Below are 72,089 nucleotides of genomic sequence, written 5' to 3' on the forward strand. Positions count from 1 at the left end.
CCATGTATAAACAATATTTAAAAATATGGACGACTAAAAGTCCAACACTATTTGACCTTAACGTTTACAACAATGAATTTAGTAAAACGAAAATTTATAATTTTTGATAATAATTTTTTTCCATCATTCTTAACAAAAGATAAACTAGTTATTAATTTTTATTAGTTATCATCGTTATCATTTATCAGTATTTAAGGCCTCCGAAATCTTGAAATAACGTTCACTGACAGAACGGCGATCTGCAATTTTCAAGTTACCTTGTGTTCATCTCACAGTTTGCTGCTCTCACCGGAAGAGAGCGCACTTCGTGTGTTCCTCTCCTAACTTATCCTAATGTCATATGGGTGCCAGTGTATAAATTTCGTTCTCTTAAATTCGTCTATTTTTCTTACATAATTTAACATCATAAATGTTAATTACAATATTAAAAAGTTAGTAGTGAGTGTTCAAAATGTACAAAACGTTGATAAACTTAAAAAAACTTTCGTCTTCAACAAAAACATTGTGCAGTGTTGAATCAATACTTGATTCTGTGAAAATCGGTGTCTTACCAGCTTTGAACATAACCTCGCAATATAGTGATAAAGCATCTCATAAGAGAGATTATTTGGTTAATAAGAAAAAAGAAGAGGGTACAGATGGAGAAAAGCATATTGATATTGATTATTTAGCGAACAGGTAATTGAAATTAAATTCTAGTTTCATTCTTTTCTAATTAGAAATTAATTTAAAAATTATACATTAAATTTTCTATGATGTTTTTATTCAATAATTTTCGTCTATAAATTTTCTTTCTTTTCGCAGAGCTAAAATGTTTCCTGACAAAAATACACCATCACTTTTGTTTGATGGTGTTCCTTTTTCACAATTGCCGATTTGTTTTATTAGAACATCGCCTAATAATACAATTATTTCGGTTGCTGATTATGACGGTAAGCAATAGAGAGATGATACACAAGTTTTGAACTTTCAAATGAACGAAATTTTTTTTTATTAAAAATATTTTCATAAATTACTGGTTGCAATAAAAGTAAAAAAAATTCAAATTTCACTTAGAAACGTAAAAAATTGAATTTTATTTCTAGTGATGCAAAATTATTGTAATAAAAATTTAATTTGAGCTAGAAATAAATAAATTTCATTCATTTGAACGTTCAAAACTTTAGGACCATGTAGAGAGTATAGAATATTTTTCACTTATTCGTTTTTTAGTTTTGAATGAAAAATAAAACTTTGGTTTGATTGGTACATGTAATTAAACCAATAAAATAATAATTAGAAAGAAGTAGTTAAAATAGAATATTTCTGCAAATAAAATCTTTTGAAACAAAAGTTTTTTTGTTTCTTAAAAAAAACTCTATTAGTTGCAGAAATATTTGTTTAATTTATATACTATTGTTTTGTAAATTATCTAATATTTATTTTTTATATAAAGTTAATAAATGACAATAATTGACAAAATTAATTTGACGAATTTAAGGCAAAGTAATGCGAACAAATAGCTGTGGATTAGAGGGATACAAAAATGCTAAGAAAGGTACTAATATCGCTGCACAACAAACTGCCATAGCGATTGGCACGGTAAGTAATTTTTCTTAAATAAAAATTAACCTTAAAAATAGTTTTTTTATATAAAAATTAAGAATACTTTTATTATAATTTATTATTATACAAATTTTTCTCTAAATCTGAATTTGTAAAAAGTTACTAATTAAATGACGAAAAGTCGACCATCAAATGGTTTAGTAATTTTACGCGTATTCAGTAGAATTTTACTACTTGTTAGAATTTTACTAACAATTAGTAAAACATTTATTAAGAGTCTATAAAACAGTTTCACTTATTTATTTAGTGAATTTTATGATTAGTAGTTAGTGGAATTCTACTAAAAAATTAGTAAAATTATACTAATTTACTAAATTTTACTATTAGTCATATTTTGCTAATTTACTATTTTTTAGCAAAGTTTTACTAATTTGGATTTAGAAAATTTAGAGAAATTTTAGAAAAAAGTATAGAATTTAGAGAACACTAACATAAAAAATATTTACAGTTGAAAACATTTGCAATTTTCAAAACTAACTCTGAATTTCAAAAGGTTTTAAACTAAAATTCTTTGGAAATTTCAATTATTTTGAAGAAATTAATGAATAATAATTAGTTATTTATTTAAAATTCTCAAAAAATTAGGTATTGGAAATATTTCAATTTTATTGGTTAAAGAGAACTGAATTTTTATAAACAAGTAATAAATTGAAAATTTTTTGAAATAATTGAAATTTCCTAAAATTCTATTAAAAATAATGGATTTTTTAAAAAGAATTTTACTGAATTTTTTTTAAGAATAGTTAAGAAAAGTTAATCAAAGCTTTTGTTTCTAGAAATTATTTTCCATAATTAGTAAAACTGTTTAAAATTTTAAATTATTTAAATTTAATATTTAATGAGTGAATAGCTACTTTATTTAAATTTAAATTTCTTTAATTAGGAATCAGTGGAAAATTTAATATTTTGTCTGTAAATCAAAGAGAAATTTTTATATAAACCCTGAACATTATTTTTTAAAATAATTCTTTCTTAAGGTAAAAACATAAATAATTGTTTGTTAAAGTAAAAATATATTTTGTTTTTACAGAAAACTGTAAAGAGTGGTATTAAAAATGTCAGAGTTTGCATTAAAGGTCTTGGCCCTGGTAGAGGGGTAAGTGAGAACTGTTAAAATCTATAAAAATCATAAAGCTACCAAACTTAAAAAAAAAAATTATTAAAAATGATTTTAAAAGAATATAATAAAAATTCCTTTGTATTTTAGTCATCTATAAAGGGTCTTGAGATGAGTGGATTGAACATCATATCAGTCACTGACGTCACTGGCATTTCTTGGAATCCACCGAGACCGAGGAAGGTCAGACGAGTTTAGAATAGACATTTGAAATTGCAATTCTTAAGAAAAATGTGAAAAGTACAATTTAATACTGTATAAATGATTTATTAAAATTTACGTCTTTTCATCAAATAATTTACAATTTTTAAATTTTGTCACGAACAAGGAAAAGTGTTTAGACCCCTTGTAAAATCCTATTTTAAAATATAGGGGTGAATGTGGGGCAAAACCGGGTAATTTATGGGAATTTTGTGTTTACAAAGAATCGAATAAACTAATTATTTCGTTCATTCGATTTCTTTGTAAACTCAAGATTATTATGTAAATCACCCAGAATTCAGAATCAGAATTCTTCATTAAACATTCAATTACGAGAAAAATTAGGATAATTGCGGAAAGAGAATTTTTTTTCAACAAATTAGACATATTTTCTGAAAGAGTGCAAAACGTCCGGTTTTGCCCCACCCTTTGGGGCAAGTGGTGTCAGAAAATTTATAAAACAAGATTTTCTTTAATAATAATAATAATAATAATAATAATCTGATAACTTTTGTAAGAAAGAACAGATCCCGTTTATAGTAGAAATAAATAATATATATAATAAATAAATATTATACATGAAATGAAAGTATAAAGGAAGTTTTTCGGTGTGAGAAAAAGCGCTGGGAACTTTTGCTTCCAGTTTAATAACGTGTTATAAGATAGACAAATTGTGATCACTAGCACAAACTACACTATGAATATGTGCATGAAAATTGTTCGATCAGCTTCTATGTTACTCCTGGGACAAACTGCTACCCTGAGTAATTAACTATGATTGCGCAAGGATTCAAAATAGACACTAAATTTGTGTCGTTAAAATAATGAAATCCCTGCGGAGCACCTAAACTTGTATATCACCGATAACCAACAGTTTCAGCTTCTATGATATATACATATGTATATGGATATATTCTATAACCAGAAATCTGTAAATCTAAAGAAAATATCATGTTCCTTTTATTTTTTTATTTTTTCAACGAATAAAAACAAATATTTATCATTTTATCTCCATGAAATCAGGTCCGATTGGTAAATTGAGTAAATATCAAATTTTTTTTTATCAATTTACTTATTTATTCACTTTTTTATTAATTTATTTGTGACGCGCTCCGAAGAAAGGTACCGAAGAAGTAGAAAATTTTAGGTTATGTCAGTAATTTTTTGAATGAAATTACAGAAAAGGGATCAACTCCTAATAAAAATTACAATAATGTTAATTAACTTTTCATTTACAGCTTATATAGTTAATAAGAATTGATTTTAATTTTATACAATTAAACATAAGTTTTTAATGAAGATAAAAATAAGACAAACATAACCTTAAAATAGTTTGCTTTATAGGTTTTCATTTATTTATTGCTTTATTTATTAATTTTATATTTACACGAAGAAAACTTTCTTTTTCATTGAAAGTTGCATTTATTTTTTCTTTATTCAGATATTTATCGACTCATTTATTTATCCTTTTAATCAAAAGTTGCATTTATTTTCTCATAATATACAATCAATAATAATTTAACATTTCTTGACTAGACATTTTTAAATTACTATAGAGGGGAGAAAAAAAATTATCTTACATTTCTATATATATTCATTTTCTCTCATTTACATATTTACGTCGTAAAATCTAGTTCATATCACAGAACGCTCATAAATAATTTAAAATTTACATTCTAATTGCAACAATTTTTCTGACAAAATTGAAGTTGAATTTGGATTATAAATTTCGAGTGTTACCTATATATTATGAGACTGAATTTAAATTTTTTCGTTAAATTAAAGTCTTTCTTTTGAAAATTTGTAGGAAAATTTTTGCAATTATTATTCTAAAAAAACAGGGACCTTAATTTTTTGCTGTTATCGACAAATTCTACTGCAATGAATTTAGAGCAAAAATTTCTTTTCAACTAAATCATTGGGTGGAACTTTTAAAATGTATCTTATTTTTGATACAAGGTCAAAAATTGATAAAAAAATTTAAATATATAAAATTAAATAAATTAAAATTAAAATACCAAAATAAAAATGAAAATTGTATCACTGATGATCGGACATAAATAATTATAAACTATAGTTGTATTTAAATATTTCAATAATGGTGATGTTTCCTAAATGTTTATATAATAATATGTAGTTAATATTTATTAAATTATATGTAGATATTATTTATGTATAATAATTACATTGAAAAAAATATTTGAATTAAATAAATGATTAACTGTATACTATCAAATAAATATTTATTTGTGTCAAATAATTTTTATTTAAGTCAGTTAAATGGTATTTGCTTCAATTACTAAATTTATTGGGTGAATTGCAATTATTATTTTGAAATTATTGGACTCAAGCAAATATTTATTCGATAATAAACAAGTAATCGGTTATTAATTAGAAAAAATGTTTACTAATTTGAATTAGTGAATAACTATTTGCTTTTGAATTAGTAAATTTATTAATAAATAGTAATTTTTACTAATTAGTAGATTCAAATTAGTCAATTTTACTAATAAATTAGTAAACATTTTTAATAATTAAAATTTATACAGAAAATAATTTTTTCCAGTGAAATACTAATTAATAATATTTTTATAATAATTATTAATTAATACTGTTGACCATATTATTATTAATTGTCTAACTAACTAAGTGACTAGTTAATAACTTCAATTTAAAAAAAATTAATTTATCTTTTAAATTAATTTACTTTTCTGAATTCTCCTTTTTTCTTTTTCGACGAATACTTGATTTATTTACAGTCGAACCTGTCTGAATGCAACACTATTTTAAAAATTTGTTTGTATTCAAAAATGTCCAACAATAATTATTTTCCCTTAGTTCCAGAATATTGTAAAAATATTACAAAATTAAATTATAAAACCATTTTTTAAGGATTGTTTATTTTATTTTTAATTGAAAAAATCAAGTTGCATTCCGATAGGTCTCACTGTCAGGGTTGCCACAGGTCAGGAAAATGAGGGAAAAGTCAGTGATTTTTATTAAAGTACTGAAAAAAATTAAAATTTGCAGAATTCATAATTAGTTTTATTTCATTTTTTAATATATATTTAATTAATTATTAAAAATCATGGATTTATAGAAGGATTTTTAGTTAAAAACACTAAAAAAAATGGTATTTCAGAGAAGTTACAAATGTTTACAAAAATTCAATTTTGTTCAAACATTTAAAAAACTTCTAGTCAAAATTTCAATTATCTTTAAAAATAATAAAATTCTTCTTCTCCAAAATTCAATTATTTTTATAAATAATAAACATTTCACAGGAATTCAACTATTTACAAATTTTCTATAAATTTTTTTACAATAATTCAATTATTTTCATAAATAATAAATTTGTTTGCATAGATTCAATTATTTTCATGAATTTATGAATAATAAAACTTATCATAAAATTTCATTTATTTTTAATACAATTTTAATCAAAATCCTCGAAAAGTGTTTTTATTCTTAAAAATTTTATTAAAATTTGGCGGAAAAATTCGATTATTTAAAAATTTGTTGATAAAATTCTTTATGAGAATTCAATTTTAAAAAAAATTCATCTATTCAATCATTTTTTCATTTTTGTATTTAAATAATTGAATTCTCATAGAATTTTCTAATAAAAATTGTTTAAAAAATTAATTTCAGATAAAATTTTATTATCATGTAATTTATTAAATTTTTTTAAGTAATTTAAATCCTATGAAGAATTTTATTATTTAGAAAAACAATTGAATTCTTGCAATGAATTTCATTACATTTTTTTTAAATAATTGAAATCCTGTGAAGAATTTTATTATTTAGGAAATTCTTGCAAAAAATATTTGAAAATAAGAACATTTTTCGAGGAATTCATTTAAAATTGTATTAAAAATAATTTAAATCCTAGGGAAAATTTTATTATTTATGATAATAATTTGAATTCTTACAACGAATTTTATTTTCATTTTTCTGAATAATTGAATTGATGTGAAAAATTGTATTATTATTATATAATATATATATATATTTTATATTATATATATATTATATTATTATTATTATTATTATTATTATTATTATTATTATTATTATTATTATTATTTTATTGTACTTTTAAAAATAATTGAATTCTTGCGAAGGATTTTATTAAAATTTTTGTAAATAATTTAATTTTTTTTTTTTGAAAAATTTTATAGAAATTTAATTTATTATAAAACATGAAGATAGCGATCACTGCGAGTCTTCGACTCGGAGTTATCGCTATCTTCATGTTTTATAATAATATTCTTAAAAGTTGTTAAATTATTTCAAAAGTTTTAAATTTGAGAATCATAATATTCTTTTGGGTCAGGGAAAAAGTAAAAATTTTGTCTGGAAATTAGGGAAAAGTTAGGGAAAAAGAAAATTAACTTTTTGTGGCAACCCTGACTGTATTATTTACTATTTGAATAGTAGTATTTTATAGTAGTTAAATAGTACATGTAAATATACTATTTAAATACTAGTGTTTTATTTCATTTAAATAGTGCATTTAAAAAATACTATTTAAATAGTGCATTTAAAAAAATACTATTTAAATAGTACATTTAAAAAAATACTATTTAAATAGTGCATTTAAAAAAATACTATTTAAATAGTGAATTTGAAAAAATACTATTTAAATAGTAATAAATTATTTACTATATTTAAATATTCTAAATAAATAGTAGTAAATATTAACAAGTATTATTTACAAAAAAATATATAAAATTTTATAATATAATTCCTATTTAAATATATTCATTAACTATTTAAATAAATATTATTAAACATAAAATAGTACTATTTTTATAAATATTCTAATACTTTAGGAATAAAATAGAACTTTGTGTACTATTTTATAATTTTCCTCTCACTATTCTTGGGAGCACTATTTCTCGGTTTTACGGAATAGCCTGTTGCACAATCCAAGGAATATATTCTGAGACTCGCGTATATATACCCGGAAGACGAGGTCGTGCACATCCAATTCCCGATGAGACCACCCCAACGACCATCGTACTACCGGAATGACTTCCGACCATCAAGGGTCCACCACTGTCAGCCTGAAAATTAAGTGCACAATATGGTTACACATATACAAAGTTATTAAACAATCAAAAAAGGAAATTGTCCCCTCCCCTCTACCCTCTATAAAACATTTCCCTATATATATCATTCTCCACTAAATTAAATCCTTTCATCTTTAAATTCCCCACAAATTGTTAAGTGAAAACATTTAATTGAAAATTACTTCCCCAAACTAACTCTTTAGAAAAACAAACTTGATTTTTCTCACTTTTTTCCTTTTTCTCTTCTTTTTTTCTTTCTTTCCTTCTCTTTTTTTGAATTTGAAATGATTTTAAAGACTCTTTGCAATTGTAGAAATAATTATATTTATATATATATATATATATAAATGGCAAATACACAAATAGTTAACAAGTTTTCCAATTAAAATGTACTCTATTTAATGAAAATGAGGATAGGAGAAAATAGGTCAATGGTGTATTTGTGAGTTATCGTTAACTTGATGCATTAATTCCTCTTTCCGAATGGTGGAAAATTGAGTAATTCTATGTACTATCAAAGGTTTCATCGAACTGCTTCGTCATTTTCGTCGTGCAACGTCCACGGACTACATAATGCCGAGTTATATAGAATTCACGAGGGAAAAGCCTTTCGCTCGATTCACCGAAACTGCTGCTAGCCTTAATTGACTACGAGAATTTAGTGCTTGCGTAGGGAAGGACGTTTTCCTTGCGATTGCGAAAATTACTATCCCTCCCCCCCTCCCTCTTCACTACTATATACGTATATATATATATACATATAGTGTAATAGACAAAATGAGAAAATCGACCTCCTTGTCTTGTGTATATGTATATACGTTTATCTCATAAGTAATAACACACCGAGATCTTGTTTACTCCTACGAATTTCAAGATATAAGTTATTACTATTAGAGGCTTCTCATAATCATCTACTAAAACCTACCATTTACTGCTTTTTTAGAATTTGATACTATTTGCAGGCCTCGGATATAATAACATTTTCGACTATTTTCAAAAAATGCGACTTTTTTCGACTTATTTTCAAAAATTACCTCTTTTTCGACTTTTCTTCCGAATATTGTAATAATTTTTAGTATAAAATGCAACTTACTTTCGAAATTTACAATTGAAAAGAGTTTCAATAAATATTAAAATTTCGTCAAGTTTAATTGAAAATAATTGATTTTTTTTTAAAGTGTTTTATAACAATTTTTGAAAATCAACTTTTGAAGAATATTAAAAGCAAACTTTGAAAATACTTTGAAATTGAATTCCTCGGAAGAATTTAATTTTAAAAAAGTTTTTAATATATTTCGAATATATTCAATTATTTTCTAAAATCTTAATAAATCCTTCGAAACAATTCAATTATTTTTATAAATGGTAAAATTTTTCGCAAGAATTCAATTATTTTAATAAATAGTAAAACTCTTTGCAGGAATTCAATAATTTTCAAAACATATTTAATTGAATTTTTCTCGTAAGAATTCAAATATTTTTAAATATTTCAATAAAATACAATTATTTCCTAAAATTTTTAATAATTTCTTCAACACAATTCTAAATAAAATACTAAATAAATTTTCAAAATTTACAATAAATAAAAGTTTCAATAATTGAAATTTTGTAAAATTTAATTGAAAATAATTGATTTTTTTCAAAATGTATGATAAAAATTTTTGAAAATAAACTTTAAAAGAATTTTTAATTGCAAATTTTGAAAATAATTGATTTCTCAAAAATTTTAATGAAAAATCTTCAAGTGTAAATTTAAAAATGGTAATTAATGAAAATTAGCTTCAAAAAAATTATATTAAAATATTTTTGAAAATAATAATTCTTAGAATTTTTTGCATTCTAATTTTAAAAAATTCAATTATTTTCAATATTTTCAAATACAAATTTCCAAATTGACATAATAATAGTCAATTATTCGGTTATTTGAATCAAATAATTTTTTTTTTCAGTGTAAAAGTACTGGAAAAAAATAACTTTTTAGAATTTAGAAGAACATTCTAAATTTTCGTGTCTTTTTGTTTGCCTCATAAACTATGAAATTACCACGAATTCTAATCTCGATACGAATTCAAAACCTTCAATTTTTTTTATTTTAGTCAATAATTTCCTTTTAAATAACTTCAATCTTAAAAAATTATAAATATTGCTTATAAATTATTATTTAATGAATATAATTTTATTTAAAATTTCAAAAGTAATTGAATTTTAAAAGAGTTTTGTTTACAATTTTCATAAACGTCAAAAAGTTTTAATTTGAAATGGCATAAAATTTTAAGTTTTAGTAAATTAAAAATTTTAAAGAACTTAGATTTTTGAAAAATTTTAATAATTCCAATTCTTCTGAAATTAGTTAAATTTTTTAAATATATTCCATTGATTATTAAAAATAATGGATTTATAGAAGAATTTTACTTAAAAACACTAAAAAAAATTTGAATTTTGGAGAAGTTACAAATGATTATGCAGAAATTCAATTATTTTCAAAAGTAATAAAATTAATTGCAAAAAATTCAATTATTTTGAAAATTTTTTAATATTTCTTGGCACAAATTTCAATTATCTTTATAAATAATAAAATTCTTCTCTAAAATTCAATTATTTTCAAAAATTTAAATAAAATCCTTGTCAAAATTCCAATTATTTTCAAAAATTTCCTCAATTTAATGACTTTCAATAACTACGATTTTAATCAAATTTTCCTAAAGAATTCAATTGTTTAAAAAAAAAATTTCATAAAATTCTACGCAAACATTTAATTATTTTCATAAATAATAAAAATTTCATAGGAATTTAAGTATTTACAAGTTTTTTTTATGAATTTCTTGACAATGATTCAATTATTTTCATAAATAATAAAAGATAAAACTCATTGCAGAATTCTAATTATTTTTAATACAATTTTAATCAAATTCTTCGAAAAATGTAATTATTCTTAAAAAATTTATTAAAATTCGTCAAAAGAATTCAATTATTTACAAATTTAAAAAACAAAAATTCTTTATGTGAATTGAATCTTAATTCCTACTGAAAAATAATAATAATTAATTATTTATTTAAAAAAGAAGTTATTTATGTTTTTGAATATACTTTAACAAGTATAGAAATTCGTAAATAAATGTAATGCAACATTTTCTTTGAGTATCTAATCATTTTAAGAGTGAATCAGAGTATTCTTTAGACTCAGGAAAAAGTCAAAATTTTTGTCTAGAAAAAATACTGCTACAATAGAGCAGATATTTTTCTAGTATTTTTAGTCTAAAAAAATTATTCTTTCAAGAAAATAAATGTTTCGACAATCATAACAAAGTTTTTCTAATATCAAATTGAGACAAAAAACATATCAAAATTTTGCATCCCAACAATTTTTATACTTTTTTTGTCTCAATTTCATATCCTAAAAAAACTGAGAATATTTTTTATATTTTATTTATTTTTTTTTATTTTTTATTTTATTTTATTTTTTTTTATTTTTTATTTTTTATTTCTTTGATAGAGAAACAAACTAATATTTGTTTTTGATGTAAAATACAAAATGGATATAAATAATTATATTTTTTTCTTTTTTAAGCAAAAAACTTTCCAGTTGATGAAATTTTTCTCTTGTTGCGTTTAACATTACATCATTGAAAAGCGATTCATGATCAAAGGACGTCACTTGACTTTGCCGTTGCGATTTTAAAAGGAATTTAACAAAGCCTAGAAGGAAATCAAAGTAAAACAGGTGCTTGAAAGTTAACGACCCAATTTAATAATAATGAAACGTTTTACAGTATCTTGCATTTAAGGAAAGGAAAAAGGCGAAGCAAATGAAAAATGTTTCTAATTTTTCAGAAAAAAAAATTCTTCACGCAAGAATAAAAAATTAATTTTTTTCCCCTAAATTTTTTTTACTTGTATTCTTTGCTTTTTCTTTTTTCATTTTGGTTTCCTTTATTTTTTTGTTTGCTTTCTTTTATTTTCTTTTACTTTTTTGTTTTTTTGTTTCATTTTCTTTTACTTTTTTATTTTATTTTTTGTTTTTTGTTTTATTTTCTTTTACTTTTTTTGTTTCATTTTCTTTTACTTTTTTATTTTATTTTTTGTTTTTTGTTTTATTTTCTTCTACTTTTTTGTTTTACTCTCCTTTACTTTTTTTTGCTTTTTGTTTTACTTTGTTTTACTTTGTTTCCTTCTCTCTTTCTATTCGCTTATTTACTTTTAATTCTTTTTTTTTTGGAATATATTTTTTTTTTGCTTTTCTTTCCTTTCTGTTTTTTTAGTGATTGAATCAAAAACTTACCGAACATGAATCGCGTCCACCATCTTCATATCCGGCGCACATTTGTCCCGATACGACGCGAATTTTTTTCTCTTGACTGGCGTACCACTCGTTGCATACACTATTCTCCAAAACGCGAACATCAACTTTTTGCAGCACGTCCGCTCTTTTGTCTGAAAAACAACGACCTGTTTGTACGATGTTTGCAATCTGCTGTCACACGAGCTTTTTTTTGCTTTTTATTCTTTTTTTTTTATTATTGTGCCCCTTTCTTTTCTCTCCACTGTTCTATGAAATCTCGTCAAAACAAATGTTGCAGTTTTTTTTCCCAATTATATAACGAGCCTTAGGTGTGTGTGCGTGGAAAATTGTTTAAGTGACTTTATTTTGAATAAATTCTTTTGTTCACGTCGGAAATTAATTAAATTTTATATTCGGAAAATTTAACGAGTCTTTTTTTCTTTTGTCTCTATTTGTAGAATTGAAAAATTTCGAATCGAGGGGAAGGAATTTTTTTCTCTCTAATTGGTGCAATTTTGAAAATTTAAAAGGGATTCAGTGAAAAAAATTCCATACAATTTCTACATTTACTAAATATTGCGTGGGAATATATTTTTTAAACTAAGCAATCCAATTATTTTTCTTTTTCAATTTTTGTAAAATTTTCTGCAATTACGAAAGTTTTGCAGGAAAACTTGTAAAATATCTTCAATTAAAAATCTTTTAATAAAAATAATTTCTATTCTCGTTTTTCTTTAATTTATTTTTTTTATTTATTCTCATCGTTTCCAATATTACGAAAACTTTTTTTTAAGTAAAAGAAAAATAATCGGAATAATTGTTTATTAATTACATTTATGGAGGAGAAAAATGTTGAATATTAAAAACTCATGTTCGTGGGATTAAATCGATGGAATATATAGATATATATGTATTGAAAATAAAATCAGTGGCGATTTAATGTTACCTTTTGATTTATCTTCACCGAGCCAACCCCATCCTGCGGTTACTGCATCTTCTCCATTGAAAGCATCAAATCCAGATTTACCTGTTTCATGTGGCAAACATGCAGGCTGAACGCTTTCCGACCAGGATATGGAATTAGTTGTTTCCACAAGGGCCACATCGTTAACATAAAATCTACACTTAAATTCCGGGTGCATCGTAATTGTACTAATAGTTTCCACTCGTGCCGGCGGTGTTTCTGTTTGCTTCAGATTATGCTCACCCAACGTCACTTTAAATTGATTGAAATTTATTTTATCATATCCACTGGAAAATATAAAGAATTACTTGCAATTTTTCTTTATTTAGAGAGAGAAATTATTTTTCAATTTCAATTTTTTTCAATATTATTCGTAATTATTTTTCATTTTTCACTACTATTTGTAGCTAAAATAACGCGAGTGTTGTTTTTCATTCTAATTTTAATAGATATTTAACCGTAATTAGGCTAATTACTATTATTAATTCTCCTTTTCTTGTAAAAAAACAAAATTTTATTATGATCCATTATTTTTAATAATTAATTAACAGTAAGAAAATTTATTGACAGAAATAGAAAAATTTGAAGGTTTTTTATTAGAATTTGTGGTAATTTCATAGTTTATGAGTCAAACAAAAGAAAAGCAAAAATTCATGATTCTCTTATGGAATTATAAAAATTTAATTTTTTCCAGTACTTTTAATAAAAATCCCTGACTTTTCCCTGAATTCCCTGTATCGCAGAATATATGATTATAAAAGTTATAATAGTATTAAAAAACTATATTCCAATTAATATTTTATTTTTATGAAACAAATTTTGAATTTAATATTTTTAAATTATATTATTTTTAAAATAGACTACAAGTGTGGACAAAAAGAATGAATAAAAATATTTTTAATTATTATAGATATTATAAATAATAATAATAATAATAATAATTTTTTTTTTATTATTTGCAATTATTGTCCAATAAAAATATTTCCATTATTTGTAATTATTTTCACCAATTTTTCTATTTTCATTATTCGACATGTAAAGGAAATTAAATTGAAACAAAAAAAATTGAAATAAAAATTTACAATGAAAGTTTCAAAGATGAAAAGATTTAAGTTGAGGTTTTAAAGAAAGAGAGGAAAAGAAAAACAGCTGACAACTAATTATCATGAAAATTAAGTGCAGTGCTTTTTTTTTTCTTTCGCTGAGAGTTTACATCCTTTTCATGAGAGAGAGGATCTTTGATGGGATGAAGTCTTAGTAATTATTTAACTAGGATTTTTACTTTTTATATGTGTATACATATATATATGTATATAGAAACGACACGAAAGCCTTTCTTGGACAGACGACTGCTCTCTGTGAGACTTTGGCTTTGGTTAATTAATGGGCCTTACAAGTGCCTCTGAATAATTAACAAAATTACGACACTTTGGTGTCTCATCCCCTTTCTCTTTCTCTCTTTCTCCCTCTCTCACTCACTCTCTCGTTTCTGGTGTGCTCTCGAAGCCCTGATACTCAGCATTTCCAAAGTTCGAGTTCTGTTTCGTTGTGCTCTTTACAAAGCCACCTTTAATGGGCCCTTTCCATTCTAGTCGCGAGACGTTGCTATTGTTCCCGAAAACCCCCACGGATTATGCGATTTACTTCGTGATGCATCGTTTCTTCTTCCACATAATATAACCCGATTAACGTTAATTCGCGATTATTTCACACGTGCGAATGTCGCAAATTTTATTACATTTGGAGATTGCGTTTTGTTTTATTTAAATTACACTTTAAAGGTATTTTATTTCCTATTTTTACATTATCACCGCATGTGAAAGTATTACTATTGTTTTAATTGTATTCATTTTTCTAATAATAATAATAATAATTAAATAGTTTAGCAATTTTAAAAATAATAGAATTTAAAAATTTGTAATTTAAATTTTTGTTGAAAACACTAAAAAAATCCAATTTTGGAGAAATTATAAATAATTGCAGAAATTCAATTATTTTCAAGAATCATATAATTCTTCTCATAAAATTCAATTATCTTTCAAAGTAAAAAAAAATTTTCGTCAAAATCCCAATTATCTTTATAAATAACAAAGTTCTTCCCCAAAGTTCAATTATTTTCAAATCAATTTCAAATTCCCAAAAATAGTACACAAAGAATTTAATTATTTTCATAAATAATAAAAATTTCTCAGGAATTCAATTATTTACAAATTTTTTTATAAATTCCTTCGCAATAATTCAATTATTTTTATAAGTAATAGATTTTTTTTAAGGAATTCAATTATTTGTAGAAAATAATAATTGATTTGAAAAGATGAAAATAATTTTGAGAAAGTTACTGTAATAATATTCTAATATTTTCTATTTAATTTTAAAAAATTTGATTTAAAATAAATTTAATTTTAATAAATAAATACTAATTTCTACTAATTCATTAGTAAAATTTACTAATTCAAAAACAAAAAGTCAGTCAATAATTTAAATTACCAAACAATTTTACTAATTAAAATTTGGAGCTAGTACTAGTGAAGTAAATTTGAAAAGCACAAAATTTTTTTCTCAGCGTTTGGCAGACATTTTAGGATAGAATTAGCAATTTTAAAAATAATAGAATTTAAAAATTTTTAATTCAAATTTTTGTTGAAAATACTAAAAAAATCCAATTTTGGAAAAATGACAAATAATTGCAGAAATTCAATTATTTTCAAGAGTGATAAAATTCTTCTCATAATTCAATTATCTTTTAAATTTAAAAAAAGTTTTCTTCAAAATCCCAATTATCTTTACAAATATATAATATAACAAAATTCTTCTCCAAAGTTCAATTATTTTCAAATTAATTTCAAATTCCAAAAAATAGTACCCAAACAATTTAATTATTTTCATAAATAATAAAAATTTCTCAGGAATTCAATTATTTACAAATTTTTTTTATAAATTCCTTGGCAATAAAAAAAAACAAAATCATACACAAAAACTAACTTTAAAGTGTGGACAGACAGAATGAAAGAATGAAATACGAAGATTATTATAGTTAATAATTTAATATTTCACTATTTAATTCAATAGATGCTCCTTAAGTTCTGGATCTTCAAATCAACGAAATTTATTTATTTCTTCTTCAAATTAAAATTTTATTCCAATAATTTTGCGTCAGGTTTAAAAAAAATTATAAAGTTTCTAAATGATTAATTTAATTTTTATTGCCATCAGAACTGTAGGAAAATATTTATAATAAAAAATATTTTGTTCAATTGACGGACTATTTGTCTATTATCAAAAAAATATTTACTTGAGTCAAATAATTTTTATTTAAATCAAATAAATGTTATTTGCTTCAAATACAGAAATTTCTTATTGTTTGAAATACAATTTATTTGTTAATAAATTAAAAATATAAATATAAATCACAACGAAAAATTATTTAATTCAAGTAAATATTTATTTGTTAAAAAAGATAAGTGATTTGTTTGGGTAATTGGGTTTTTTTTGTAATTAATTTTTATATAATAATAATAATTCTAAGTGACTAATTGGTCGAGGCAAAAATTCAATGAGAAATTGGATGAGGAATATTTTTTTTCTCGCATCTCTCGGTACAAAAATATAATTAAATGCAAGTGAAGAAGAATATTTGAGAGGAATTCGAAAAGGGAGTTCTCTGCTTCCAATCTCGTTTGATTAGATCAGAAAAAAATCAAATTCGATCGATTTTATTTGCATTTGATAAACTAATTGAACGTTAAGATTGGAATTTCAAATCTCAAAGTCTTTGTAACGTTAAAGATTTTCTTTCAGTTTTTTTTATATAACAAGAAAATAGAAAATTCCGTTAAATAGATCTTGTCAATTTTCAATTACTTTGAAATTTAAATATCCTTTCCTTGTTTAAAAGTAATTATTCATCTTTATAAGAGAAGCTATGTCGCAGTATATTCAAAATTTATATTTTTAGATAGAATAATGTTTATTATTCAGAATTAATATATTTATCTAATATTTATAAATTAATTGTTTGTAGGTAAATTTTAGATTTGGATTTTTTTTTGCGTTTTCTTTTTGAAAATTTTTTTTTCTATTTTTTCTATTTTTTTCTGCTTTTCAGTGGTAAAGTAAATCTTTAGTCAGAAATCAAGATTTTTTTATGGTATTGATGTAAGTAGTGAAGGTAAAGTTCAGTCAGACCAAAAAAGTTGAAATTTTATTTTCCATTCATCTTTGAAATACTATTTTTGCAATTAATTGTAAAAAGTTTTACTCTCTAGTAGAAAGCTTTGGTCAGATGAGAGAACTTTTCTAAGTTAATAATTAAAAATTCCCCTTAATCAGACAAGATGTTTTTTTTATTTTTTTCTAACTTGTTTCACCAGCAGTAAAATAAAGTTTTAGTCCAGTGACTAAAGAATTAAAGTAAAGTTAGAAAAAAAAGAGACGAAATTAATTTTGTAAAATGTCTGCATTCAAAATAAGATATTTCTTACAGCTAAATATAAAATGATATAATCTTGAGATATTGTTAAAAGCTTTAGATTCTTGTTGGAAAAGGTAATTGTGCAAGTTTTACAGCTCAAGCAGCTCTTTGTTTGATAAATCTGTCTCCGCAACCAAGATTTCCCGGGAGATTAAGTCCTTGAGATTTAATGGCATTTGTTGTACTATTTACTGCTTTGCGCCTCATAAATAAAATATTGAATTGTTCTTTTTCTTTCGGCTTTTTTTTTAATCTCCATATAAGTAGTTTTTAACGAGTGCTTTATTATTATTTTCAGAAACACAAAAAACTTTTTTTTTTTCTATTTTTATATGGAAATTTGTTAACTTTATTTATTATACTTTTTGCTGTTTTTTATGACAATTGAAACTCCATTCTACTACTTATACTTAAATATACAAAAAAATACTTGTCTGACTTAAAATCGACTTTAACTACTTAAAAATCATAAACAAATGTCTAAATAAAACTTTCTTTCACTACTGATAGTTTAATTCCCTTAAGAAAGCCTTGGCTGACTTGAAATTGACTTCAACTACTGATTTGAACATTAATAAAAAGAAAAAATTTGTCTGACTGAAACTTAATACTATTACAGATAATTTTCTTAACTGGAAAAAAATTAGCCTGGTTTGAATTTTAAAACCGACTTTGAGTATACAAAAATTTTATTTACTGACGTCGAATAAAATTCAGTTGGACTAAAAGTTTACTCTTCTTTAAAATTAAATTCGTCTATTTTAGAGAAAGTCTTGTCTGACCTATAACTGACTTCTACTACTGAAAATTAATTTACTGACGTGAAATAAAATTCTGTTTCTTTAAAAGTTTTTCTTTCTATAAAATTAAATTCGTCTATTTCGGAAAAACTCTTGTCTGACTTAAAACGACTTTAACTACTGAGAAATTGTCAAGATGTCTAATTAAAATTTCATTCTACTACTAATACTTTATATTTTTGAAAATGACTTGTCCGAATTTGAATCGACTTCACCTTTTTTTCAATTATTATAAAAAAATTTTTAATTTGTCTGACTGAAACTTTGTTTTACTACTGATAATATATAATTCACTGAAAAAAGACTAGTCTGACTAAAAATCGATTTCAACTACTGAAAAATTGTAAAAAATGTCAGACTGACTGTTTTTAGTTAAAGCAATTTTTTCTCATATTCATTAAACTGGCAGAAATATAAAAAAGTGTGAAATAAAGTGTTTACTTTTGTTCTTTTGTTCTTTTTTTCTTTAATAAGAGAAAATAAATGAAGATGATACAAATGTTTTTTGTGAACATGTATTTTGTACTGCGCTTCATTTAGCCAAGCGTTTTGTACGCCTGTTAGTAATTACCGATGGTCTGTAATCTCCACACAATCATAGTTTACAGGAGCCAAGCTTGCTTGACTCTCTCCCTCTCTCTCTCTCTCTCTCGCTTGCTTCGATTTACTGCAAGGCGTGGAACGCAATAACTATCTGGTACTATATCTACCATACAAGCCCAGTAACCATTTAATCATGGCGAGTAAATGTATGAAAGGTTTCTGATTAATAATAGTAAACTATTGTTCTTTGAAGGGCGAATAAATTATACCCTAAACTAGAGGTGTGCAAAAAGCTCGAATAGCATGGTCGAGCTCGAGTTTTAGTTACTCAAAAATATTTGAGTGCTCGAAAAATTTAAGTGCTCAAAATTATTTTAGATTTAATACTGCACGTGTCGGATGGAATTTGGTTCAAGTTCGGATTGATTCTGCTCAGCTCTGCTAGAAAAACGAAAAGCTTGAAAATGCTCGATCGAGCTTTTTGCACAACTCTACCCTAAACTATCATGGGTGTGTTCATGTAATATAACTTTACGGTCAATCAGTCTCGTCTATAAAGTAAGAAGAAAAGAAATATTCCACAAAAAAAAAATAAAATTTAAGAAAAAAAATTAATTCAGAAGAAAAATTTAAAAATTTTTAAATTGTAGTTTATGTTAAGTAATAGCTGTTAATTTTTTCTATTTTAATTAACTAATGAAACTGAATTTAGTTTAATTATAATTTAGTTTAGTTGAGTTGCATTAAATTTTGTAGAAAATTTTTTTCACTTATTATTTTTATTGAAATTAAATGGTAAAAATTATTTCATAAAATTAATTAATTTTATAAAATAATTTTAATGCGCGATGCTACTGAAAATTATTAATAGCAAAATTACAATTAATCGAAATTTCTCGGTTGCTTTAATACACTCAACATGTTTCACTGAATTCATATTATTTGAATACAATGTATATCTGTATGCATTAGAATTTTTATTCGATTCACGTCAAATATTAAATGAAATATTTGTTAATGGCCCTACAATTATAATTTATTATCATTCACTCTATTTAAGTGATTTATTATATCAAATATATTTGTACAATTGTGATTTAATTTTACGAGTAATGTTCAATTAATGAAAGTGTCATATCAAATTTTCACATGACTATCTTTTTATTGCGACAAAAAAAAAATGATTTCCTCTTCAACGATTCAAATATTAATTATACTGATACGTCGGATTTAATTCTTTTTCAAAATATCGAAATTAATCGAAAACTTTTTTTTGGTTAACTAAATAACTTAATGAAATACCATGAATTTATTTTTTAAATTTAAATACAGTTTAGAATAGTATTAACTTTGATAGATGTACATGAAAGTTTTCATAAAAATTGAAAAAAAAATTAAGAAACTTTGTCTGACACAACTTTAATTCTACTAATGGTATTTTTTTTACTAGAGAAAGATTTGCTTGATTTTAAACCGCTTTCTATTACTAAAATTTCATTAAATGATGTTGAATAAATTTCAGTTTTACTAAAAATTTTTCTTTCTTCAAAATTAAATTGGCCTGTTTTAGAAAAAGTTTTAGGCTAACTTAAAACCGACTTCTACTACTGAAACTTAATTTACTGACGTTAAAATAAATTCAGTTAATGTAAAAGTTTTTTAGTTTTTAAAATTAAATTTACCTGTTTTAGAAACAGTTTTGTCTGACTTAAAACCGACTTCTACTACTAAAACTTTATTTTTTGACGTCGAATAAAATTAATTATCACTAAAACTTTGCTTTTCTTTAAAATTAAATTCGCCTATTAAAGTCTGGCTTAAAATTGACCTCTACTACTGAAACTTAATTTACTGACGTTGAATAATATTTAGATACACGAAAAGTTTTTATATTTTTAAAAAAAATTAAATTTAAAGGTTTTAGAAAAAGTTTTGTCTGACTTAAAAATGACTTTTACTACTGAAAAATTTTTTTTGACGTCGAATAAAATTTACTTTCACCAAAAGTTCTTCTATTTTTACAATTGAATTCACTTTCTTTGGAAAAAGTCTTGTCTGACTTAAAACCGACTTCTACTACTAAAACTTTATTTTTTGACGTCGAATAAAATTAATTTTCACTAAAACTTTGCTTTTCTTTAAAATTAAATTCGCCTATTAAATTCTAACTTAAAATTGACCTCTACTACTGAAACTTAATTTACTATAAACGTCAAATAAAATTGAGTTTCATTAAAATGTTTTTTTTTCAGAAATAAATTCGCCTATTTTAGAAAAAGTTTTAGTCTGACTTAAAACCGACTTTACTACTGAACCTTACTTTACTGACGTCGAATAAAAATCACTTTCACTAAAACTTTGCTTTTCTTTAAAATTAAATTCGCCTATTAAAGTCTGACATAAAATTGACCTCTACTACTGAAACTTAATTTACTAAACGTCAAATAAAATTCTGTTTCATTAAAAGTTTTTCTTTTTTTAGAAATAAATTCGCCTATTTTAGAAAAAGTTTTGTCTGACTTAAAACCGACTTTACTACTGAAACTTAATTTACTGACGTTATTAAATATCTTTTTTATTTTTGAGACGCATTAGAAAAGATTCTTATAAGTAACAAAAATTCATTTAATGTAAGTTACTAATAGAAAAATATTATTAAAAAATGTCCTTGCTTAGAATCAAAATGATTATGTTTCTTATTTTTTGAAGCTGAAATAAAATTTCAGTAAATTTTATTAGAATTAGTAAATTTTGCTCATAAATTAGTATAAGCTACTATTTATTAGTAAAATTTACTAATTCAAAAGCAAAAAGTCAGTGACTAATTCAAATTTACGGATTAAAATCTGAAATTGTTAGAAATATTTGTATCGAAAAAAATTGTCGCCCATTTGAATGTTCAAAACTTATCAGTAAATTAATATTTATTTTAATGGTGGGATAATATTATTAAAGGTTAATTTTCAAAGAAAATTATTCAATGTTATAAATATAAAGAAGGAATATTCATCCATTGCCATAGAGGATTGTTAATTTCATTGTAATTTGAATTTTGAGTTTATACTATTTTGCTGGGAATGGAAAGTGGTTTTCCAAGGCAGCAAGTAGCAAAAAGGTTTGAATTTATCGTTCCATAACAAAGCAAACCACTTACGAGCAGAAGCAATGTGCAGCAGTGAGAATGAATTTCGAGTTGAGAATTGTGCCACCGCACCAGTGTCCTCCTTTCCTTGTGATGCTCACCAGCCAAGGAAATTCACGTGGTATGGCGTCCTGCCCTCCGACCACTCGGGCGTTACGACGTATCCCGGTTGCACCATGACCGCAGGGGACATCTGCCACTGTGATCAATTGCGAATTTCCGCGTTATTCATTTGTCACAAGTATTATAATTAATTACAACTAGTGAATTCTCGTTTATATTATATATGTATTTATATATATATAAAGATATATAGAAATACATTTATAGAGAAAATTTTCAATTGTTGCGTAATCAACGAGAGGGAATAATGTTATTTGATTTTCAAACAAAACTAAATCATCGCACTGCCTGCTGCCTTCATATTTGAACAATTTTCCAGCTCTTCTATTATTTTAATCATGAATCAATATAACAATTATTGTCCAGAAACCAGAAACGGATTCCGTTCATCATTATTTATAATATAATGCAAATGGACAATTATCTCAAACGCAAATTTGTAAAATCAATTATTGTGGTGATTTGAAATTTATTTTTATTATTTTAATTAGAAGGGATAACTTTTTTTTTGGTTAAAAGTAGAATTTGTTTTATTTAATTTAATACTTTTAGAGAATTTTTTACTTTTAATTTTGATTTAATTTAGGAATATTTAGTTTTGTATAGAGAAATTCAATAACTAGTTTTTATTTGAAAAGTTTTGTGTTTAATAGCGAGAAAATAGTGTGGCTGACTTAAACTGAGTGTAACTACTGATATTTATTAACAAGATTGTAACGAATTTGTCTGACTACTTCTGTCTTTCACTACTGATAGAAAATTCCATTGGGAAGTCAAACTAGAAAAATTTGTCATGACTGATGGAGTTTCATTTGATGATATTGATAAAGTTAGAAAAATTTCAGTCTGACCTAAAACTGACTTGTACTACTGATACTTTAATTCACTAAAATAAGACTTGTATGACTTAAAATCGACTTGAACTACTGAAAAAATGTTTAAAAAAAATAAGTTTGACTATAACTTCCTTATGTAACTGATTCATTAGTCTATCGAAAAAAGACTTTCCTGACTTAAAATCGACTTAAACTACTGAAAAATTATAAAATAATGTCTGACTGAAACTCTTTTTCACTACTGATATTTTATTTGATTAAAGAAAGAAATTCAGTTGCACTTAAAGCTTACTTTTCTTTAATATTAAATTCGCCTATTTCAGAGAAAGTCATGTCTGACTTATAATTGACTTCTACTACTGAAACTTAATTTACTGACGTCAAAAAAAATTCAGTTACTCTAAAAGTTTTTCAGTTTTTAAAATTAAATTCACCTGCTTTAGAAAAAGTTTTGTCTGACTTAAAACCGACTTCTACTACTGAACCTTACTTTACTAACGTCGAATAAAATTTACTTTCACTAAAACTTTGCTTTTCTTTAAAATTAAATTCGCCTATTATTGTCTGACTTAAAACCGATTTCTACTACTTAACTTTAATTTATTGACGTCGAATAAAATTCACTTTTCTTTAAAATTAAATTCGCCTATTATTGTCTGACTTAAAATCGACTTATACTACTGAAACTTAATTTACTGACGTTGAAATAAATTCAGTTAATGTAAAAGTTGTTTAGTTTTTAAAATTAAATTCACATATTTTAGAAAAAGTCTTGCCTGACTTAAAACCGACTTCTACTACTGAAACTTAATTTATTATGGGGTCATCTGTATATTACGTAACACTTCAAGGGGAAGGCGATGGGTCAAGAAATGTGTGTCAACCTGCAGAGAAATTGGTGCCAATGTATCTAACAGTTTTCGACATGAGGGAGGGGGGGGGGGGGTAAAAAAATGGTCAAAAATAGTGAGAGACAAATAAGTTTAGAAAATAAAATCTGTTTTTGTATAAATTACATAATTATTATAGTATATAAAATTTTAAATTACAAAATTAGTTTAAACAGTTTATTCTGTACACATATATATAAATTATGAATTACAAAATCAGTGCAAACAATATATACATATATACATGTATGCATCTATATGTATATAAATTTAAATAAAGCGTGTATTTGAAATGCTAGAATATATTTCCCATGTACAGTGGGGAGAAGTGAACAATAACAGTTACCGCAATTGCGGTAAACATACGAATAACGGGTCTACAACCATAGAGCTTTACCACAATTACAATAACCTGCACTGTACGTTGCAGGCCGTCGCGTCTCTTCTCTTAGTATTCTCAGAATTTAACGAATAAGCTCTACGCTTTAAAAGATAATAGTTTTGAAGTGCACACTGTTATTAACTTTGAAATTAAAAAATGAAAAAAAAATACTAAAAATTTAAGAGCTTTCATATACGTTAATCCAAGAAAATGGTCATTTTGAGGTCAAGTAAAAGCCAATTTTGAATTTCTCCTCGCAGAAAAAAAATTTCTAACTCTAAATTAAAAAAAATTGTTGTAAAAGTTTTCCTCATATACTACTATGTGAATTAGTAGCTTTTTTTTATTTCATTTATTTTCTTTAATAAAATAAATTCACAGTTTTCTTAAATATATATGAAATTAATACTAAAAAAGAACAAATTGACAAAAATTTGAATCAATTTTTTATTTGATCCACATTTTTGGTATCAATTCGTAACAATTTGATACTATTATATGTTAACAGTGTTTTAAATTTCTGTTTATAAGAAAAAGAGTAAAGCAATGTTTGTAATTTGTAATATTTACTTTGATATTAGTCATGTGGGAGAATTTCGACCTATTCTATCTTCTATTCACATTTTATGAAACTAAACACAAATTAGGCAAACCGATTGGCATTTGCAATTCGAGGTTTGCTTGGGAAATTCCTAATATTCATTCCATCAGAATACGATTTCATCTCGACACTCTCTCTCGACCAATACGATTGCATTTCAAATATTTCCATTATGATGTAGGTTGCGAGTAAATTGGTATTCAAGGTCTCTGTTTAATTAAGATGTTGTAAACTGTTCGCATTCATTGTGTTATTAATACCCAAAGAGAGTATTTCCTACCATACTCGACTCATTGTGGAAAATCGTATTTAGATGAAACGGTCAATTAAGCTGAGAATACTTCATATTTATTCGAGGAGATTATAATACGAAAGTTGCACATTAAGTTTTCAATCAATAGAGACTTATTAATACAATAATTAGTAGTACAAGTAAATTTTACTTAGACTTCAATTTTTCACACTTTATTTTTAATTAATTATTAGAATTTTTTTTATTTTTCTTATTACTTTTATTTGTCTCTATTATTTGTTATAATATTCTTATTGTTATTCTTATTTTTATAATTGTTATTATTATTATTATTATTATTATTATTATTATTATTATTATTATTATTATTATTATTATTATTATTATTATTTTCTGTAATTTTTAAGTAATACTCGACAGTATTGGTCAGACATTTATTATTCATCCAATTTCAGAAATTTTAATTCTAGTAGTAAAGAACATTTTAGTCAGACATCTTCCCACTTCTCGTAATTTTAGTTTTATTAATAAAATTTCATTTTTGTCAATCATCTATAGTGTCACCTAAACAATAATTACTATTTAAATAACTAAATTTCATATTAGTGGTACCAATAATTTTTAGACGCTCTTTTATATTTATTTTCAAAACAATTCTACATTACACAATTGTAGACTACACTATTTAGTAATTTTAAGTTTTGGTCATTGGATTTTTTTTCCAAACTTCCGTAAACCCAAGGGCTTGTCACAGTAATAGAGGAAGGTTTAGTCCAGACATAAATTCGTTGAACTTCTACAATTACAGTTGCAGTAGTAGAGATAAGTTACAGTCAGACATCCTAACCAATTGCAACGTAACTTTTAGCAGAAACAGTAGTCAAAGTCAGTCCTTATTAGACAAAAAGTTCTTTAAGTCTTTTTTTCAGTAGTAAATGTTTAATTTAGTCAGACAAATTCTCGAATTTTGTAATTTCATTATAAGTGGTAAAGGTTATTTTATGTCAGACGTTGTAACCAAAAGCTATAATACTTTTACAGGTCATTTATGTTAATCTATCGCGATGAGGGTTGTCTGACTTAAAATTGACTTAAACTACTGAAAAATAAGAAAATAATGTCTGGCTGAAATCTCCTTATTCTACTGATACTTTAATTCACTGAAATAAGACTTTTTTTATATAAAATCGATTTTAACTACTAAAAAATTATTAAATAATGTCTGGCTGAAATTTCCTTACACTACAGAAATATTATTTCACTGAAAAATGGCGTGTCTGACTAAAAATTGACTTCAACTACTGCGATGTTATAAAATATTTTCTGACTAAAACTTCCTTCTAATAATGATGCTGAAATTTTAGTTTACTGGAAAAATACTTGTCTGACATATAACCGACTGTGACTATATACTTAGTTAAAAATTAGAAAAATTTGTAAAAAATAAGTCTGAATGAAAGTCCCTTCTACTACTGATACTTTAATTTATCGAGAAAAGACTTGTCTGACTTAAATTTGACTTTAACTACTGAAAAATTGAAATGTCTAACTGAAACTCTCTTATACTACTGGTACTAAAATCGATACCGAAAAAAATTTTGTTTGACTAAAACTCGACTTCAACCATTAACAAGTCTTACAATATTGTCTGACTAAAACTCTCTTTTACTACTGATGATGAAATTTTAATTCTCTGGAAAAACTTCCTTTTACTACTGATTCTGAAATTTAAATTTTCCAAAAAATACTTGTCTGACTTAAAACTGACTATAACTAATAATAATAGAATTTAAAAATTTGTAATTCAAATTTTTGTTGAAAACACTAAAACAATTTAATTTTGGAAAAATTAAAAATAATTGCAGAAATTCAATTATTTTCAAGAATGATAAAATTCTTCTCATAGAATTCAATTATCTTTCAATTTTAAAAAAAATTCTGGTCAAAATTCCAATTATCTTTATAAATAACAAAATTCTTCTACAAAGTTTAATTATATTCAAATCAATTTCAAATTGCCAAAAATAGTACACAAACAATTTTATTATTTTTATAAATAATAAAAATTTCTCAGGAATTCAATTATTTACAAATTTTTCATAAACTTCTTCGCAATAATTCAATTATTTTTATAAATAATAAAATTTTTTTTAAGGAATTTAATTATTTTCATAAAAAAATAATTAAAAATTGTAGAAAATAATAATTGATTTGAAATGATGAAAATAATTTTGAAAAAGTTACTGTAATAATAATCTTATAATATAAAACAATGATTTTATCACTCGGTCATCTTTAATTATTATAAAACGCGAAGATATCGATCACTCCGAGTCTTTGACTCGGAGCAATCGCTATCTTCGTGTTTTATAAAAATATTCTTGTAAGTTATTAAATTGAAAAAGATTTGAATTTGAAATTCTTAATTCCTATGAAAAATAATAATGGTTAAATATTTATTTAAAAAAAATTTACTGATGTTTTCGAATAATTTTACAATTAAAGAAACTCGTCAATAAATGTAACAGAATATTTTTTTGAGTAAAATTATTTCCTTTATTTTCTAAAAATTTAAAAAGTTTCAATTTCATTTTCAATTTAAATTTGTAATTGACAAATAGAATAGAATATGTAATGTTACTTTTTCAAAAGAAAAGAATAAGTTTCTGAACAATATTGTTATTGAGAAATAAAAATTATTGATAAAATGGCTATATTTTCTAATTCTTAATTATAATTTTTTAACAATTAATTAACAATTTTCTCATATTTTTTAAAAATAAAAAGAAGAAAAATTTGCGTAATTTAGATCAGTCGAAATTTGTTATAGAAAAAAGCATATAATAAACAAAATTTATTTCTTAATCATAATTTTTTTATATTTTCTAAATTCAAATATTGTTTTATTATAAATCATGAAAAAATACCTGCATTATAGTTAATAATTGTCTTAAATCGACTTCAACGATTGAAAAATTGTAAATACTTAGTCTGACGTGAAAACGACTTCAACTACTAATAAATTATAAAAAATAATTCTGATTGAAACTTCCTTATACTATCGACACTCAAATTTTAGTTACTTGAAAAAATACTTGTCTGACTTAAAACCGACTTTTACTACTGATTTAAAACTTTAACAAAAATTGACAAAAAAATAAGTCTGACTGAAACTTCTTACTACTACTGATATTTTAATTTGCTGGACAAAAATTTATTTTAAAACATACTTTTACCACTGATCCGAGAATTTAAAAAAAGTCGTAAAAATATGTTTGAAACTCACTTCTAGTACTAATACCTTAATTCTCTAAAAAAAAGTTTTTTTTAGAAAGTTTTTCACTACTGTTACAAAAATTAGAAAAATATCGAAAAAAATGTTTCATTGAAACTATCCTCCATTATACTGATAATTTAATTTACTAGAAAAAATGTGTCTGACTTCAAACTTATTTGTACTACTTAATTTTTCTTTTTCTTTCTAATGTTTCGTTTACATTTTATTATTTTGCTTTGCCTTTCACTTCTTATTCGTTTACATTGACTTTTACTCTTCTTTCTCTTCCTCTTTTAATTCTTCATCATATTCTTTATAACGAAATTATATTTCTCCACGGAAAAATAATAACTGTATAGTAAAATAATACCCTCTCATCTTTATACAGTTTTTTAAGAAAAGTTCATCCGCAATCCTATCTGGTATATAAAGAAAAGCCAATATTGAAAGATTTTAACATGTCAGTCGACTTTTCTTTCCCATTCTCTTTTAAAATCTAAAGAAAGTTTTATTTTTCTTTCTCTCAACGAGAAATAACATATAAGTACATTAGAGTGTGTTTATGCGTGTACGTCACATCTTATCAAGTTAATCCTAGATTCACGTCGAAGGAACGTCAAAATATTAGCATATTATCATGATCGTGTTCGACCTGGTTTTGACATATCTATTACGCGTTTTCAAATAGAGACGACTTGGAATTCTATATACATATATATATATATTCTATAATGTATATACATATATAGTATTGGACGGATTTAGAGGTCCAATTAATCAGCCGGGGCGTGAAACGTGGGTCCTGTATGGCAGAGGGATTGTGATGACAGATCCACCGTATAACCATCCCTATGCTTGGGCATTAAATTCACACACAACAGAGAGACTGCGGAGGATCCTTCAGCGCCCTGAATCGATTAGCATTCCGATCGACGTGGCGTCAGTTTCAAGTTTCAATTAAATCGATATAGTCAACCTCATATATAAGAGAAGGGTGGTGGGAATAGATTTGCAGCATGCACGTACATGACGCTAGGTTGCTTTGAGAGGATTAGCCGTTCACCTTTGGATAAACCTTTAGCGGTCTCGTTCAAACGAATTACGAATTCTCCATATATATACATATACATACATATACTAGATAAGCAAAGACTTTGAAGATAACGTGGATTTGTGGGATGCCACACCGATTATATAACTTTGAAATGAACCTTTGACGCAAAAGAGAGGCGAGTGTTATTTTCCTTTTTTCGGGGGGGTGGAAAGGTGGTGAAAATAAAAAGAAATACAATTTTCTTTAGTGTGTGTGTGTAAATTTTTTTTTTCTTATCCTCATGCTACTGTAAGCGTTAATTTATTTTTCCGTTTGTGTGTGAAAATGTAATTTTTGTTTTTTTTTTGCATTAAAAAAAAAGAGGGAATGAAAAAAGGTGGGAATAAATCCGAATGGAGTGGATAGGAGAAATGAAACTAGTTGGGTAAGAATCGGACCCTGCGGTGCGATAAAAGTAATACGGATGTAACGTGTCACTGAGAAATTTATAGAGTCAGCATTCTTGTTGTCTTAATTTCAGTTTGGCTACTTCATTTTTAATTGGTGTTGAAGCATTCTTTTAATTTACATCTTTCATCACTGTTTTTTTTCTTTTCTCTGTTTTTTTTTTTTTTTGATAATTTCCATTCGGTCTTTTTTCTTCTTTAAATTTCCCTAATTTTATTTCTGTAAATTTCTCTCTTTTAAGTCGAATAGTCTTTTTTTAAATTATTTAAAACTTTTCAAAATTTCTTAAAACTATTCAAAAACTTTTTAAAATTTTCTAAAATTCTTAAAACTATTCAAATCTTTTAAAATCTTTTCCAAATTTCTTAAAACTATTAAAAATTTTTTAAATATTAATATTTAAAAAAATTTTACAGTTTTTCTAAGGATATCAAATTGAGACGAAAAACGTATCAAAAGTGTTGCAAAGCAACGTTTTGATTCGTTTTTTTAAATTAAATTTAAAAAAAATTTTTTTTAGTACTTTATTAGTTTTTTCCGAAATATGGAGAACTTGATTAAAGTGGAAATATTAAAAAACAAAAAAATACTTTTCATTGCAATATTGTCATATTGGAAAATAAAATTACAAAGGATTTTCACTCATATATACATACATGTATGTAAAGCACATGAGGTTATATGCAATCAATGTATGATAATTACTGTACTTCCGTATTTGCAGTGTGCTTTTTCAGCTCCGAGAGAAATTGCAACGCATAAAATTCTGCATCACCTAACATTGTTGCATGTAATACAATAATAACGATTGACTGATTTTATATTGCGACATTATTTCAAAAATAACTGATTTTAAAATTATTATATAGAGGATTTAAAGTTCGCGTGAATTTTATTCGTTTCACACAAAAATTTGTTTCTCTATTTCAAAATAAAAAGAGAAGAATTATGTCATGTCACAGTTTTATACTTTTAGTATAAAAATAAAGTTAATACCTTAATAATAAAAAAGGTAATACCTTCTTTACAAAAAAAGAAAATAATTATTCTATATTGAAATAAATAAAATGTTTTTTATTTTTATTTATTTATTTATTTATCTACAATTTAATGTTTTTACAAAGGAAAGTAATAAAATTTACAAAAATAAACAACATTAGTTATCAAAATGTTCTGAAATATTTTCTTTCGAGAAAATTAAATTGTATTGAATAAAGAAATGAATTAATTAATAGATAAAAAATAATTTAAATAGAAATTGACTCTAATTGCAAATTATATATTTGAGTAAAAAAATTTAAAGAGGCAACTGTAATTAGGAACGAACAAAGATTTACTTTTATATATATATAAATACGCATTGAAGTTAAAAGAAATACAAAACTTGAATGTTGAACACGTATATAAATTTGGTTTATTAACTTCCGGTTCTTCCACTTTGCGACAAAGTTCTCCATTAACTTCCGTTCTGTTTCACATTCCGCCTCGTTGAATCGAGTTCAGTCTCGAAATGCATCGAATCGTTATAAGTGCAATTTTTACTTTTTCTATAGCGATTTTTACTGTTTCCGTCATAATCATAAACATTTACTTGTAAATACTCTACAGTTTGACACTAATATTGAGGAAAAAGGTCCTTTAAAGAAATAAAAAAGTTCACCACTTTTGAATTTATAACAAAATATTTCAACGCATTTTTATTTTTCTATACAATGGTAATAATAATAAAAATATTAATAAAATATATTATTAAAATTAATTATACCTAAAAATAATAATAATACAAAAAATAATAATAATTTCCTGATTTCCAAATAGAAAATTTACTTTTTCCCTGTTCAATATTACAAAAACATAGAAGGGAAATTTAATTATTAAAAAATGGTAATTTTAATCAGAAAAAATTTGATTTTAAACTTCAAGGGCTACAATTTATTTAAAAAATAAAATTAATTACTTTAACTAACCTCCCTCGGTTATTTTCAAAAATTTTAATAAAATTCTCTAAAAAAGAATGCAATTATTTTTATAGAATTTTAGAAAATTTCAATTATTTCAAGAATTTTCAATCATTTGTTTATAAAAATTTAATCATCTCTAAGAAGTAAAGTTGGAATATTTTAATAACCAATTTTTATGAAATTTAAAGAAAACTTGTTGGAATTTCAATTTTTTATTAAAATTTTTTAAATTAAGTAGGTAATAAAAATTTTAATTGTATATCTTTCGGAATTAAATTATTGTAGATGCAATTTGGATATGATTCTTAAAAAAAAAATTCAGTCAGTTTAAAAAAAATTCATTTAATTTAATAATAATCTGATAAAATGTTTTTTGAAAAATTCAAGTAAATTAAAAAAATTTAATTAAAATTTCTATTGTTTTCAGATTTTCTATATAAAACAATTGAACTATTTAAATCTTTTAGTTTAAAATCTTCTGAATTTTTAATTAACTCGGAATAGTTGCAACTGTTTTCAAATAAAATATTTTTAAAATATTAAAAAAATTTTTTAATTGTAATTATTAGTTTGAAGAAAATTATATTAAAATTTAATTATTTATTTATTAATATTATTCAAAGAGAATTTTTTTAAGTTTTTTGTTTCTTTTATATATTTTTTTCATTTTCTAAGTTTTTGAGTATTTAGAAAATGATAATAAATATTTGATTTTATTACTCGGTCGTTTTAATTAATTTATAATTTTTAATTTATTTATGCTTTTTAACACCAAAAATCAGAATTGATGTAGTAATTCTAGAAATTAGATATTTTTTCATCACTTTTGATAAAGTTACCTTTTTTCCTGATTTTCCTGACGTTTAATTAAATTAATTGCCTTCTTAATAATTATTTTTTTATTATTGTTAAGGAAAAAATTGTAATTATAATTTTTATTTTGTATTAATTATTGTTTTCATTATTGGTAATAAAAAAAAACTTACAGTTTATGTGTCCTTTGACGAAGAGTGTAACAAATCCCAAAATCACTAAAATTATGAAGGTTCGACTGTCCATTTTTTATTCAAGTAAAATATGTAAAATATGCACAATGTAAATAAATATAATAAATATATAAATAAATAAGAAAATTTATAAATAAGTAAATAAATATATAAATAAATTAATAAATAATTAAATAAATAATTAAATATATATATGAACTACAAAAAAAAGAATGAAAAGCAAAAAAAGGAGAATTGAAAGAATTACTGTTTGTTGGTTCTTTATATATATTTGGATTGACTGCATTTTCTGTGAAATCCCCCTACCTTTATGATAATATTTTTTTTTCTCGAGAGCAATGTATCGGGAACTAATTTTGATTTGCTCGTGCAGTTATCAGAAGACAGAGAGTTCGTAGATAATAATAACTGAGAGCATTGTAAATTGTCAGGTTCGTGTTTCATCGCGTGTGTACACCTGCGCGACCGTGGATTTAGAGTTTAATTGCCAAGGTAAATAAGTCAGTAATGTCGAAATCGTCGAAACAACGACCGCATTGACATCCGGGCATCTGATCAACGTCACCATACGTCATACCATAATCACCTTTCATGAACACCAAGCTCATGGTTCAATTGACGATAATTGTCGTTAGTTGATTGTCTCTACGCTTAATCACTTTTACTCTCTCTCCCTTTCTCTCTCTCTCTCTCTTCATACATCACAAAGTTCAATTACCCACAGAATTAGAAAATTTCTAATTCTCTTCGATGTCGTACTTTTAATATTTTTATTCATTTTTCTCTACTAATTACAATTTTTAATAATTTATCATTTGCATGAATAAATATTTTTGCATTTATTTTCTTTTAATTTTTTTTATTTGTTTACTTATTTTTTCAATAATTTATTATTTACAAAAAAATAAATATTTTTTCATTTATTTTCGATAAATTTATTTTATTTGTTTACTTATTTTTTCAATAATTTATTATTTACATAAATAAACATTTTTTCGTTTACTTTCGTTAATTTTATTTACTTTTGATTATTTCGTCTATTTTTTATTATTTCGTGCTTTTAATTATTTTGTCTACACTGAGAAAAAGTTTATTTGATTCAAAAAATTGATTACTTATCTGTTATCAAATAAATATTTACTTGAATCAGGGGATTTTTATATATAGGTCAATTAAATTGGAATTAAAACCAATAATTACAGTATATTTGAAAAAAATACCATCTAATTGACTTGAATAAATATTATTTAATCCAAGTAAATATTTATTTGATAATAGACAAGTAATTCATAATTTGAATCAAATAAATATTTTTCAGTGTATTTTTTACTATTTCGTTTACTTTTTACATTTGTCTTTAGTGGTTTAATAACAGAAAATTATTTCATTACATGAAATATAAATTTCGCAAAATATTGTTTTTTGAAAAATTTTAATATACTGATACTTTATCAAAAAAAATATTTGTTATCTTGAAAATTAAAAAAGAAATGAAAATAATTTTACTGACCATAAGACTACGCATATTCTTCTATTGTTTTACTGCTCTCTTATAATTTCAAGGAAAAACTGTTTTCCTTTTTTTTTTGAAAATATCTTCATTTTTAATCTCTTATCTTATTAACTCTATTAACTCTGCTCTTTTATATTGTGATTACCCGCACACGAGATGATGTAGATTTAAAATGAGAAACATCGTGTACTTGAACTACTTAAATAATCACCATTTTCCTGATCTGATTATCATTTTTCAAGAACGAGGAAAAATATTTACGTTTGTTTACATTCTTCATCTTTTTTTTTTCTTTTTTTTTTTTTTTGCAGAACGACTTTTAGTTTTGTGTTAAAAAAATAAAAATTAACAATTTTAATTTTTAAATGAAAATTAAAATAATAACCCGTGTAGAAAAATTTCTTGGCGCTAGCTAGCAGTGCTAGATACATGGTAAATTTACATGCAATCTAGCGCTGCTAGCTAGCGCCACGAAATTTTTCTACACGGGAAACAACAAAAATCAAACAACGATAATTAAAATTAATAATAATTTTGAAATTATAATCGCTATTGAATAATTATCGTAAAATGAAAATAAATTACCAAAAAATAAAATTACCAACTTTAAAAAAAATTATTATTATCATTTATTTAGGTACTTATTTAATTTTTATTATTATGATAATATACATTGCAGTTTAATTTGAAGAGAAGCTGAGTATAATTTTGAAAATTCGTTAAATCTAATCACAATGATCTTTCGAATGAAAATAAGTGAGAATCGACGAGGGATAAATTATTGAACAATTGAAATAAAAAAAGGTCGAATATGAAAGAAATGAAAACTTCCTTCCGGTGTTCGTGAAATAATGTCTTTCTTATCACTCGCACTCAAATCCAATACAAACTCATTTTCATTCACCTTCCTCAGTCAAATATACGGGCTCAGTGGCACAAGCTGATAAGGTAATTCCATCTTACGATTCATCTGACATTGATGCATGGAATTTTTAATGTGATCTTGTACATTTTCCTGTTTAAAAAATCACACATACAATCATTGACAGATAAAGAAATAAAAATACTGAGTCATAAGAAAATGTTTTTTAAATCTTATTTAAAAAAAAAAATTCGAAAGTGTACACCGTTTTTCTAAGTTTATCTCAAATTGAGACAAAAAAACGAATCAAAAGTGACACTTTTAATTCGTTTTTTGTCTCAATTTGAGATAATCTTAGAAAAACGGTGAATATTTTACCGAAAATTGCGAGAATTTTTATATCGCAATGCATTGTAATCAATATTTTCTTTTTTTTCCACAAAATGCCCTTCCAGTTGGAAAAATAATTTAAAAAAGCGGAAAATGTATTTTTGTTTTTCAATGACCGTATTATATAGTATTAATCTAATAATGGTATTCCATCAATAAAGTTTCATCGGAGATTTACATGGTTCCCCAAACTTGCGCGTGAATGTTGAGTTTCTCTATCTCTCTCTTGCTCGGCTTCTTTTTATTCCGGAGGTTAAATCGCAAAAGTTGAACGTTCAAAAGTTTAGAATGAAGGTATCAACAGAGTATATACGCACCCCAGGAATTGGGTTCGGGAATTGAGCGAGACGACGAGACGAACTTCCTGGCGGCAGCCAATCACCAGTCAATTCATGGTCGAGAAAATTGAATTTTATTGAAACTCCCGGGAAAGTGATGATGTGATATCGAATACGCATGGCATAAGAGTTTTATACAGCAAAAAAAAAAAAAAAAAAATTGTGAAAAAAAATTGAAAGAAAAAAAAAATAGAGAAAACCCTTTCTCAATGAAATCCCTCTGAAGAAAATTAAATTTTTCCAATATGACAATTTTTTTTTTGTTTTTATAGAATTTTTTCTTTTTTCTTGAAAATATTTTACTGGTACACAATTTTTCTTTATAAATATTTTTAGACGGATGCAAAAATATATTAGAGGAAAAAATATGTATGGATAAATAAAAGATGTTTAAATTTTTTCTATGCAAATAATTATAATTAATGAATAAAAAATAGATTATAATTAATGAATAAAAAATAGATTATAATTTAATTTTAAATTCCAGGAGCTAAAAGTTTATAATTTGTTAAAGTGTTAAAAATAAAAATCGCAACTATGCAATGAATTAGTAAACAAATTTTTACTGTTACTCCGTAATTTGTTTTTCATTTTCAAAACGAATTTTAATTGATTTAAATTCGAAGAGTAGTTTATGCAACTTTTATAATGAGTTATTGTGACCTAATAAGTTTTTGTAGTAATAAAATAAATTTAATTGAAATCTGTCGCGTATTACATACATATACAAATATATGTATCAAGAGAGAGAGAGAGAGAGAGAGAGAGCATATGATGGTATGAATTGTTTCAATAGACCTGTGTGTTCTCAGCCGATAATGACTTTTCACAGTGTCAGTCAGAGTGGTAGATAGTTCTCCCTTAGTGGAAAATCAATTCCTCATGGTTAGAACCCTGTAATTGTACAACGGGGGTGTGACATCATGTAATTAGAAATTCGGTTATAATTATAATTAATATTGCTTGATGAATTGCTCTATAGTTAAATCAATCCTCTCTGAATGGGTCAAATCCTCACCGAGTCCTTACTGTCATATGCTCTCGCACGTACCACAAAATATTTACACAATATATTATATCTAGATATAGACACAATTTCAACAATGAATAATGCAATTTTTATCAACAAACAGTAAAAATTTACTATTTTATAAATTATTATATTTTGTGGAGTAAAAAGTACAATTGGGATACTAAAGTGCCCCAAAAGAAATGATAATTCAGGCATTTTTCGTAAATTTTGTATTTTTTGTTTTGGTTTTTATAATTTCTTGATCATATTTTTCATCTTATCGAAAAAAAAGACAGGAATTATTTTTATTAGAAAATACATCATTCTCTCTCAGTCATTCCTGAAAATAATAATATTAAAACTAATTTTCTGCATTCTTCAGTTATAGTTTTAAATTTTCATGGAATTTTTGTAATTTATAATAGAAATTGTGCACATTTTTCTCTATACCATTTCGCCTGAGGCGAAACTGAAATAAGAAAGTTGTGAAAATCCAAACAATGCCTCTTGCTTTGAAAACAAAAGAGCGCATAAACATTTTCTAATAAGAAAAGTCATTATTATTTCTTTCTTTTCTTTTTTGCAATTTAAGGGTTAATTATCAAATTATTATTGTTTATTAATTTTACTAGCAACAATTCGTGCGCTAAAGCACGCGGGGCTAACTTTTTAAAATGAAATTAGCAATTTTAAAAATAATAGAATTTAAAAATTTGTAATTCAAATTTTTGTTCAAGACACTAAAAAAATCGAAATTTGGAAAAATTACAAATAATTGCAGAAATTCAATTATTTCTCGACAAAATCCCAATTATCTTTGTAAATAAAAAATTAACAAAATTCTTTCCCAAAGTTCAACAATTTTCAAATCAATTTTAAATTCCCAAAAATAGTACCCAAAAAATTTAATTATTTTCATAAATAATAAAAATTTCTCAGGAATTCAATTATTTACAAATTTTTTTTATAAATTCCTTCGCAATAATTCAATTATTTTTATAAATAATAAAATTTTTTTTAAGGAATTCAATTATTTTCATAAAAAATAATTAAAAATTGTAGAAAATAATAATTGATTTATAATGATGAAAATAATTTTGAAAAAGTTGCTGTAATAATAATCTTATAATATAAAACAATGATTTTATCACTTGGTCATCTTTAATTATTATAAAACACAAAGATATCGTCACTCCGAGTCTTCGACTCGGAGCAATCGCTATCTTCATGTTTTATAAAAAATATTCTTATAAGTTATTGAATTCAAAAAGATTTAAATTTGAAAATTCTTAATTTCTATCGAAAAATTATATTGATTAAATATTTATTTAAAAAAAAAGTTATTGATGTTTTTTAATAATTTTACAATTAAAGAAATTCGTAAATAAAAGTAACAGAATATTTTTTTGAGTAAAATTTTTTCCTTTATTTTCTAAAAATTTAAAAAGTTACAATTTCATTTTCAATTAAAATTTGTAATTGACAAATTAAATAGAATATGTAATGTTTCTTTTCCAAAAGAAAAGAATGAGTTTCTGAACAATATTGTTATTGAGAAATAAAAATTATGCATAAAATGGGTATATTTTCTAATTCTTAATTATAATTTATTAACAATTAAAACAATTTTCTCATATTTTTTATAAATAAAAAGAAGAAAAATTTGCGTAATTTAGATCAGTCGAAATTTGTTATAGAAAAAAGCATATAATAAACAAAATTTATTTCTTAATCATAATTTTTTTATATTTTCTAATTTCAAATATTGTTTTATTATAAATCATGAAAAAATACCTGCATTTTTTCAATCTGTCAAACAATATTTTTTAAAGAAAAAAAAAAACAAAAAAACAAAAGTATGCACAAAAACTACCTTCAAAGTGTGGACAGACAGAATGAAAAAATGAAATACGAAGATTATTATAGTTAATATTTATTTTTTAAACAAAATTATTCTTAAGAATTGAAACTTTACTGAATTAATGAAAAAATCTACGCAAGTAGTTTTATGGAAATTTTATGCTACTTGCAAACAATGTTATAGTGAATGAATAAAGAAATTTTACGTTGTTAATAAAAATTTTATAAAAAATAGTTAAAATTAGCAGTTCACGAATATTTTTTTATTTTTTATTCATTCACTTTTAACTTAAACTTTATTTAATATTAATTTTGAAGCTCAATTTGTATTTCATAAAATTAAAATTCCATTTTTTAAATTCTTTCTTATGAAACTAAAATTAAATATAATTAAACTTAATTCAGGAAAGTTAACAGTATTTAATTTTATTTGATTAAATTTGTTTTTAATTTAATTATATTTGCTCATTAAATTTCTTTTTATTTTTCTTTTATTTGAATTTTTTAAAAAAAAGTTTTATTTCTTGTCACTTACCATATAATAATCTTTGATTTATTTTACATTGTATAGATATATTAGCTAAATGGATTTCAATAAAATATCTCTTAATTGTATAATGTCCATTCATGACCGTTATACGATAATTTAATTGCACTATATGTAATGCGAAACTTTGATTTTGCTTGCTCAAATTTTGTAATATTGCTATTAGTGTTTCAATAATGAAACACAACTAATAATTTTGTATTAAAATACTATTCACGTTATTAATGATTTTAGATTATTAGGAATAAATCAAATTATATAATATTATAGAATATATATATTATTCCTATGTATTCAGAAAATTCAAACATTGTAAAGTTATAAAATTAGAAATTAGAAAAGTAGAAAAGTAGAAAATGAGAAAATGAGAAAATGAGAAAAAGAGATAATTAAAAAAATTAGATCATTGGAAGATAAAAATTTTAAAAATTAGAAAACGATTTTGTAAAATATATAAAATATAGAGTAATAAACTGTGATATGAAAAATATATATTGATAAATGAGAAGGTTAAATATTATAATCAAAAGAAATACTTGCATTTTTAAAGAAAATTAAACAAATAACACCTTCATAAGAAAAAAAAATCTTTCCTTAAGCATAAGTTTATAATTTAAAAAAAATGCAAGTACAGTTTTTAATGAAGTAATAAAAATTCCTATGATGAAGTAAAAATTGAAATCAACTTTCGCTGAAAGAAAATCTTTTGATATCGTGAAATTTAAAAGAGAATGTAAATGCCCTTTTAAGTGCTGTTTCCATATACATAAAAGTCTTGAGGCAACATTAATGAGTCTAAAATCCTTCCGATTTCAATATCCCCCCCCCCCCTCTAGGGCATATATAATCTCACTTGCAAAAAATTCATCGACATCAAGTGCTAAATCTTTTCTCATTCTCCCTTTTTTTTATAATAGAAAAAAAGAAACGAAGAAAAAAAACTTCAAGTACCTCGCCGTTTGAAGGGTCAATTTTATTTCCTTGGCACTTCCCGCACTTGCTTCGTATTAACTGCATCAGAAAGCTTTTTTTTTTTTGAAGAGAGAGGGAGGAGGGGTAGAGAAGTAAAAAAAAAGGAAAGATTCTTAAAATCACAGTTTGACGGTAGTGGTAAGCGATCCTTGAATAGTCAATGTGAAAATTCTGCTCTAAATGCTAATTTCCCTATCTTCCACCTTCATTCAACGGAGCTTTGCCAAAGAGCACTTAAATGGTGACCGAGGCGCTGCAAACTTCTTACCTCTCAATGAGCTTAAGATATCAAATTATACAAAATAATAAAGTAAATGTCGTCATTTTCAAAGTGTAAAATAAACTTTACTAATCAATGGAGGCGCTCGAATGCAAAATTGTTAATTTACCAACCGAAGCATTATTAACCCCCTCGAGCAAAATTATCATTGGATTAAACTTTACGATGGTTTATTTTTTTTTTCTCTTTCTTTTTTTTAAATCTCATCTTCTACGTTTTTCATGTTTCTTCATTCATAAAACCTATTTCGTTGGGAATACGTTAATTTATTCAAATATATTCTCATATTTGATGCAAAGTCTCTTTATTTACTGTCGAATTATTTTAAATACAGTAAAGTGTCGAATTTTTCTACTTACTGTAAAGTTTGTGTAATTATTGAAAATTATTTTTCTTCTACTGTGAACATTTTTCTCCATTGATCAAAAATTTGGAATTTAGTGTAAATTTTTTTGTAAATATCTGTAAAATTTATGCATTTATGGAAAATTTTCTGTATTTAGTGTAAAGTGTCTTCTCTATTTACTTAAAATTTTCTAGTTTTACTATAAAATTCTTCAATTAGTTTGGAAAATATTTATACATACAGAAAAAATTCTATTTTTGTTTAAATGTTTTTGTACTTATTCCAAAATTTCAATTTTTATTGTAAACTTTTTGTACTTACTATAAAATTGTTTCTAATATTTCAATAATTAATTAAAATTTTTTTTTATAATAAAATTATTCAAAAATTCCGCAGTGAATTTAAATAACTTGTAATTAAAAATAAATTTTTAAATGAAGGTTAGATAAAGTCGCTTAAGGCCATGCAGAAATTAGTAAAATTAAAACAAAATACGAAGGAAAAAACATTAAATACTATTTTAATTTTTGTAATAGATTTAAATTTTATTTTTGTCAGAAATAATTAAAAATTTTAAATAAATTAATTAATATTGATATTTTCGCAAATTCAATTATTCGTTACAAAATTTCTGTGTTCCCTGTAGAATTTCTAAATTTACTATAAAATTTTAGCATTTACTGTAAATTTTTGTTATTTTGATTAAATTTTTTAATTTTGCTATAAAATTATTTATAATACTTTCCGTTTTTCTCAGGATATTAAATTCAGACAAAAAATGTATCATAATAGTTGCAAAACAACGTTTTGATACGTTTTTGGTCTCAATTTGATATCCTTAGAAAAATTTCGATTAATAATTAATTTAAAAATTTTCTATGTCAATGAAATTATTTAAAAAGTTCAATGAATTTAAAAAAAATTGTATTTTAAAAACTTATATTCATAATTAAATTCTTAATTCAAGGCCAGATATAATGTCGTTTAAGGCCATGCAAAAATTAGTTAAATTAAAACAAAATACAAGTGAAAAAATATTGCTACTTTAATTTTTGTAACAAATTTAGAATTTATAAATAAAACTAAAAAAACTCGCATTTGCTTATCGACTATTATTTTTCTCGTAAATAATTGAAAATCGTAAATAAAATAATGAATATTGATACTGAAAAATCAGTCAGTGTAAAATTTATTTTTGCAAATACAATACTTCCCTTTTTGTTATTTCCGTCTCTAAATTAAATTTCAAATTTGAAATTCAGTTGTAATTGTTTTCTTTTTGTGTGTGTATTTTTCCCATTGTTATACGAGTTTGTTGAGGAGATGTGAAAAATAAATAAATGACGCGTGATTCCCACGGGCGACTAGGTCAGGGTTTGTGTAGATAGGAAAAGAATTACGACCTCCGCGGAAGGAGGAAACTGCATTTTTTTTTTTTTTTATTTTTAAGCCTCGGAACTCTGTAATTTTTACTCTTTTGCTCAAACCCCTCAAACTACTTTCCCTCTCTCCCATCCCTTAGCCCCCGTATCAAGCCAACCAAGAAAGTTAAGAGTAATTTACTAGCTCTGCCGAGAGACGGTTATTCGAACTCTTTTCTCTCTCAACCATCTCTCGCTCGGGGAAAGATGAAGACCCCCTTGTTAATTAACGCTTTTACTTCCGTTCTCTCACAAAGGCTAATGACATTATCTTTTAAGAGCCTCAGATAATTTTTCGAGAAAAAGAAAAAAAAAAGGTTCAAATCAAAGTGTCGAGATATGAAGATAATAATTTTTTTTTTTCATAAAACCACAGTGGAAAAAAATTGCTCTTTTATTTGTGGGACATATTCTTTTTGTGACAAAACAATTTTGTTTTGAAAAATTTTTTTCTTCTGTGGCAGATTTAATTTTCATTAATTAATTCCAATTTAGTCAGACAATTTTAATATCAGTAGTAACTACAATTTATAGTCAGACGAAATATTTTTGTCATCAGTAGCAAATGCAAGCTTTTTTTTATTTTTAATTTCCCTCCAGAAATTCTCCTCCATACTTTTTCAAATATAATCTTCAATTTTAAAATTATGAAATTATAAAATCAATTTAAAAATAGAAAAAATAATCTTCGAAAAATTTATTTTTCAGATAATTGCTTTTATGCTCGATGAGACTTCATTGGAACAATAGAAATAAAGAGAATCATAGACGGTGAGTAGTAAAACTAAATATAAAAAAAAATATTATTAATAATAAAAATGAAAAAATGTAGGTATTTAAAAAAATATAAAAATTTGAAAATGTTTAAAAAAAAAATAAAAAGAATGAATATATTTCAAAAATCATAAAAAATGTAAAAAATGAAAATATTTAAAAAGTAAAATATAAAAAATAAAAATATTTGAAAAATTTTAGCCTACATTAAAATTGCAGTTTATAAAAATATATAAAAAACGTAAAAGCAAAAATAAATAACTAAATAATAATAGTTCTTGGGAATTAAAATAAACCAAATCGAAACATTTTTCGCACAAAAAACTTATTTATTTCATTCTTTTGATGTAAGTTTCTTTAAATTTCACGATTGGGATCTATTGCACGGCTCAATTAATAGCATTTATTACAATATGAACACATTCACAAGTTTTTTATTGAAGAGATCCTCATGAAACGTGGTATTAGGAAAAAACATCGAATCGATGAAAAGGAACATGAATTTGTGTGCCTAGATATGCATCTCAAAAAAAAAAAAAATAAAAAAAGAGCAATGTAAAAAAATTGACATTAAATATACAAGATTACTTTTTTCAAAATATTAAAATGTACATTTATATACACTTTAATGTTTAATAACAAACAAACAAAAATTTTCGTGCGATTTATCGCCTCAATTTATATTTATATATATCTAAAATTTTATTTTCACAGGATTTTTCTATTCCCTTTTTTTTTATTTCATCTCCTTGTGTACTGTTCTACGCAATTTAGGATTATAGTTTTTTTCTTTCTCTTTTGCTTCGAAACCTGTATTCGTAAAAGTTTTGTTTTTGTTCTTTTATTTTTTTAAAAGGATAACATTGTGTGGTGTTTTGAAAAGAATTTTTTGTTTAGGGATTGGGGGACGAATGAGAACTTATCTCTAAATAAAACTTTATAAAAATATATCAACAAATGTCAAATATATCTCTAACAGTATTACTGTATAATTCGTCGCGCGGCTCACGTTAACCGCAGCCTTTACAGTTTTTTTTTTCTTTCTATATACATGTTACAAATCTACTTATCTAAGATCATATACAACAATTTGTTAATTTATCTATATTTATATTTATATATTTATATCTCCCGAGAATTTAATTTCACAATTTGTTACGAAGAATAGTTTGCTTTTTTTCGTTTATTTTCCCCACCAATAATTGCGATAATTGGTGAAAAAAAAAACATGTGTAACATTATTTTTGATTTCACTAAACACTTTCTAGTTAGGAAATTCTCAAAGATCTATTTTACAATTTTTTTTTCGCGCTCGACACTCTTCTTTTTGATTCTTCTTTTTTTTTTGACAATATTTTGATTTTTAATTTATTTTCAACTCTAGAGAGAAAAAAATTTTTAAAATAAAGATGAGAAGTAATTTTTTCTTTTGAAAATTCCTTTTTTTAAATATTAAATATTCGGTATATTTTAAAAATAAAAAGAATATTTCGTAATATTTTAAGAAGACGATTTTTCTAAATTTTTTAAAGAAATTTTTCCTAAATTTTGCGAAAATAATTCCTGAGTGTATATATTTTTTGTTTGTAGCTAAAAAATGGAAATTTGAGTGTCTCGCTTAAAATATGTAATTGTTATTATTATCATGATTCGAATTATTGAAGTTTTTATACATTATTCACCAAAGTAGAAAGAATTCGATGGAAAAATTTCAATTGTACGTTCTTTCATTATTTTCTCCTATCGTATATTATATTATTTTTTCTCGTTTCCTTCTCTTTTTATTCTCGTTTCTTTTACAATCATTCGATTCATTCATACACTTTTTTTCGATATACACCTTGAATTATTCTATTTATTCATATATAATTATATAAATTCCGCCCTACATACAAATTATCTATACAATTATTTACAATCGCTTTAACAAGTATGACAATATATTTATTTAGCAATAATCTCAAGACAAGCCCAGCTAAATTTCCCCGTTTTTTTTTTTTTTTGTAAATTTCTCACTTCTTTTTTTCTCGGTTTTCTATATAATATCAACTGACGTATCAATATTAGAGATGCAAATTTTTTTTTTTTTTGGGAAAATAGAATTCTTTTTTCTCTTTTGTTTTTATTTATGTCGTAAGAGTTTTAAAGAAAATTATATTTTTCTACTTTGATTTTGATTGAGACTTTTGTCAAAGTAAATTGCAACTAGTATACCGTGGAAGAAAGTTTTTTTTTCACTCAATTCTCTTGGAAATTAAAGGAACATTCCTTTATAATTAAAGTAATGGATCTTTGATTTAAACTTTTCTTCTGTATAAATAAAAGGTGACTTTTCTCTTTACCTACGATTGCAGTTGTACTCATTGCGAAAATAAAAAAAATTTTTCTTATTTAGAACAAAAAAGTTTCAAGAAATTGCTTTTTAATTTTAGAGAGGACGGTTCTTATTAAAAGTCACGAAAGTTTGTTTCTGTTTTTTTTTCTCCTGCTGTTAATTACTTTTGTTCAGAAAATTTTACAATTATTGTTATTGTTATTATTACTATTTTTGCAATTATTAATAAAATTTTAATATTAATATAATTGCTATTATTATTAATATTAAGTCATATTTATGTTAATATTAATATTGAGATTCGTATTAATATTAACATTAATATCTCACAGGCTTCGCACTCGTTGATAAATTGAAAAAAGTAGCTCTAGCTTCTTTGCTTATCATAAAAATAATTTTTAAAAGTGAAAAAATTAAATTCTTTATAATATAAAATTTATTTCAATGGAATTTGACAAAAATGTCCAATTGTCTCAATTTTTAAAAATTATTTTTTTTAATTCAACACTATATTGAAAAAATTTTTATTACAATTTTTTTAGAATTTCAAAATTAAATTAATAAAAAATTTAGAATAATTTTAATGTAAAACCGTTTAAAATTTAATTATTTCTAAAAATAACAACTGTAAATTCTTCCATAATTTAATTATTTTGTAGAATTTATAAAATAAAAATGATTAAAAATTTGAATAATTCTTTAGAAAAATGGTAAATTAGTAATTTTTAGAAAATAAATATTTGAATATCATTATAATTTCACAGGAATTAAAATTTTCAAAGAATTTAATTTAAAAATTTCTTGAAATATTTATAAACTAAATAAATAGACATTTCTTTAAATTTCTAGTATAACTCTTTTAATATTCAATTTTATTTTCTGACATTTTTACTGAAATTCTTTTTTTTTTAATGAATTTTTATCAGAAACTTTTACGAGAATTCAACACTTAAAACTTTAATAATTTAAAATTTCGATTGAGGGAAATTTGAAACGACTAAAATTGTATTAAATTAATTTAGATTAATAAAGTTTAATTTCGTAACAAAATTTTTATATACTAATGAAACAAGGTGTTTTAATTCTTAATTTTCAGTAGTAAAAGTCAATTTTTAATCGGACAATTAACTTTTATAGTAATATAACACTTTAAAATTTTAGTTCGTCTTCATTGTTTTCTTTCTATTTTATTTTGTTTATGAATTCTTAATTATAAGTAGTAAAAGTCAGTTTTTAGTCAGACAATTAAATTTTAGTAATAAAATAAAAGTGAAAAATTTTAGTCGGTTTTTAATTACAGTTTTTTTTCTTTGTTTCTGTTTTTATGAAGTCTTAATTATAAGTAGTAAAAGTCAGTTTTCAGTCAGACAATTAACCTTTAGTAATAATACCGCAAAATTTTATTTGGTCATCGATTATAATTTTGTTTCTGATATTTTTTCGTATCTGCATTCATAATTATAAGTAGTAAAAGTAAGTTTTTAGTCAGACATATTATTTTTTAGTAATAAAACTGCAAAATTTAGGCGATCTTCAATTATAGTTTTGTTTCTGTTATTTTTTTAATTTCCTAATTGTAAGTAATAATTAGACAATAAATTAACATTTAGTAATAAAACTGCAAAATTTTTTTCGATTTTCAATTATAATTTAGTTTTAATGTTCCTTTATGCAAATAACAGTTTCGGTCAATTTTAGTAGTCAGCTTTTTTAAGTCCCGAATTTATGACTATTTTAAAGAAAACAAATATTAATTTTTAATTCAGCTATTTAACCGGTTTAAAGAAGAGGAAATTAAAAAAATTAAGAAAAAAGTATCTTTTAGTGTCACTTTGAAAAAAATCCAAAAAATAGCAAGTCGTAAAAAAGTATCTAATAAATGTTATATTAGATGAGTGCGAAGTCTGTATTAATATTAATTAAGATTCATAATAATATTAATATTTAATTATTAATATATAATTAATTAATATAATATAATTATTGTTATTATTACTGTTAATGCTATTATTGTTATTTCCATAAATACGCTATTCTTCTTATTCTGGAATTTATTGTATCTTTTTGATTTTTATTTTATTATAAAACTTTCTTCTCGGTTACAATTTAAAAAATTTACTTTTCCGCTTTAAATTAATCTTTCTCTCTTGAAATACTGCTTTATATTATTGTAACTAAACTACACTTGTTAAAAATCTTTAAGCATCATTAATTTTGATACTACGCAGTGTTTTTTTCCCCTATATTTATTTATTTTTTTTTACTTCTCCGACTCTTCTTAACCTTAAGGATAAAGGCCGTCAAAATTTATTGGCATTCAATTCATTATAAATAGTACGTGCATTCAAGGAAGACCTATATATATTATTTAAAATTGAAGAAAATCTTCCGACAATATTTTCCTTGAGCTGTACAATTTGACATTGATTTTTTATTTCATTCATGAACGAAAAAATTAGTACTGGCTATTTGTATAGATACAACAGGCCATTAAAAACAAATCAAGAAATAATTAAAAATTAAAAATGAGCGACTCAACAATTCATCAGTATTTTAAAAATTCATTACTAGTTCCAAAATTTATCAATAGTTCCAAAAAGGAATTATATTTTCCCCCCGGGATAAATTTGAAAAATAAGAAGGCAATTTTCCCCTCCTCTTTCGATTGGTTTATTAAAAAAGAGAAGGGTGGGTGATTCAAATCGGTCAATTAGATTCGTTTCTTAATACTGAGCTCGCACTTTAGAAAATTGAATTTTCTATCAAGCGCAATTTTGACGTGTGTTTGGGAAAAAAAAATTTTTTTTTCGTAAATTTTTTTTTTTTAAATATAATTTTTCATACGTTGAATTTTTATTGGTGACGAAAGAAAACCGAGGATCATGCACAGTAGAAGAATTGTGAGACTCGGCGATCGGATGTGGGCGTGACTGTAGCCGGATGCCCTCGTCACGTTCAGTAAAACGGAAGCGTCCGCAATCCCTTCCGGTGACCGAACTAGGAGTAGCCATTCCCCGGCGTGCGACCTCTGGATGGACTCGAAGCGTAGAATAGTTCTGTAACACGCCTCCGTACCGCCGTCCTGAAAAAGAGAAATACAAGAAAATCCGTGGTAAATTTTTCTCTTCGGTGTGTATGCGGCGGAAAAAAGAACTCTTTGGGAAACCATTTCTCGATGTTGAGATTGGGTAGGAGGGGGGAGTGGAAAATAAGGAGAAGGAGAATTGAAGAGATGGAAAGAAAGAGAAAGAGAGAGAGTGAGAGAAGGCGAAAAACATCACTAAACGATTTCATTACTCTTCAAGAAGAGCCAAGTAGTAAGATTCAAGATCTTACCAGAAGGGTGTTTGGGAAAGAGTATAAAGGGGAGGGGGAGAGTGAAAGTTTCTTTTTCTCACTCTGGTGCAAGAGTATATCGAGCAATCGAGTAAAAAGTTTCTCGGTCAATCCAAGAAATCTGCTGACGCTTGAGAAACTTTGGATTGTTAAAATGTTTGATTTGACACTTTTATATATTGGATGTTATTATAGATAGTTTCTGTTCGCAATATCTTTTTCAATTTTTCTACTTGTGATTTTACAAACTAAAAAGAAAAAAATAAACGAATCTTTATTATTCGTCAATCAATAAATTATTAATTTCTGATATACAATAATGTAATTAGAGACTAAAACAGTCTAAAATTTTTTGTTTTTATGAAACTAAAAAATGCTATACATTTTTTTAGAAAAAAAAATTTCTTAAATTTTTCTTTTTTTTCTTTCTGTTACTCAAAATATTTTTTTATTTTTATATCTTTTGAATGAGTAGACAGTAAAGTCAGTCAATTTTCTGTCGCAACAATAAATTATTTTTGGTTAGACTTTCTTTAACTGTCTTCTGATAATGTTAAAGGAAATCTTAGTAATTCAAGTATCATTAGTATAAAAAGTCAACATCAGTCAGACAAATTTTTGTAATTTAATTTAATTTTTTAGTATCAGTAGTAAATGTTAAATGTAGTAGGAAAAATCGTCATTTTTGAGTTTTTTTATCCCAGGGAATAAAAAAAAAATTATTGCAGAAATTCAATTATTTTCAAAATAAATAAATAATAAAATTCTTCTAAGAAGTTCAATTATGTTCAAAATTTTTTTAAAATTCTCATCAAAATTTCAATTATCTTTATAGAAATAATTAAATTCTTTTCCGAAATTCAATTATTTTCCAAAACTTTCCTCAATTCAATGATTTTCAATATCTACTATTTTCATAAAATTTTCCAAAAGAATTCAATTATTTAAAAAAAATTTAATAAAATTCTACACAAACTTTTAATTATTTTCAAAAAAATAATAAAAATTTAACAGGAATTTCATTATTTACCAATTTTTTTTTATAAATTTCTTCGCAATCATTCAATTATTTTCAAAAATAGTAAAATTTTTACACGGATTCAATTATTTTTCTAAATAATAAAATTCTTTTTAAGAATTCAATTATTCTCATAAATAATAAAACTCATTGCAGAGTTTCAATTATTTTTAATACAATTTTAATCAAATTCCTCGAAATTTATAGATAAAGATCATTATAAGAATTCAATTTTAAGAAACATGCAATTATTCAATAAATTGTTATTTTTGTATTTAAATAATTGAATTCTAGTCGAATTTTCTCATAAACATTGACTTAAAAATGAATTTTAGTTAAAGTTTTAGATTATAATTGAATTTTAAAAGCATTAGAGCGTAAATTTTCAGAAATAATTAAATTTTGAAAAGGTTTGAAATTGAAATCTTTGAAAATTTGAATTTTTCATATTTTTAACTAACAATTCTGTGGAATAAATTTTTTTCTTCAGAATCTTTAATTGCGAATTTTTTTTAGAATTATTTAAAGCTTTTATTTTTTACTATATATTTAATTAAAGAATTTACGAACAATTTTGTAAAATTGAATTGTAAACAAATGAATTTTAAAATTCTTAAAGAAATTTTTCAAAAATTAATTAATGTATTTATAGAAGAATATTAGTTAAAAATTCTTGTAAATAATAATAATTAAATAAATAAAAATAAATAATTAAATAAAAATAATCTAATAAATAATTATATTATAAATATTATATTATATTATAATATAATAAAAAAATAAGTAATTAAATAATAATTGAATTGGTCCGTAAATGGTACGTAATTTTTCATTTTTGGTCCGTAAAGTCCGCATATTTTTAAATACTTTCACTTGTTCGAGCCCTGTATGTAAGTTCAAAATTTCAGTCGGATGTTACCTTTAAATTTAAGATTTTTCTAAATTACTGCTAATTGCAGTGACAGTTTATTTTTGTAGTAAAAGTCATCTTTCGTCAGACGTATAAATAGTTTCAATAATACAAATTTAAAACCAGTGAGTAAGAAATAATTTAATTAAACAATTTATTTTTTGTAGATCAGTGAGTTTTATACAAACACCTTCTAAACGATTTAAAATTAAAATTAGTAATAAAATTTAGTTTTAACTAAACATTTTTTTTTCTGACGAATAGAAGCTTAAGTAGTAGAACTCCCTTTTTAGTCAGCCAATGAACTTTTAATAAAAAAGTTTTTTAAAAGCAAAATTGTAGTCAGTGTTAGCAATAAGTTTTGTTTTTTGTTTTGTTTCGTTTCTTTGTTTCTATATTTTTCTTTCTAAATTCTCGATCACAAGTAGTGGAAGTCAGTATTCAGTCAACCAAAAGTTTTTAGTAGTAATTGCAAAATTTAAGTCAGTCTTCACATTTTTCTTTTTTTTTTCATTTTTGTTATTTTTTTGTTTATGAATTCTTAATTATAAGTAGTAAAAGTCAGCTTTTAGTCAGACAACTAAAATAATTAGTAATAAGAATATTAAATCTATCAAAATTTTAGTCAGCCTTGAATTATAGTTTTTTTTTTGTTTCTCTGTTTCTGTTATTTTTTATTTCTAAATTCTTAATTATAAGTAGTCATAGTCGATTTTTAGTCAGACAATTAAAATAATAAATTTTAAAAGAATTAAAACTGCAAAATTTTAGTCTCAGTCTTGCATTATATTTTTTGTCTGTTTTTTGCTTCTTTTTTTCTGTTAATTTTTGTTTCTAAATTCTTAATTATAAGTAGAAAAAGAAAGTTTTTAGTCAGACAATTAACTTCTATGGTAATAAACCTAAAAAATTCTAATCCTTCTTCATTATAGTTTTGTTTCTATTTTTTGTTTGTTTATGAATTCTCAATTATAAGTAGTATAAGTAGTAAAAGTCAGTTTTTAGTCAGACAATTAAAATAATAAATTTTAAAAGAATTAAAACTGCAAAATTTTAGTCTCAGTCTTGCATTATATTTTTTGTCTGTTTTTTTGCTTCTTTGTTTCTGTTATTTTTTGTTTCTAAATTCTTAATTATAAGTAGTAAAAGAAAGTTTATAGTCAGACAGTTAACTTTTATAGTAATAAACCTAAAAACTTCTAATCCTTCTTCATTATAGTTTTGTTTCTATTTTTTTTGTTTATGAATTCTCAATTATAAGTAGTAAAAGTCAGTTTTTAGTCAGACAATTAAAAAATAAGTCATGATAGTAATAAAACTGCAAATTATTCTAATCGTAAGTGAAGTAGTACTATCATTTCACTAGTATCGGTAAATATGGTTAGAGATCGTTTCGGAATTGAACAATTTTTTCTATAAATTATAAGTTTCAAAAAAACGTATTTAGAGAAGTAGTGAAAATCAGCTTTAGTCGAACTTAGTTTTTCAAATTTTTTTCTAACTTTAGTCTCAGTGATAGAAGCAAAATTCAGTCAGACGTGACTATTACTGATTTACAGAATTTCTCAATCTAGTAGTGAAAAACAAGTTTAGTCAAACATTTTCTTCTAATTCGGGTAAATTTTTGTATAAGTAGTAAAAGAATAGTTTTAGTCAGACAGAGATTTAAGATCAACACTTTTATGAATGTAAGTATTTCATTTACGAATCCATTTTTTATTTTCTGTATGTATTTAATTAATATAAATGTATGTTCTTATTTATAATACATGCATATATATATTTATAGGAGGAATTTAATAACAATTTGTCGGATAACTACCAAGAACGGTAAAGTTAAATCATGAGAACACGTAAACATGAGAATTCAGCTCCCGAGATTGAGTTTGCACCTACTCAAGTGACTAATTCCTGTTTTGCTCCCAATTATTAGCGTGTCTCGGAAACTTGGCATTGAGTAATTAAGCGAAGAGAATTTACGTGAGCTTACGCGAACTATCCGCAGAAGCGTTGCAAATCCACGAGAGGTTGTAACTGCTCGATTTCGATATGCTCTTGAATAATATATTGAGCGTAGCTTTTGAATAGTACCCCGTTGGGTGTGAAGGATTGAGAAGAGAGAAACCCGTGAATATAGAGAACACAGGAATGGAATGCTGAATTGAGAATTCGTCCCTTTACTCTCCATTTATATATGCATACACACATACATTTATATGTATATGTGTACGCACACACACACATATTTTATATAAAAGACGAAGGTTTGGCAAGACAAAATGCCGAGTTAAATGGAGCAAGAAACTGCGACTACTTGCATGCAAAAAACTTTGGCTCCTACGTCTGTTCCAAATCGAGATGAACTATTTGAACGTTGACTATAGATCCTAATGTAACTCGTTCGTACAAGAATATTAATCGGACCCTTATTAAGTATTCATTCAATGTATTGCTTTTCAATCGATACATTATTGAGTAAACTTTCTTCAAACTTCATTAATTTTACAAAGTCGTTACTTATCCCTCCCGTTCATCTAAACTTGAGAATTCCCTCCAAGGATTATAATCTTATTATACAGCGCAAGCAACTACCTCCATTAACAACTTTTTTTTTCTTATTTTTTTCCTTTTATTAACCAAAATGTAAACAATTTTCAATATTAAACCACTTTAATTACTCGGATATTTGAATTTAAAGAATATTTGATAATTCCATTCAAGAATATTTGCTAGTAATTTCAGTTATTATTATGTTTTAACTATTTAAGTTTTAATATAATAGTCATCCTAGTTACTAATACATTATTATAAATACTAATACACTAGCAATTCTAATTACTAATTAATTTTAAATATTTAACTAGCAACAATTCGCGCGCGGCTGACTACTCACTCACATTTTTAAATAAAATTATAAATTTTAAAAATAAAACGTAAAAATTTTTCATTCAATTTTTTTTTTAAAAATAAAATATGAATTAGAATATAAAGTATTAATATTATTATAATTATAATAATCCTCTATTCTGACATAGAGAATTCAGGTAAAAATCAGGAATTTTAATTAAGAGTACTGGAAAAAATTAAATTTTTAGAATTCATAAGAAAATTCTAAATTTGTGTGCCTTTTTTGACTAATAAACTAAAAAATTACCACGAATTCTAATACAGAACCTTCAATTTTTTCAATTCTGAAAAAAATTTCTTTTTAAATAACTTAAATCCTAAACAATATGATAAAATAAATAAATAATTTAATGAATAATTTGACTTAAATATTTCAAAATTAATTTAATTTTAAAAGAGTTGCGTTTGCAATTTTCATTAATAAATGAACTTCAAAAGGTTTCAATTTGAAATTTCAATTTTAATTCAAACAAAATTTCAATTTTGAATGAATTTCATTATAAATTTTAAAGAACTTAGATTTTTGAAAAATATTAATTCAAATTCTTCTGAAATTAGTTAAATTTTCTAAAATATATATTTAATTTATTATTAAAAATAATAATGGATTTATAGAAGAATATTAGTTAAAAATACTAGAAAAAATTGAATTTTGGAGAAGTTACAAATGATTGCAGAAATTCAATTATTTTCAAAAGTAATAAAATTCTTATCACAAAATTCAATTATGTTCAAAATTTACAAAAAAATCTCTACAAAATCCCAATTATTATCTTAATAAATAAGAAAATTCTTCTTCAAAATTTTCAATTATTTTCAAAAATTTTAATAAAATTCTACGCAAACATTTAATTATTTTCATAAATAATAAAAATTTCACAGGAATTCAAATATTTACAAATTTTTTTTATAAGTTTCTTCTCAATGATTCAATTATTTTCAGAAATAATAAAACTCATCGCAGATTTTCAATTATTTTTAATACAATTTTAATTGAACTCCTTGAAAAATGTAATTATTATAAAAAATGTTATTAAAATTCGTCAAAAAAATACAATTATTTAGAAATTTTTTAATAAAATTCTTTATAAGAAGTACATTTTAAGAAACATTCAATTATTCAATAAATAATTCACTTTTGTATTAAAAAAATTTATTAAAATTAAAATAATTTTATAAAACATGAGGAAATCGATCACTCCGAGTCTTCGACTAGGAGTGATCGGTTTCCTCATGTTTTATAACAATTTTTTTAAAGTCGATTAATTTCAAAAAGGTTTGAATTTGAAATTTTTTAAAATCTTAATTCCTATGGAAAAATAATAATAATTAAATATTTAAAAAACAAATTATTGTTTTAGAATAATTTTACAATTAAAGATATTTGTAAATAAATTTAACAGAACATTTTTTGTTAAAAAACTTTTTTCTTTTATGTTCCAGAAGTTCAAAAATTCTCAGTTTCATTTTCAATTAAATTTTGTAATTGACAAATATAATTTGTAAACATTATTTTCCTTTATATTTAAAAAACTTTGAATTTTATTAAAAGAATTGTAATTAAGAAGTAGAATTGATGCAAATTATTTTCTCCTAAAAATTGAGAATTTTTTACAAAAATATTAAGAAACGGGAATATCTAATGGTTTTTTTCCCAAAAGAAAAAAATGAGTTTGTAAACAACATTGTTATTAATAAATAAAAATTATGCATAAAATGGATATATTTCTTACTTTTTTATCAAAATTTTTTAACAATTAACAATTTTCTAGTATTTTTTATAAATAAAAAGGAGAATAATTTGCATAATGATTTATATCAATTTAAGTAGTAAAAATCAATTTTCAGTCAGACAGATGAGTAATTTCAACTAGTAATACATTTAATAATCAAACAATTTTTAATTAATTAAATAATAATATTCATGATTAGAATTATTTCTTTGTTGGTAGTAATTAATTATCAAAAATATAAATAAACTAAAATAGATATTTTAAATGATTAAGAAACAGGAAATAAACGAAAATCTATATTTTAAATTTTGCCAAACGAAATCAACTGAAATGTCTATTTTGAATTATTAGAAAAAAATAAATATATATCAAACTGTATAAATTTCAAATGCAAGGAAAAAGGATAAGCTGTTAAATTGAAAATTACTTTATGAAAGATAGTCGACATTTCTTTTTTTTTTTTTTATTACCATTTGACCGAGATTAAAAGATGAAAATTATATTTATAACCTGACTCTGGTATTTCAATCTAAACTGTCGATAACTCGAATCGTCACGTTTACCGGAATAATCTGCATTAGCTCTTGATTCTCCTAAAATAATATTTGCGTAAAGAGAGAGAGAGGGAGAGAAGGAGAAAGAGGATTAACCTAAATATTGTTATGCTTCAGGGAAAAATTGTGGTGAATTATTTATGCATACAAAACAGGTAGGAAAATTATTTAAAATATCAAAAACAATATTCAACAATGCGTGAAAAGCAGGAAAACTTTGAACTTTTCATTTCTTTTTTCTCTTATTCGAAAATATCGAGGAAAAGTTTATTCTATCTTTAAAAATATAATCTAAAATAATAATTTCCGAATATACACTTAAATTTGTAGAATACCAAAAGAATATTATTTTTAGAATATTCTTTACTGTTTATATTTAAATTGTGTATTTTGAAATATATCAGTCTATAAATTTTGGAGAAAAAATTTCTTTTTAAATATACGGTATTTTTACAAATAGAAATGAAAATTTCAAGATTTCTTTAATGTAAAAGAGAATAATATAAATTTTTTCAATCAGAAAAATTTTTACTTCTTGAAACTTTTAAAATTCTATTGAACTAGAAAACAAATTTTTTTTCTTTGATAATAATTTATCGCGATAAAGAGAAATTAAACTTATTAATAACGCGCGAATATAATAGAATTTCTCATGCCAATGAAATGGTTGACTAACTTTAAAATAAAGTTTACTTTTCTCCAACAAAATTTACTTTTCAACCACAGCATTACATCCGTATTTGATTAGCGTTCATTAAGTTTTGAGCCCTTGCGGCCAAAATGTATAATCAGAAATATACATTTATAGTTTACTCAATTTGCATTTGGCTGTAGATAATAAAAATAATAATATTATGATAAAATAATCATAAAAGTTATAATAGTAAAAATAGGAAAAAAAAATTATTATAATAAAAATAGTAAAAATAGTTATAATAGTGAAAATTATAATAGTAGTTATAATAGTAAAAATAGTATTAATAGTTAAAAAAGTAAAAATAGTAATAATGAAAAAAAAATAATAGTAATGATAATAATTAATAGTAATAAAAATATTAATAATTAATAAATAATAGAAGAAGGATTAAAATATAAAGGATGAGATAGCGAGAGGAATGAAATCGCTCGATAATTAATTCGGTTTCAAAGTGGAATGCAAATTCACGAAATGCATCGTCTACGTTTAGACAAGGAAAGCAAAGTGGATTGATGTAAGCTCAAGAATAATATGTTTCAAGTGCCCGTGAGCGAAGGTAAAATTTATAGTTATATACCTCTATCGTTAGCGCGTGGACACCATCACGTGTTTCACTGCCGGGTATGTAAACATATTTCTCCGACATCCACAAGACCTTTGTATAGGACGGCTCCGCACAAAATTCAACTATTACATCCAATGATTCACCCTCGTATGCCATCAAGTTCTGCGATAGTGGGTGAATAATGGGGCGACCTGCAATCAAAAATTACCAATTTCTTTTTTATTGCAATTTTATTTGTTTCATTTCTCTTATTTTTACTCTTATTTTTTATTTTATTCACTCATTTTTTATACCTATTTCAGCAGAAAAATTTCACGTTTATATAAATAAATAAATATATTAAGAAAAAAACACATTTTTCGTTTTACAGTGCAAGTGTAGTTAAATTTCAAATTTTGAGTGAAAAATAGAAAAAGTTTTTTTTATTGTACTTTTTGAAATAAGACAAAAGTACATCATAAGTGGAAAAGAAACATTTATTTTCCAAAATAATGTACCTACATTCTGTTAAACAATGGTTTAAAAGTTTCACAACAATGTTACAGTTTGAAGAAACTTTAAACTAAAGCAATGAAATTTTACATGAAAGTAGTAAAACCGCAGATATGGTCTGACATAAAATTTTCAACAATAAAAATTATTAATTTATTTATGACATAAAAAAACGAGCTAATAACAAGATATATTTGATTTATAAAGTCTAATTTTTATCTATAGCCTAATAACTACTTTGAGCCTAATAACTATTGTAATAACAAACTAACTTTAACATTTTAAAATAAAATTAAACTTTTTTAAATAAAATTAGCAATTTTGAAAATAAAAGAACACAAAAATTTTCAATTCAAATTTTTTTTTATAAAAATGAAATACGAATTGGAATATATAGTTTTAATATTATATTATCATTATAATAATCATATATTCTGACATAGTGAATTGAGGGAAAAGTCAGGAATTTTTATTAAGAGTATTGGAAAAAATTAAATTTTTAGAATTCATAAACTATAAAATTACCTCGAATTCTAATAAAAAAAACCTTCAATTTTTTCAATTTTGTGACAAAAATTTCTTTTTAAATAACTTAAAACTTGAACAACTATCATAAAATAAATAAATTATTTGATGAATAATTTTACTTAAATATTTAATTTATCAATATATATTCAATATTTTTTATTATTATAAATAATGGATTTATAGAAGAATTTTACTTAAAAATACTAAAAAACTTGAATTTTGAAGAAGTTACAAATGATTGCAGAAATTCAATTATTTTCAAAAGTAATAAAATTCTTATTACAAAATTCAATTATGTTCAAAATTTACAAAAAAATCTTGACAAAAGTCCAATTATTATTTTTATAAATAAAAAAATTCTTCTTCAAAATTTAATTATTTACAAAAATTTTAATAAAATTCTTGTCAACATTTTTATTCATTTCAATGATTTTCAATATCTATTATTTTAATAAAATTACCCAAAAGAATTAAATTATTTAAAAACAATTATAATAAAATTGTACGCAAACATTTAATTATTTCCATAAATAATAAAAATTTCACAGGAATTCAAATGTTTACAAATTTTTTGTAAGTTTCTTCTCAATAATTCAATTATTCTTAAAAAAATATAAATTCTAAAAATTTTTATCGAAATTCGTCAAAAAAATTAAATTATTTAAAAAGTTTTTTAATAAAATTCTTTATAAGACTCGGAGTAATCGTTATCTTTATGTTTTATAACAAATATTTTTAAATTCATTTAATTTCAGAAAGGTTTGAATTTGAAATTTTTTGAAAATCTTAATTCCTATGTAAAAATAATAATAATTAAATATTTAAAATATTTAAAAAAGAGATTATTGTTTTCGAATAATTTTACAATTAAAGAAATTCGCAAATAAAGTTATCAGAACATTTTTTTCAATAAAATTTTTTCCTTTATTTTCTGAAAATTAAAAAATTTTCCGTTTCATTTTCAATTTGATTTTCTAATTGATAAATATAATTTATAAACATTTGTTTCCTTTATTTTTAAAAAACTTTGAATTTTATTAAAACAATTGAAATTAAGAAATAGAATTAATGTAAATTATTTCCTTATAAAAATTGAGAATTTTCTACAAAAATATTAAGAAACTGGAATAACTAATGTTTTTCTTTCCAAAAGAAAAAAAAAATTAATACGAAAACGAAACAATTTTTCTAAGAAAATGATATTATTTCCTGCCAATTCGATTTTTATTGATATCGTTCTGCAATAAAAATAATTACTTGTTTAATTTTACGATTTAATTTGTCAGTAAGAAGGTAATTTCCTTTTTTAGGAAAAATGTTTTTTAAATGGAAAATAGAGAAAGTTTGTTCACGTGACGCTTTAGAGGCTCGGGGGCATAAACTCTCTTCAATTAATGACCATCTCGTGCCTTTATCACTTAAATTTAAGTAGTAAAGGCACGAAGTTGTCAGACGCGAGAGAGATATTTCACTATCTAGTCAATTGCGCATAAAAATTCATTACATCAAGAAAATCATCAATGTTACTTTAATTTATTTCCAGATAATACTTATGTACGTTAGTTGCATTATTTTTAAAAACTAATTTCATTAATTTTAACCTAGAATAAATAAATAAATAATTTTAGAAAAATGAAATTATAAAATAAAAATTTTAATAATAATAAAATTATTATTTTAGAAATTTAATGATAGAATTTATTTAAAAAAAAATGTTAAATACTACAAAATTTACTTTTTTCTAAATTAATTTAAATATAGTGTTATAAATTTTTGCGCAAATGTATTGAAGTATTTTTTTTTCTAAATATATAAAAATAGTTTCAAAGTAGGTCGAGTTTGTAGATATATGTGTCGGAGTATGCATATATATTTTTTTTAACTTCTATTTATATATAAAGAGAAAATGGGGTACGAAAAAAAATTTTTTTTCCACCCGAATGTATCGTTGCATGTGGTTTTCACCCAGCAATCGCGTATTTCAATTGCAGTTTCGAGTATACCGATTTCATGCTCGGGGGGTTAAAATCGTGTGCCTCGGCAGAAACAGTTTCTTTCTTTCTTTCGTGAGAACTCTGCTTGCCAACGGGTGCACACGTTCGCGCGACCCACCTTTATCGTTTCTTTCTCCTCGGTTGGAATTTGTGCAGTGAACTGCATCGGGAAGCGATCGTAAGGGATAATAGACGTTTCGAGGAAATGGATATATAAGAAGACAAGATAAATTGATGTGTTAGAGAGAATACCTCAAGGTAAGAAGAAGGGATTTTTCAGAAAAAAAATGACCAAAAAAAAAATATGAAGGAAAAGAGAAGAAAAAAATTGAGCTGTGACCGCACGAGATTTTGCCATTTTTCACTCAAAAAGTTGAGATATCAGTATATATAGTAAAAGTCAATATAGGTCAGGAGACTTTTTGGAATTTTTATGACAGGTTCTAAAAATGATTAATTAAGATTATTTTAGTAGAAATATAGTTTTTTTGCTTCATTTTAAATATATTCTTTGTAATCTTTAGATCAGTGGTAAAGATCGTGTTAAGTCAGACGAAAAGATTGTTTACAAAAGATTTCTTACATTATACAAAATTGAAAATAGTAGTTACAGACGAATTTAGTCAGAAAATTGAGTTACACTAGAAAACCAGCTGAAAAAGTTCTATAAAATTTCACTAGAATTATTCTATATATGAATTCTAGTGAATATTCTACACAATTTTACTAGAATGATTCTATAGAATTTTTACACGAATTCTACTAAATTTTACTGATTTTTAATTCGAAAGAATTTAAATTCGTGAAATAATATTTTTCAACTTTATATTATTGTGTAATAAAATTGTACATTTGATTTCTATGAAACATTTTACTTGAAAGAATAAATTAAATTTTTTCATAACTATAAAACATGAAGAAATCAATAACTCCGAGTCTTCGACTCGGAGTGATCGATTTCTTCACGTTTTATATTAATTAAAAATGGCAAATTGATAAAATCATTATTTCATATTATAAGAATATTGTACTTCTCCAAAATTATATTTCAATTCAGTTATTATTCTTAAGAATTTTTCACTAGAATTTTTCTTTAAAAATAATTGAAATTATGCAATGAGTTTTATTATTTATGAAAATAATTTAATTTTTAAAAGAATTTTATTATTTATCAAAATAATTGAATCCCTGTAAAAATGTTATTATTTATGAAAATAATTGAATAATTGCGAAGAAATTTAAAAAAAAAAATTATAAATAATTGAATTCCTGTAAAAAATTTTATTATTTATGAAAATAATTGAATGTTTGCGTAGAATTTTATTCAAAATTTTTTTTATTAATGGAATTCTTTTGAACTATTCTCCCTGGAAAAGCTAAATTCGTTGAATTTTTACAAATCGTTATCGTTGGTGTTTTATTTAAGGTAAAATTTCATTTATAGTTGAAAATAACACCTAAATAGATTATTTTAATCCTTTCTGGTGTTAATTTAATCCTAGAGGGATTAAACTGTTACAGATTATTTTAATCCATTCTGGTGTTATTTTAACACCTCACGTTTTACTATGATTACAAATTTTTCTAAACTATTGTTTATAATGACAAATTATTGTCAGACAATTAAAGGTAATTATTATAATGTCTGAGGGGCCGTCCATATATTACGTAACGCTAATTTTTGAAAATTTTGACCCCCCCCTCCCCCATGTAACACGCTGTTACATACATTAGCGCCATTTTTTTGGCTTATCGTAACAAATAGCTTGACCCCCCCTCCCCCCAAAAAGTGTTACGTAATATATGGACGATCCCTGAAGTAATAGGTAGTAAATTATTGTCTGAGTTTTTCAATTAATAAATATTTCTACTAATGAATAGTTATTTACCACTAGAAATTTAGTCAAAACAAGAATATTATTAAAGATCAACGTTTATGTTTTGAGAAAATAGTAAAGTATTTTTTAAAAAAAGATTACAAGACTGGAAATAAGTGGTCACAGTAAAGTTTAAATCAGACAAATTTTAAAAATGTTTTTTAACTAAGGATAGTAACAGAGATTATTAGTCAGACCCTTTTTATTATAATTCCCAATATTAGTAGTAGTATACAACTAGTGAAAATTAATTTTAGTCAGGGGAATTTTTTAATAATTCCTGAAAAACCATTACAAGTAGTAAGAATCAAGATTAAGTCAGACAGATTTTCTCTTTATTTAAAAAGACGATAAATTTTCTCCGTTTTTTCATTTAATAATTGAAAGTTTCTGCAAAAAAAAAAAAATGAGTTTATAGAAAAAGGAAATTTTCGTAAAGTATTTTTTTTTATTCCTTGTCAAAAGCAGCGTTCCATTATTAAAGTTTTCACAAACAGCAAAAACCAATTGAATTCAGAATAAAATCGGAGAAAGTTTTGTGTGGTAAAGTTTGTTTCATTTGCGGAGGAAATTGTTTAATGAGCAATATGTATACATATGCGTGAGATAACTTTGTTTTTCTTTTCTCTCTCTCTAAATAATCTCTTTATTTATATATACATTTATATACATATATAGTGTCGTAATATATAGATATATGTTTGGTCAAGTAATTTTCGAGCAACCAGTTGCCGTGACAAGTTGTACCGCTGTACATCATCACTTTTAGCGATGCACTTTGGCTAATTGAAGTGCGGACTTGCATTTCTACCCTGGATTTTCTGCTTTGTGCTAAAGCAAAGCTTTTTGACCCAGGTATATAAGCGGTGGGTGTCCATCTGCACAGCATAAATATGTACAAGCAAAATCTCTCTCTCTCTCTCTCTCTCTCTCTTTCATGAATATTTCTCAATTCAAATTACGTGAGGAAATATCTTGAGGGTAACGTTTCTTGTTTTCCATTCACGCACCTTGCTTTGGTTAACTCGCACAATGTGAGCATAGAATTCAACACCCGTTCTCTCTCTCTCTCTCTCTCTCTCTGTCATCCAAATATTGTCTCATTAATACGACACTGTGTCATGCACGAAATTACTCGTAAATTAAGAAAATAGTCTGTATGCTTGTTGCATTACTGTTATATTAACGTAAATATAATTATATGTGTTTTGAAAGAAAAATATTTTTATAAAAAAGAAACAATTTCTCTCTTTTTGTGTTAAGTTTTTTTTTCTGCATCAGTGAAAAGCATACTCTGATTAATTTTAAAGTAGGTTATTTCTTTAATGGTAGAATAAAAAACATTTTTTTTCTCCAAGTATCGATCACTCCCCCGTCTGACTAAACTTTCGTTTGCACTACTTAAAAAAAAAGCGCGCAAAACTTTTATCACGCGAGCAAACTTTTTGAGAAATTTAAAACAGATAAGAAATATTTCATAATATATATAATGAAACATTATCAATCACGTTGTAAAACATTAATTACCCCATTGGAAAATATTTTAAAAACTTTACCCTTATAAATTGTACTTAAAAGAAAATCATTTTAAACTTTGTTAATATTTTTTTTCTCTCTCTTCCTTAAGATAGGGAAATTTTTTTTAAATATTGGCAAAAGTAATATTAAAAAAATTAATTGGTTTATAAAATTAAAAAAAAAAGAAACTTCTTTGATTTTTAGAATGAAGTAAAAAATTTAAAAAAACAAGATTTTAATTTATTGTGGTAAATTTAAAAACATGGTATTATATAAGATCAACATGACGTTAGAGTTATATATATGTGTGTGTGTGAAGGAGAGTATTCACGATCGTTAAATCCATTGAAGCGAAGACAAGATAGAGAGACTTTATCTATTTATGAATTTCACGGACAGTGACCCTAGACACGGGGTGAAAAAAAAGGATGAAGAAGGCCGTCTCGTCCTATCATGTGATTGTTCCATTTTCTACCTGTCATCTGACACCGAAACCATCTATGCGTGAAATTGCACAAGCAAATGAACAGCAAATCCAATCATTGAGCCCACGTAGCAGCTTGATAATTAACCATTTACTACAATTAATGAAAACTTGAATAATCGAGTTGATGTTAAATATTCTATTACTAATGGAAATAATCCCGTGTAGAAATGGTGGTCGGGTTCTAGTGGGGACCTCACCAGTTTACCCCATTTGAAAAAGGGCTCCAACTAGAGAAACTGGTGGGGTTCTAGTCGATTTTGTCACGCTCTAGTTGATAGGGCCCCGACTAGAAGTTCTAGTTCACTTCTACCGGTTTTAAAAATTATTATTTTTCAACTTAACTTATTTATAATTGAATTCTTCATTCATATTAACATTATTAATGATTGTTGCACACGAAAAATCTCGTGCCTATGAGGGTTCGAACCTTGGACCTTGGGGACACCAGACGGATACACATACCTCTCGGCCATGATAGGTTGGATGGACTTCCGCTTAAAGTACATCCCGTTTGGAAATTCCGCCATTTGTCCCTATCTCTAGTAGGGCTCTCGCTAGATTCTGACTAGAATCTCTAGTCGAGAAAAACTAGTCGGGTTCCAATCTAATTCTAGTTAGATGATTCTTACAAGCATTATTTATTAAAAAAGTTTGCATATTATTTGATTACTTAATTTTTTAATTATTTAAACAAAATCTTTTATTTATTAAGTAAATTAAAAAAGAATAAACCATAAATAAATATTAATTATGTGGATATAATTAATTTTTATTAACTAAATATTGTAATATATTATTTATTATTATATTATTTATTATTATTATTATTTATTAAAACAATTATAGTAAATATAAAAATATAAAAAGTAATGTAATAAATTAGTTATGTTTAATTTTTCAATAACGTTATAGATATAATTAATTCATAATATTTTGAATTTTAGGGAGTTATTATTCATCACTCTTATTTAACTCTGCATTCCTAATGATAGTTAATAATAATTAATTATGACATTATTGAAAAATTAAACATTACTAATTGCAGTGCTTTTTATATTTACTATTTATTGTAATTATAATATTATAGCATCTTTTTAATTATTATTAAATACTTGCATTAATTGTGAAAAACATTTTAAAGTATAATTGCACATACATATCTTTTTAAAAAAAAATTATTTTTACGAATAATATTACAATATTTAGGTAATAAAAATTAGTTATACCCACATAATTAATATTTATTTATGTTTTATTCTTTTAATTTACATATTAAATAAAAGATTTTTATTTAATAAAATTGCTTTATTGGAATTTTTTGTAAAAATATTCTACAATATTTAAAATTTTGTTTAAAAAATGTTAAAAAATTAAATAATTAAATAATATGCAAAATTTTTTAATAAATAATGCTAGTAAGTTTTTCTATCTATTAATCTGAATTATTTATATCTATAGAAAGATAATTTATGTATGTCATACTTGTACACTAGTTTGTCTAGTTTGAAATCGATAAGGTCCTAGTGAGTTTTTTCCAGTCTGAATTATCTAACTAGAATTTGATTGAAGCCCGACTAGTTTTTCTAGACTAGAGATTCTAGTCAGAATCTAGCGAGGTCCCTACTAGAGATAGGGACAAATGGGGAAATTTCTACACGGGATAGAATTTACGAGCGAAAATAATGTATTTTCAATATTATCTATTAATTCTATCAATTATGACTTATTGTTCAATTTTCGATACATTTTTCTTGATATATAGGGAAAATATTTACATAAAAACTTATTTGGCATGTCTTCGTTGTCTGACTAAAAATTACTTGCACTACTTATTAGCAAAAATAGAAAATTTTGAATTCACTATAAAGAAATTTTACGATAGTAAAATATTTAATTAAAAAATATTTTAAACTGGCTAATCTAAACTTGACTTTTACCACTTATTTCCGCAGTCTTGTAATGTTCTATACAAAAATTGTTCTCAAATAAAAAAATTTTAAATTTTAACAATATTATTGTTTCGACTTTAGAGGAAAATGACTATTAATTATCAGAATTATTTACTAATTAGAAAAAATAGTCTGGCACTAATTTACTATTACTACTGACATTGTGGTCATTACCTTCAATAAATTTTTTAATACTCACCTCTGACTTAAACTTAACTTTTTCTACTTATAATACTTTCTCAAGAATTATTAAAATTCTGTCTGACTTGAGCTTGATTTTAACTACTTATAATGCTTTTTCAAGAGTTATTAAAAATCTGTCTGACTTAAACTTCATTTATACTACTTATAATGGTTTTTCTATAATTTTTAAAAATTTTCTTGACTAAAATTGATTTTTACTACTTTTTTCTGTGAAATATTATAAAATTTGTATGGCTATAAATTGCAGTGATTACTTTGAAAAATTTTTCCTGGTTTGGAGTCCCAATTACTATTTACAGCTAGTAGAAACTATGTTTGTTTCTGCTAATTCGAGAAACTACGAATATGCTTGTCTGACCAAAGTTGATTTTTTCTACTGATTCTATATAATTCACAAAAAAAAAATAGTCAAAGTAAAACTCAGTTACCAGTGGTACTCAATAGTCTAAACTAAATTCGTCTGTAACATACTAGTTTAAATTTTTTATAATGTAAGAAATAAGAATATTTCCGTCTGACTGTAATTGGCCTTTACTACTGATCCAAAAATTTACTAGTTCCCAGCTGAAAAAGTTCTATAGAATTCCACTAGAATCATTCTATATGAATTCTAGTGAATATTCTACAGAATTTCACTAGAATGATTCTATAGAATTATTCTAAATGCAATTTTATTCGAATTCCTCGAAAAATGTAATTATTCTTAAAAATTTTATTAAAATGCGTCCAAAGAATTTAATGATTTAAAAAATGTGTTGATAACATTTTTTATGAGAATTTAATTTCAAGAAACATGAAATTAATAAATTATTTACTTTTGTATTTAAATAATTGAATTCTCATAGAATTTATTATAATAGAAATGGTTTTAAAAATATATTTCAGTTAAAAACAAACAAACAATTATGTAGAATTAATTCTTTTTAAAAGTTTAATAAGATTTTTATTGAAATTATTTCAAGTTCTTATTTTTCAATATAATATTTAATTGCAGAATTTCCGAATAATTGAAATTTTGTAAAATTAAATTGTAAACGAATGAATTTGAAAATTTAAAAAAAACTTTTTTAAAAATTATTGAAAATAATGGATTTATTGAAGAATTTTAATTAAAAACACTAGAAAATTGAATTCCTTGAAAAAAGTAATTATGTTCTTGTAAGTTTTAATAAAATTCGACAAAAGAATTCAATTATTTATTAATTTCTTAATAAAATTCTTTATGAGACTTGAATTTTGAGTGAATTATTTTAAAATACGTCTGACTATAACTGATTCTAAAATTATTGAAATTTGGAAAATTCTGCCTGGCTTAAAGACGTAATTACTACTTACAATTACTAGAAATTATGTTTGCTTGTACCAATTTGAAAAAGAACGAATATGCTAGTCTGACCTAAATTGACTATTTCTACTGATTTTTTAATTTACAAAAAACAGAAAATATAGGCTAGTTACTACTTTTACTTAATTGTCTGACAAAATTAGACTACAACTACTAGTTTGAAATTGGTATAAGGTGAGTTAAGAATATTTTTGTCTGACTAATGCCGATCTTTACTACTGAACAAAAAATTTGCTAGTTACTAGTGTTAATCATTTGTCTGACTAAATTCGTCTGTAACTACTGGTTTCAAATTTTTTTAAAGGTAAGAATTGAGAATAATTTTGTCTGACTAAAACCGATCTTTACTACTGATCAAAAAATTTACAACTTAATTGTCTGACTAAATTCATCTTTAACTACTAGTTTTAAAATTATATACGGTTTAATATAAACCCAAAAACTAAAGTTCTACTAAAATAATCTTAATTATAATCTTAATCTCCATCATAACTCAATTAACCTTTTACCACTGAGAGAAAAATTACAAAATACAAAAATTCGTCTAACCTACATTGACCTTTACTATACTGATAAACTATTAAAAGTGAAAATATTTTGATTTCAGTTAAAATATAGTACAAAACAGTAATATTTGAATGATTTTTTCTCACATATATAATAAAATAGTATAAAGTGGTACAAAAATACAAATATGAGAAAATAAAGTTAAAAATAATTCCACGATAATTCAACATATTTAACTGAAACAAAGTGTAAAGTGTACCAGATAAGTAAAAAAAAGAAAGAAAGCAGAAAAAGGGAATTATTAAATTAGAGTATTAAAAGCAGTGTTTTGCTTTAAAGCGAAGCTTAAAAATAACATGGACTATACATCCTGTAAATTTCTAACACTATCCATGGTAGGATTCACTCGAATGCCTGTTCCTCCAGAACGATAACATCTTCATCCATTCAAAACGAACGATAACGTCACGGACCTCCCATTGTTTCGAGAGGTTGGACACTGTTATCGTCCTTTCGCCTGGAATGTTCATTAAAATGTTCTAAGCAGCTTTGCTCAGAATCCAGATTACTGTTGCAAGAGAGAGAGAGAGAAAGAGACTTTCAGTTTTCTCCCGTAATACCAGCAACAAAATGTAACAATTCATTCAACCTCGTTTCGTAAGATACATTGGTAATCATTTTCCCACGAAGAAAAAAAAACTAAACTCGTTTCATAGAATTAACAGTTTAGGAAAAAGAAATATTTTTAGCAAAAAGACTGAATTAATGAAAATGAACGAAATTTTCACATTTGGAAATATATTTTTTAAATAAAATATTAGAATATAAAGTTTTAATATTATTATAATTATATAATTGCCTTATAAATGAACTTCAAACGGTTTCAATTTGAAATTTTATAAAATTTCAATGTTGAATGAATTTAATTAGAAATTTTAATGAACTTCGATTTTTTTAAAATTTTAATAATTCAAAATCTTCTAAAATTAGTTAAATTTAACAATATATGTATATATATATTTATTTAATTATTAAAAATAATGGATTTATAGAAGAATTTTAGTTAAAAACACTAAAAAAATTGAATTTTGAAGAAGTTACAAAGGATTGAAGAAAATAATTTTTAAGAAGTTACAGTATCAATATTCTTATAATATAAAATAATGATTTTAACACTCGATCCTCTTTAATTATTATAACAATATTTTTAAAGTTGATTAATTTCAAAAAGGTTTGAATTTGAAATTTTTGAAAATCTTAATTCCTATGGAATGGATGGAAAATAATAATAATAATAATAATAATTAAATATTTAAAATATTTTTTTAAAAAATTATTGTTTTCGAATAATTTTACAATTAAAGATATTCGTAAATAAATTAAACAGAACATTTTTTTCAATAAAATTTGCTTAACAATTAATAATTTTCTTGTATTTTGTATAAATAAAAAGAAGAATAATTAGCATAATAATTTAGATCAGTCAAACGAAATTTGTTATAGAAAAAAGTAGGGGAATGTAGTCAAGGTTGGTCTACTGTCTAGGTAGGCCACTCGCGTTTTTTTGTCAAGTTCACTAGCGCCACCTACGCGCATATTTGTCGAAGCTTGTCTTAGTGAAACCTAACTTTTTGTTCAATTACATTTTCGGAGGATCGAAAATTGTGTTTTCTGTGACGTCGGTACAAAAAAAGCTCAAAAAAAGTTTTGTGCATAATGTGAAAAACCATTAATAAAAGATAAAAAACAAATTGAATCGTCAAGGCAAGTGTGCAGAAAATTTGTGAGACTCATGGTTGAAAGAAAAACAAAGTAAAAAATCGAATCCCGAAACGTATATCTTTATGGTTATAACAATTCGGTAATGTTACTTACTGTCAAGGTCGGCCACTATGTGTTTAAAATGCGCAAAGATGAGGACGAGCTACTTCATTTGCAAAAACTGCAATTCTGTATAACTCATAATATAATTGATCATCTTATTAATATTTTTATTTAATTTTATTTATATTTTAGTGCAAAATTTTTTTTTATTTATATTTATTTTTTTATATTGTTTATTGTTATTATTTTGTTATTTCATTAAGTTACAAACTGTAAACAATAAAGAATCAATTTTCCGTAACTCCAAACATGTTATTTTATTTTTTAAAGATTAATGCCCTTTGAATTTTAAACATGGCCGACCTTGACTGTAATGGCCAACCTGGACTACAAAATTTTTTTTTTTTAAATCTTTATAACTTTTTCATTTTTAAACCTGTCAATTTACTTTGTACAGAAAAAATGTTCCTATTAAACAGGACTTTCCAACCATATACTTCAATTGTCCAAATTCATTTTTAAAAAAAAGTTATAAACAAAAGTCAAAAAGGTGGCCGACCTAGACTATGTTCCCCTATATATAACAAACGAAATGAGTAGGTATATTTTTATTTGTTAATACAAATTTTTTTTTAATTTTCTAATTTTTAATATTATTTTATTATAAATCATGAAAAAATACCTGCATATTTTCGATTTGGCAAAAAATATTTTTTAAAGGAAAAAAAAGAAACAAAAGCATACACAGAAACTAACTTCAAACTGCGAACAGAATGAATGAAAGAATACGGAGATTAATTAATATAGTTAATTATAAGAATTACGATTACAATTAAAATAAAATTTATAATATAACAATAATTGTAATGTCACAAGCATGAGAAATTACAAGTTTTATAATTATTGCATGAATTTATAATTACGTTAATTGTCTTTTTAGAGATTTTCGCTGTACAGAATTGATATTAATCTTAAAGTGTAGTTGATGTTTACTCGCTGAGAATGATAACGGAATTTAATTAAAGTTTTTTTCCCCGATATTATCTTTAAGTAATTGAAGATTATCAAAAAATGATTGAACTTTTTTTTCTGTTTCCAAACTACTACGACGGAAGTTCAAGCTGTTTTCGAGATTATTTTAAATTAATTAATTAGTAATAATATTAATAATAATTAACTAATTATATTATTACTATTATTATTAAACAACAATTAACTAATTAATAGTTAATTTTATATAAAACAGTAAATAAAAAGTTCATTGTTACTACAATTAACTTTTCATTTGTTGTTTTATATAACAGTAAATAAAAAATTAATTGTAGCAACAATTGACTTTTTATTTACTGTTTTATTTAAAATTAACAATATTAAAAATGATGGAATTTAAAAATTTATAATTCAAAATTTTTTTATTAGATCATATAATTATTTTCATGAGTATTGTTAATTTTTAAGGGATTCTTGTATTGAAATACGTTATCTATTGAATAGTAGTAATTACCATTATTTTCAAGTGCACCCAAATGAAGTGATTATTGAAGATTTTGATAGAATTAGTTACAAGTGTTATTGATTCATTAGTAGTTGGAGTTTAAATGAAGATTATCTCGAAATAATTTCTCTCTCTCTCTCTCTCTCTCCCATTCCCTTTATCTTTTTCGTCTTGTGGGTAATTTGAAGTTTACGAGTTTTGCGATTGTATTGGCTTATTTCTTAAAGGAGAATAAATTCACAAATGGTCCAGTTTCCCGGCGATAAATTTACATTTTTACAACGACAGTGAGATGAGTTTCGCGAAATGCGCCGCCGCCGCTGTTTTAACAACGGGTAGGAGCAAATCGCCATTAACTTGACTTGGAAACAGTGCCATTAAAATTATGAATGGCTGAATATGGCTCTCAGATATATATATACACACCTATATATATTTGTATTCCAACATTCCTATACACAGAAACAATTT

The 72,089-nt window shown here is 24.0% G+C and overlaps 3 protein-coding genes across 11 annotated transcripts in view; 1 reads left to right on the plus strand and 2 right to left on the minus strand.

The window, feature by feature from the left end:
- The first annotated feature begins 319 nt into the window (after window positions 1-319).
- On the plus strand, window positions 320-3,019 carry LOC122502294 (30S ribosomal protein S11). Its single transcript, XM_043612257.1, has 5 exons — window positions 320-678; window positions 805-932; window positions 1,481-1,581; window positions 2,636-2,701; window positions 2,813-3,019. The coding sequence occupies exons 1-5, from the start codon at window positions 452-454 to the stop codon at window positions 2,918-2,920; spliced, it is 630 nt and encodes a 209-aa protein (XP_043468192.1). The 5' UTR covers window positions 320-451; the 3' UTR covers window positions 2,921-3,019.
- Window positions 3,020-7,798: 4,779 nt separating this feature from the next.
- LOC122502293 (trypsin-1-like) lies at window positions 7,799-33,189 on the minus strand. Its single transcript, XM_043612256.1, has 5 exons — window positions 33,008-33,189; window positions 22,210-22,396; window positions 13,224-13,528; window positions 12,278-12,429; window positions 7,799-7,992 (listed from the first exon to the last, which is right to left on the minus strand). The coding sequence occupies exons 1-5, from the start codon at window positions 33,078-33,080 to the stop codon at window positions 7,831-7,833; spliced, it is 879 nt and encodes a 292-aa protein (XP_043468191.1). The 5' UTR covers window positions 33,081-33,189; the 3' UTR covers window positions 7,799-7,830.
- A 13,777-nt stretch (window positions 33,190-46,966) lies between these two features.
- The window catches only part of LOC122502289 (hemicentin-2), a 369,749-nt gene continuing 344,626 nt past the window's right edge, over window positions 46,967-72,089 (minus strand). For all 9 annotated transcript variants that reach the window (XM_043612253.1, XM_043612254.1, XM_043612251.1 and 6 more), the window contains 2 exons: window positions 57,411-57,589; window positions 46,967-48,760 (listed from right to left, as the gene is read on the minus strand). In XM_043612253.1, coding sequence (XP_043468188.1) covers window positions 48,503-48,760; window positions 57,411-57,589 — 437 coding nt within the window. In that variant the 3' untranslated portion in view covers window positions 46,967-48,502. The remainder of the gene's footprint in view (window positions 48,761-57,410; window positions 57,590-72,089) is intronic.

The sequence above is a fragment of the Leptopilina heterotoma genome, unplaced genomic scaffold (genome assembly GCF_015476425.1).
Source record: "Leptopilina heterotoma isolate Lh14 unplaced genomic scaffold, ASM1547642v1 Lhet_226, whole genome shotgun sequence".
NCBI lineage: Eukaryota > Metazoa > Arthropoda > Insecta > Hymenoptera > Figitidae > Leptopilina > Leptopilina heterotoma.

Coding starts and splice junctions, on each gene's coding strand:
- LOC122502294 (XM_043612257.1), top strand. CDS start 452: ATGTACAAAACGTTGATAAACTTAAAAAAACTTTCGTCTTCAACAAAA. Junction 933..1,480: donor TTCGGTTGCTGATTATGACG/GTAAGCAATAGA, acceptor GACGAATTTAAG/GCAAAGTAATGCGAACAAAT. Junction 2,702..2,812: donor GTCTTGGCCCTGGTAGAGGG/GTAAGTGAGAAC, acceptor TTTGTATTTTAG/TCATCTATAAAGGGTCTTGA.
- LOC122502293 (XM_043612256.1), bottom strand. CDS start 33,080: ATGGACAGTCGAACCTTCATAATTTTAGTGATTTTGGGATTTGTTACA. Junction 13,529..22,209: donor GCTGCACATTGCTTCTGCTC/GTAAGTGGTTTG, acceptor TATATTTTCCAG/TGGATATGATAAAATAAATT. Junction 12,430..13,223: donor CGGTGAAGATAAATCAAAAG/GTAACATTAAAT, acceptor GTTGTTTTTCAG/ACAAAAGAGCGGACGTGCTG.